At 38.0% G+C, this 72,089-nt stretch overlaps 1 protein-coding gene across 1 annotated transcript; it reads right to left on the bottom strand.

The window, feature by feature from the left end:
• Positions 1–1,769: 1,769 nt before the first annotated feature.
• On the bottom strand, positions 1,770–38,996 carry LOC306664268 (fibronectin type III domain-containing protein 3B-like; the record flags this gene model as incomplete). The annotated part of the gene is given in 6 exon segments (XM_079145111.1): positions 1,770–2,557; positions 2,560–4,087; positions 4,091–4,731; positions 7,915–8,089; positions 9,909–9,983; positions 38,826–38,996. Coding segments are annotated over 6 exon segments (3,378 nt in total).
• Positions 38,997–72,089: the final 33,093 nt, after the last annotated feature.

A 72,089-nucleotide genomic window follows, 5' to 3' on the forward strand; every position in this document is an offset into this window, starting at 1 on the left:
CCAGTCTTGTGGTTGTACATGATGTGGAGATTCACAGTGGTGTTATTCATATATGTACATAGGAAAATTAAGTCAGACAATATTTCTTTTATCCAAGGGTTTATGACATATATGAAGGTACTACAACATGAAGAATAAACAGAATTAAATTTCACAATAGGTAATCAATGATGATACTTACAACACTTAAGAAAACAAATGGGGACTTAATATCTTTCATCTGATAGAATACAAGGTAATATCTCTATCTTCTTGTATTTGCTAACAGTAGCTTTGTGGCTTAATTCATGGTCTATTTTAGAGAAGGATCCATGTTCTGCTGAGAAGAAAGTGTATTCACTCTTTGTTGGATGGTATATTCTATAAATGTCTTTTAAGTCTAAATTATTGATTGTGTTATTGGGATCTCTGGTTTCTTTGTTCAATTTTTGTTTTGAAGATCTGTCCAGTGGGGAAAGAGGTATGTTAAAATCACCTAGTATTATTGTGTTGTGGTCTATTTGATTCCTGGAATTCAGAAGGATTTGTTTGATGTACATGGATGAGCCACTGTTTGGGGCATAGATATTTATGATTGTTATGTCTTGCTGATTTATGCTTCCCTCAAGCAGTATGAAATGTCCTTCTTTAGCTCTTCTAACTTTGGCTTTAAGTCCACATTATCTGATATGAGGATGGATACTCCAGCTCTTTTGCTGGTTCCATGTGCATGGTATATTTTTTCCCATCCTTTCACCTTTAGTCTGGGGGTATCTGTTTCTATGAGATGAGTCTCTTGCAGGCCACATATTGTTGGATTTTTCTTTTTAATCCAATCTGCCAGTCTATTTATTGACTGATGAGGTCAGGCCATTGACATTCAAGGTTATTATTGTGATATGATTTGTATTCCCGGTCATTTGGCTCATTTTTTTTTTTTTTCCTGTTTTAAGTTTCCATGTTTGGTAGTGTGTTAACTACATAAAAAAGGTCATTGTACAGTCTACAGACAAATCTTACACAGCCTTACATTTCAATATTTTTCTTGAAAACGAGTGAACCGTGTTCAGGGAGTTACATGCTTCATAGACAGGCAAAGAACTGCAAAAGAACCAACTCAATCACCATTGTCTCATCCTCTCCACCCCACTCAGTCCCTTCCTCTTCATGGAGCCCTTCTTCCCTCTTTTTCTTTTTCCTTGCTGACTCCCTTTCTTGCACCGGGCTTTCCTTCCGCTGGGTGTGCAGCTACGCCCTTCCATATTTTCCCTTCAGCTCCTTCTTTTCCTGAGGCTGCTTCACCTACAGTGGTGCTGTTCCCTATCTCTCCTAGTTTCTCTGCACTAGCACCACCGCACAGGCTGTGCTTGTCCTTGGACGACACTCCGGGTAGAACAAGAAGGTTGAAGGAGGCCTCGCGGTATGCTGGGACCCTTGAGCTTCTTGTTTGTTTCCCCTTCAGGAGAGATATAGGTTTTCATGTCTCTTTCATCATGGGCCTAGTCTGTCTTTGCCATGTCTTCAAATTTTCCTTTTTGCTTAGCAGTCATGGTCTTTCATCTCTCTAAGCACTTCCTCAAAAGCTCTGAGAAGCTGACTGGAGAAGTATTAGCGAGCTTCACCTTGAACTCCTCCCAGCAAGTGTGCACAAATAGTGCATAGATGACATTTGGCCTTTCAGTTTCCGATGAGCTCCTCTGCCCACATTCAGTTTTTCTTCAGTGAGGGACAGCGCAGCGCTGCCAGGGCCTGGCCAGCCCTGACTTGCCCTGGTGCTGTCCCTGTGAAGCTCAACGCACCGAGGTGGCTGTGAGAACAGGGGCCGGAAGCATCAGGCTCCCTTGTGTTTTTCTGGATCTTGGTCTCCACAGCACCAAATCAAAGCACCTCTTGTTTCTGTCCTCCAGCTGCAGAGTGTACACCATGTCATCCGCAGTGTGCGTCTTGGAGTTACTGTCTCCCCATTTTAGCTTCAGGCTCTGAGGACCAGCTGCAGCACATTCTAGCCTTGGAGGCGAGGGTGGTAATGGCCGAGTTTTTGCTTTAATGAACTGACTAAATGGTCCAGCTCCAATTTCATTTATAGCCTGAATTCTGATCCGGTAAGAAGTTTCTGGAAGGAGACCTTTCATAATGTGGGTGGTGGTGTTGCCCACGGTAACGCTAGTGTCTCCAAGATCGATGTTATAAGCGAGGATTTCAGACCCATTATTGCATGGCTCTTCCCAGGTCAGTACAAGGCACACGGAGGGGGCGTCGGGGGAGGCACTGAGGGGCTCCTCCTCCAGGACACAGAGAGTGGAGACGGGATCAGGGGCAGATGCTGGTGTCTGGCAAAGGACAAGTTCACTGTATGGCCCTGCTCCAGCTTGATTGAAGGCCTGAAGTCTACAGCAGTACTGTGCAGCAGGCAACAGGTCTTTTATCTCAAAGCAGGTGTCTGTCCCATGATAAATGAGTTCTAAGGATTCTTCATCTTCTCCCCATTCCAACCTGTACTCTGAGATGTCAGCACCAGTGCTTTCAGGGCTCTCCCAACTCACTAGCACACAGCCTTCAGGCGTAAAAGAAACACAGGTGCTTTGCATTGTCCAGGAGGCCCCGTGGCAGTGGTAATCTCTGACACATCAGAATAGGGACCGTACCCTCCATCATTCAGCGCCCTCACTCTGAAGCGATACACGGTTCCAGGGAGCAGGTTGCCTACGGTACACTCCAGCTCTGGCCCGTGGTACACCTCCGAAGCTACATCCTCAGGTTCCGTCATCTCCACACTGTACTCTGAGACCTCACAGCCATTTGCAGATGTCGGGACATCCCACTCTAAGTGGACTTCTTTGTGCTTTGGTCTACCCAATACCCTCGGTGGTCGACACTGACCTGGTGCAATACTTAGTGTGCGAACAGGGAGACTTTCAGAACACTGACTGTGTCCACCGGTGCTGATACAGCATGCTCGGAGTTTATACAAAGTGCCTGGTTTCAAGTGGGTGAAAGTGTATTCTGTAGCTGATCCACTGTATGCCACTTCCCACTGATTGGCTTCAGAATTTCCATCGGTAATCTCCAGCAAGTACTTAAGGATCTCTGAACCACCATTGTCCTTGGGAGGGTCCCATTTGACACTGAAGCCATGAGATGTGACTGATGTGACTGGCCCTTTAATGAGGGGTCTGGTAGGAGGTCCAGGCCTGTCAGGACTGGTCGTACAAACCAAAACTTCACTTGGACAACTTTTCCCTTCCATATTAGAAGCAGTCAGCCTGAATTTATACTGTGTGCTTCTTTTGAGATTTTTCACAGTACAAGTTAAATCCTCTCCAGTGTATTTTGGGTGGAAAAGGTTATCGTTTTCATCCTCCTGAATATCCAGGGTGTAGGTAATCACTTCCTCAGGTGAACAGCCCTCTGGCTTATTCCACTGCAGTGTGATCCATGTGACACCAGCTCGAACGAGTCTGGGTGCAGAAGGCATCTGAGGGATGTTCCCTAATGTGTAGCACACCACCTCTTGGCTGTAGCCACTGGTGCCGATGTCATTCCGAGCAGCCAGCCTGAATGTGTACCCCATGGCTGGACAAAGCTTTGTCAACTTGCAGTGCTTCTGGCTCCCAAAGAAGCACTGTCTGAAACCACTGTTTCTTTTTCCCTCATCCCATTCCAGAAGGTAGTTGGTGATTTTTGAACCATTGTCAATTGGTGCCTTCCACTGCAAGGTTAGTGAACTTTTGCTTCTGTGTGCCAGCTTAGGAGGGAAAGGACATTCAGGTGCACAACTGTGGGTGGTGAAGCTAACTGGCTCGGAGCAGGACCCCTTTACAGAATTGTACATGGCATATACCCTCACATGATAATCAGTTGCTGGTCTAAGATCTTTCAGGTTACATTCCAATTCTTCTCCACTGTAAATTATCTTGTATTTTCCATCTCGTCCTTTGTCTGATAAGGCAACCTCATAACTGTAGGGGAAGGAAAGACCACCGTGCGGTCCACACGAAAGTCCAACAGGGGGAGCCCAGGACAACACAACAGCTCTTGCCTGAATATTGGAAACCTGTGGCTTCTCTATTCCCGAAAGAATGTCTTGCACCCTCTTTACTTCCAACTCTTACTCTTGCAAGTCTGAATCATTTGACTTTGGACTGCTCCTCGCTCGCCGCTCTGTTTTCTTGATTCCTGGCCCACCACCGCTGCCGCCTCCCCCGCCTCCACTGCCTCCACCACTGTGACCCTTCCCGTAGCCGTTGTATACAGTTGTGCAGTTGCTTTTGTAGATGGATGAAGGAGGGCTATTGAGGCGGTTTTGGCGGTCAATCTGACGGTCCTTCAGTTTTTTGTGTGGAGGTTTGCTGTACTGGTCTTCTCGGGTAATGTAGCTTGACATTCCATAGAGTGGTATAATTTCTTGCTCACCGTATATTGTGGGGGGAAGGTGATGCTGAGGAAAAAACTGAGGTGGCATGTCTCCAGGTCCAGTAATGGGTGGGTAGTAAGCCGTGTGTGAGTTATGAATGAAATGTGGATGGTGGGTCAGGTAGGGGGGCAGGTGGTGGGTTGGAGACATGGCTGAGGGGTAGCTTGGGGGATAACACTCAGGAGACTGGGGTGTGACCACCACCCGGCGAACTCCAGTACTGTCTTCAATCACCTGTGAGATATAACCTGGAGGCACGTGGATGGGAGGAATGGATCCATTTGGTGACATCATGGGAACTTCAGCAGGCCCACTCGCCTTCTCCTCTGAGCAGCCACCTGGAGCGCTAATGCAGTCACTGCAAGTCCAAACGACCCACCGTGCTCCTCCTCCTCCTCCTACTCCTCCGGGCAGGCCCCGGGGTTCAGAAGTGGTCCGAGTCCAAACAGCTCGCCACGCAGCCCCTTCTCTGGCAACCACCTGTAGCTCTGGTGTAGTCACCCCGAATCCAAGCGGCCGCGCTCCTCTTCCTCCTCCTCGTCCTCAGGGCAGGCCCCGGTGTTCAGAAGCGGTCGCTTAGAGTCCAAACAGCTCGCCGCACAGCTTCTCCTCTGGCAACCGCCTGCAGCTCTGGTGCAGTCACTCCAAATCCAAGTGGCCACGTTCCTCCTCCTCCTCCTCAGGGCAGGCCCCGGTGTCCTGAGTCCACACAGCTCTCCTCGCCACTCCTCCCCTGGGCAGCCGCCGGAGCCCCAGTGGTTGCTCCGAGTCCCAGCGCTGTGCCAAGCGGCCTCCTTTACGGCGCTCCCAGTTGTCCGCGTTCACTGCTCCAGCGGGGGGAGGGGCGTCTCGCCAGCAGCTCTACTTCACAAAGTTCCCTGCGTTCCGGGTCCACTGTCCCATCCGGGACGCCTTCCCATCGGGTGAGAGTCACCCGGCTGCTTTGAGTTGGTCCCAAGTGTCTCAATACCTCCTCTTTTGAATCCTGAGTCCTGGAGCAACATGAAATGCAGCCACCCTCTAGGCCGCCATCTTGAAACCTCCCCTCATTTTTGTTTTTTGACATGACTTGGTTTCTCCTTTATTTGGATATTCCTTTAGGGTAGTTCCTCCCTTTGCTAATTTACATCATTATTTTTCATCTCTTCCTCATGGAATATTTTGCTGAGAATGTTCTGTAATGCCAGCTTTCTTTTTGAAAATTCTTTTAGCTTTTGTTTATCATGGAAGGATTTATTTCATCGTCAAATCTGAAAGTAAGTTTTGCTGAGTATAAGATTCTTGGTTGGCATCTATTTTCTTTCAGAGCTTGGTAAATGTTGTTCCAGGCCCTTCTAGCTTTTAGGGTCTGTATTGAAAAATCTGCTGATATCCGTATTCATTTCCCCCTGAATGTAATTTGATTCTTTTCTCTTGCAGTCTTTCCAATTCTGTCTTTATTTTGTATGTTAGGCATTTTCATTTTAATGTGACATGGTGTGGGTCTGTTGTAATTTTGTGTATTTGGAGTCCTATAAGCCTCTTGAACTTGATTTTCCATTTCATTCTTCAGATTTGGGAAATTTTCTGATATTATTTCATTGAATATATCATTCATTCCTTTGGTTTGTTTCTCTGTGCCTTCCTCAATACCAATAATTCCTAATTTTGGTCTTTCATGATATCCCACAATTGTTGTAGATTCTGTTCATGATTTCTTACCATCTTCTCTGTTTGGTCAACTTTGTTTTCTAGATTAAATATTTTTTCTTCGATGTTTGAGCTTCTGTCTTCCAGGTGTTCTATCCTATTGGTTATGCTTTCTATGGAGTTTTTAACTTGGTTTATTGTTTCCTTCATTTCAAGGTTTTCTTTTTGGTTTTTTTCAGTATCTCTCACTCTTTATTCAAATGATCTTTTGCTGTCCACATTTGCTGTTTTAACTGTTGATTGGTGCAATCATTCAAAGCCTGCATTTGTTGTTTCATCTCATTGTTTGCTTCTCTGATCATTTTAATTATGTACATTCTGAACTCCCTTTCTGACATTTCTTCTGCCATGCTGTCATAGGATTATATTGATGTAGCATCTAGGTTCGTTTGGGACATTTTCTTCTCTTGTTTTCTCATATTGCTGAGGTATCTACCCCTGTAGTAGTGAAACTCTGAGATATTGCAGATTTCCTCTATTGACTTATAGTGTCTCTGTAGATTTCCAATAACTCACCTCCTAGCCTTTATTAACCTGAAATCTTGGAGGAAGTTGATAATGCAGTGCTCCTCAAGGAAGCTGCCCCTCTAGGGGTGGTGGCCTTCAAGTGTGTATATTCCCTGCTAGTGGTCAGAGGTACCTCCACTTGTTGACCAATGGTCAGTCAAAATGGGGACTAGCCTGTGGGCTAGGGCATGTCTGTTCTGGGCCTGTGTCTCTGGTTCTTTTGGTGGGAAAGCCTTACCCAGTGGGGAAGCTCACCCGGTGGGGAAGTCTCACTGGGCAGCTCTCTTCTGAGATGTTTCCTTCAGTCCAGAACTACCACCTGAGCTGGGCAGCCTTCATCTGCGACGTTCCCTGGGGTCTGGACCTACCTCCTGGGCCAGGGAGACTCGCCCTGCACCAAAGCCTCTCATTGAGCGACCCTCCTCCAAGAAGCTGCCTGCAGTCTGGTCCTCTTGCTTGGTCCTGGGACCCTCACTCTGCTCTGAAGCCTCTTGCTGAGTTGCCCCTTCTCTACAATGCTCCTGGTTGTCCGGGTTCACAACTCCAGCACGGGAGTCTCACTGGGCAACTCTACCCCACAAAGTTCCCTGTGTTCTGGGACTACCACCCGTCCGGTAGCTTCGTCCAGTGGGAGAGACTCACCTGGAGACTCTGAGCTGGTCCCGAGCCTCTCAATACCTTCTCTTCTTGAATCCTTAATCCTGGAGTGACATGAAATGCAGTCACCCTCTAATCCGCCATCTTGATAATCCCAGTTTTTATTTATAAAAATCATCGGGAAATTCCAGGTACTTTCCTAGTAACATACAGTCCATTGCTTTATTTAAGCCTCTGTATAACCCAGTAGTTGAGGGAGCAAAGGCTGAGGGAGGCCAAGAACAGACACAAGTGTTGCAGAACAATGAATAGCCCCTCTTTTCCTTTTGGTTTTCGAAAACACTTAATGATTTAAAAATTTTTTTTAATTTGTTCTAATTTTTTGTACATGACAGTAGACTGCGTTTATTCACTATGATAGATCGTACCAAAATTGGGTGTAATTGGTTCCTAATATGTCAATTCTGTATACCTTCTTATTCCCTATGTAATACCACATCCACTGGAGTAAAATCAGGAATTGGGAAGAAAAGAGCCTTAACTGTGAAGCTCCAGAAGTTGGCTTGCATGGTGCACCCCCACCCAGCCCTGCAGGAGCCCTCCAGGAGCCTCGGAGCTGGGGCTCAGCAGCACAGGGTACAAGAAGGCCATGGGCTGCTTTTCTCCACCAGCAGACGGTAAATCTAGCTCTCCTGTCCTCCTCTACTGGATACACTGGCAGAGCTCACCGGTAGGGAAGCCCCAGGCAGCCTCCTGGCACATGTCCTGGACATCTAGCTGGCCCAGTGGGCTGGTGGCAGCTCTCGGCTGTCCGGAATTCAAATCCTTCACCCCCTGGGGCTGACTCTCTTCACAAATGAGTATCTGATGAAACAGTCTGCAACCTCTCTGAATTGCCTCATCCTGCTTCACAGGAGTATAATGCCACTCCGCCTTCAGCTGTCCTTCCAGGAGCCACTGCACAGCTGATCACGTGTCTCAGACACCCGGCTTGGGGGCTGGTGCTGGAAGCTTCAGGAATTCAGAGTCCCCACTGGCTGCCTGTGCTCTGAGCCTGCGCACTCGGTTCTGGCAGCTACCCCGCAGCTCCTCCTGCTCGGCAGGTACGGTTCCCACTCTGCAGCGACTCTGCTAGTTAACATTGATCTTGGAGATTATTTCTTTGCTACACCACCACAAATACAAACAATAATAAGAACTAGAAAAGTAGGACCACAACAAACCAAAAAGTGCCGGCCCAACGAGGGAAACAACAGAATGAAAGGCAACCTGGAGAATGGGAGAAAATATTTAAATCACGTCTCTAATAAGGGGTTAATTTTCTAAATCTATAAGGAACCTAGCAACTCAGTAGTGAAATTAAAAAAAAAAAAAAAATGGCCCAATTTACCCAATTTAAAAATGGGCAAAGGGTTTTAACAGGACATTTCTACAAAGACATGCAAATAGTCAACAGATACTTAAAAAGATAATTATCAGGAAAATGCAAATCAAAACTGCAATGAGCTCACTTCACATCAGTTGGACAGATAGTACTAAAAAATAAATACAAGTGTTGGTGGAGTTGTAGGGAAATTGAAATTCTTTTACACTGTTGATAGAGATATAAAATGGGACATATGCTATGGGAAGGAGTATGGAGGCATTCAGAAACTAAAAACTGAACTACCGTATGATCCCGTGATTCCACTGCTAAGTTTATATTAAAAAGGAATTGAAACCAGGATCTTAAAGTGATATCTGAATTTCCATGTCAATGCAACTTTATTCACAGTACATAGTCAAGATATCTGCATCACCAATGAAAAAGACACATGTATATGTGTATACACATACACACACACACACACACACACACACACACACACACACAATGCATACAGAAGATTATTGTCACATTGAAGGAAGAAGGAAATCCTGCATTTGTAAGAATATGCATGAACCTGGAGGATATTATTCTAAGTGAAATAGGCTTGTCATAGAAGAATAAATATTACACGATTCCCCTTAGCAGAGGTATTAAAAATAATCAGCTCATAGAAGTAGAGATTAGGATGGTGGTTTCCAAGGGGTTGTGAGGGTGAGAGAAATGGGGAGCTATTACCCAAAAGGTATAAAGTTGCAGCTATGCTGGATGAATAATTTCTGGAGAAATCAGTGATCATATTTAACAAAATAGTATTGCACATGTTAGGTCAGAATTTAGGCAACTGTAGGAGGCAGAGCAGAGCAACTAAGACGAAGGACAGGGCAGAAGTGGTGACCAATCAAATGGGCTGGAAAATTCCACTGACCCTTAACATCCACCGCTCACTCAGCAGGACCCCCTCACATTCCGGCCTATAAAGACCCTGGGCAGCAGGGGCCAAGCCAATTTTCTCCGGGTCCTTACCTGACCTTGTACCCTGGGGGGTGGGGTGGGGGCTGGGAGTTTCACCCAAAAGCCAAATTCCAATAAAGCTTGCTTCTGCCACTTCTGTCCAATTTTATTTGGCCACTAACCGTGCCCCTGAGCTTACATTTGGTGCTGAAACCCAGGAGGGGTTTTCAGGCTCCCCCCTCCGGGTTGAGGCCCACTCCCTCCCTCAGAAGAACCAGGAGATTCCATTCAGTTCCACTCAGCTCTGCTCCATTCTGCTCCATCCTGTTTCTGTTTATCTGGCATCAGATGGGGTAAGTTAGGTTTTTTTTTTTTTTTCCCATTTGTCGTTCCAATTTTTACCCTCTGTTCCACTGGGGGTCTGTCCGTGGGCACGCCACAGACCGCCTCCTGCTGGTTCCGTTTGAGCTCTCGTCGCTGTGAAGAATGTTCCGGCCTCCAGTTAGCCCCCCATTTATTCTGTTCCGCACCCCCAAAACTTGAAAGATGTTTTGGCTTTTGACCAGTCCACCATTTTTCCAGTGTGCATGAACTGATATTGGGATGCCTTTTTCTGGCTTCTGCATACCTATCTGGGTAAAGTTGGAGGGCTAATGGGAAATACCAGGAGCTCATTCGACCCCAAAACTCCTTTGGACTGTCTCCACCATAATTTTACTAAAGTGGGACTCCCCCAAGACTTAAGCTGTAAACGGCTAGTTTCTTATTCGACCATGGCCAAGCCTCAGTATGTTTTAGGTAGGTCTCAATCAAGATGGCCACCAAAGGGCACTCACAACCATTCTCAAGCTTTTCTTTTTGGAAGAGATGTTCTCCAACTCCTAGGATCCACCCTACAGTTTCTTCCCAGGCACACTGCTAGTGCTCACCTTCTTCTACCTGTTTCATACATTCTCTAGTACCCCCACACCACCTACCCTTCCAGTTTCCAATTCCCTGTACTCACAGGGAAGGACCTAAACCCATTATAAACTGGTTGCTTACTCAGGGACTCCTTGTCCCTACTGACTCCCCTTGTAACATCCCCAGACTGCCAGTACGTATACCACCAGAAATGGCAGATTACATTCTCTCCTTCCTGGGTTTGACTGGTTTTTTCAGACACTGGGTCCCTAATCTTACACTTCTTGCCAAACCTCTATATCAGGCAGCAAAGGAGACTCCACATGGGCCCCTTACCTCCCCCAAGATGATAGCTAACTCTTTTTACAAGCTCAGGGATGCTCTCATATCCTCCCCTGTGCTCTCTCTCTCCCCAACCGTAACCATCCTTTCCATCTCTTCACAGATGAAAAACAGGGTGTTATCACTGGCCTCCATGGACAACCAACTGGACCTTCTTCCAGACCAGTGGCATATCTCTCCAAGCAGCTTGATTCCACGGTTTGTGGGTGGCTACCATGTCTCTGAGCACTGGTGGCAGCAGCTGAATTAACTAGGGAAGCTCTAAAATTCACCCTACTCCAAACAATAACTGTGTCTTCCACCCATCAACTGCAGGACCTCTTAAGACATAAATCCCTTCCACTCCCACAGGTGCTAGAGGTGCTCTGTTCAACTCCTGAAGACCTCTTCAATTACCCACACCCCTCACCTGACCTGACCATTTTTTTTTATTGTAAACAAATGGGATACATGTTGTTTCTCTGTTTGTACATGGAGTAACAGCATACCATTTGTATAATCATAAATTTACATAGGGTAATGTTGTTTGATTCATTCTGTTATTTTTTTCCTTCCCTCCACCCCTCCCACCACTCTTTTCCCTCTATACAGTCCTTCCTTCCTCCATTCTTGCCATCCTCCTTAACCCCAACCCTAAACCTAACACTAATCCTAACGCTAACCCTTCCCTACCCCATTATAGGTCATCATCCGTTTATCAGTGAGATCATTCGTCCTTTAGTTTTTTGAGATTGGCTTATCTCACTTAGCATGATATTCTCCACTTTCATCCATTTGCCCGCAAATGCCATAATTTTATCATTCTTTATGGCAAAGTAATATTCCATTGTACATATATGCCACAGTTTCTTTATCCATTCATCAATTGAAGGACATCTAGGTTGGTTCCATAATCTGGCTATGTTGAATTGAGCAGCAATGAACATTGATGTGGCTGTATCTCTGTAGTATGATGATTTTAAGTCCTTTGGGTATAGGCCAAGGAGTGGGATAGCTGGGTCAAATGGTGGTTCCATTCCAAGCTTTCTGAGGAATCTCCATATTGCTTTCCAGATTGGCTGCACTAATTTACAACCCCACCAGCAATGTATGAGTGTACCTTTTTCCCCACATCCTCACCAACACCTGTTATTGCTTGTATTCTTGATAATCGCCATTCAAATTGGGGTGAGATGGACTCTGAGGGTGGTTTTGATTTGCATTTCTCTTATTACTAGAGATGTTGAACATTTTTCCATATATCTTATTGATTGCTTGTAGATCTTCTTCTGTGAAGTGTCTATTCATTTCCTTAGCCCATTTGTCGATTGGATTATTTGCATTCTTGGTGTAGAGTTTTTTGAGTTCTTTATAGATTCTGGAGATTAGTGCTCTATCTGAAGTATGTGTGGCAAAGATATTCTCCCACTCTGTAGGCTCTCTCTTCACATTACTGATAGTTTCCTTTGCTGAGAGAAAGCTTTTTAGTTTGAATCTATCCCAGTTGTTGATTCTTGCTTTTATTTCTTCTGCTATGGAAGTCCTGCTAAGGAAGTCTGATCCTAAGCCAACAAGTAGAAGGTTTGGACCTACTTTTTCTTCTATATGATGCAGGGTCTCTTGCCTGATTCTGAAGTCCTTGGTCCATTTTCAGTTGATTTTTGTTCAGGGTGAGAGATAGGGGTTTAATTTCATTCTGTTGCGTATAGTTTTCCAGTTTTGCCAGCACCATATGTTGAAGAGGCTATCTTTTCTCCATTGCATATTTTTGGCACCTTTGTCTAGTATGAGAAAATTGTATTTATTTGGGTTTGTGTCCGTGTCCTCTATTCTGTACCATTGTTCTACCTGTCTATTTTGGTACCAATACCATGCCGTTTTTGTTACTATTGCTTTGTAGTAGAGTTGAAGATCTGGTATTGTGATACCCCCTGCTTCGCTCTTCCTGCTAAGGATTGCTTTAGCTATTCTGGGTTTCTTATTCTTCCAGATGAATTTCATGATTGCTTGCTCTATTTCTGTGAGGTACATCATTGGGATTTTAATTGGAATTGCATTGTATCTGTATAGCACTTTTGGTAGTACGGCCATTTTGACAATATTAGTTTTGCCTATCCAAGAACATGGAAGATCTTTCCATCTTCTAAGGTTTCTTTAATTTCTTTCTTTAGTGTGCTGTAGTTCTCATTGTAGAGGTCTTTCAACTCTTTTGTGAGATTGATTCCCAAGTATTTTATTTTTTTCGATGCTATTGTGAATGGGGTAGTTTTCCCAATTTCTCTTTCGGAAGATTCATCCCTTATGTATAAAAATGCGTTGGATTTATGAGCATTGATCTTGTAACCTGCTACTTTACTGAATTCACTTGTGAGTTCTAAAAGTTTTCTGGTGGAATTTCCAGGTTCCTCTAAATATATAATCATGTCATCAGCGAACAGGGATAGTTTGAGTTCTTCTTTTCCAATTCATATCCCTTTAATTTCTTTGGTTTGTCTAATTGCTCTGGCTAGAGTTTCAAGAACGATGTTGAATAGAAGTGGTGAAAGAGGGCATCCCTGCCTTGTTCCAGTTTTTAGGGGCAATACTTTCAGTTTTTCACCATTTAGAATGATATTGGCCTTGGGCTTAGTATAGATGGCCTTCACAATGTTAAGGAATGTTCCCACTATCCCAATTTTTTGTAGTGTTTTGAGCATGAAGGGATGCTGTATTTTATCAAATGTTTTTCTGCATCTATGGAAATAATCATGTGATTCGTAACTTTAAGTCTGTTGATATGGTGAATGACATTTATTAATTTCCAGATGTTGAACCAACCTTGCATCCCTGGGATAAAACCCAGTTGATCATGGTGCACTATCTTTTTAATATATTTTTGTATGCGATTTGCTAAAATTTTGTTGAGAATTTTTGCGTCGATGTTCATTAAGGATATTGGTCTGAAATTTTCTTTCCTCTATGTGTCTCTGTCTGGTTGAGGTATCAGTGTGATATTGGCTTCATAGAATGAGTTTGGGAGGGTTCCCTCCTCTTCTATTTCATGGAATACTTTGAGGAGTATTGGAATGAGCTCTTCTTTAAAGGTTTTGTAGAACTCTGCTGAGAACCCATCTGGTCCCAAACATTTTTTGTTGGTAGGCTTTTGATGACCTCTTCTATTTCATTGTTTGAAATTGATTTATGTAAGTTGTGTATATCCTCCTCGTTCAGTTTCGGTAATTCATATGTCTCTAGAAACTTGTTGATGTCTTCTAGGTTTTCTGTTTTGTTGGAGTATAGATTTTCAAAATAGCCTCTAATTATGTTTTGTATTTCACTCGTGTCTGTTGTGATATTTCCTTGTTCATTCCGAATTTTAGTAATTTGAGTTTTCTCCCTCTCTATCTGTTATTGTGGCTAAGGATTTATCAATTTTGTTTATTTTTTCAAAGAACCAACTATTTGTTTTGTTAATTTTTTCAATTTTTTCTTTTGGTTCAATTTTGTTGATTTTGGCTCTGATTTTAACTATTTCCTGTCTTCTACTACTTTTGGTGTTGGTCTGCTCTTCTTTTTCTAGGGCTTTGAGCTGTAGTGTTAAGTCATTTATTTGTTGATTTGTACTTCTTTTGTTGAATGTGCCCCATGAAATAAATCTGCCTCTAAATACTGCTTTCATAGTGTCCCAGAGATTTTGATATGATGTCTTTGTTCTCGTTTACTTCTAAGAAATTTTTTATTTCCCTCCTGATGTCGTCTATTATCCATTCATCATATAATAGTGTATTATTTAATCTCCATGTATTGGAGAAGTTTCTGTCTTTTATTCTGTCATTTATTTCTAATTTCAATCCATTATGATCTGATAGAATCCAAGGTATTATCTCTATCTTCTTGTATTTGCTAACAGTAGCTTTGTGGCATAAAATATGGTCTATTTTAGAGAAGGATCCATGTGCTGCTGAGAAGAAAGTGTATTCATTCTTTGTTGGATGGTATATTCTATATAAGTCTGTTAAGTCTAAATTATTGATTGTGTTATTGAGATCTATGGTTTCTTTATTCAATTTTTGTTTGGACGATCTATCCAGTGGTGAGAGAGGTTTGTTAAAATCGCCTAGTATTATTGTGTTGTGGTCTATTTGATTTCTGGAATTGAGAAGAATTTGTTTGACGTACATGGATGAGCCAATGTTCGGGGCATAGATGTTTATGATTGTTATGTCTTGCTGATTTATGCTTCCCTTAAGCAGTATGTAATGTCCTTCTTTATCCCTTCTGACTAGTTTGGCTTGAAGTCCACATTATCTGAAATGAGGATTGATACTCCAGCTTTTTTTCTGTGTCTGTGTGCATGGTATGTTTTTTCCCATTCTTTCACCTTTAGTCTATGGGTATCTCTTTCTATGAGATGAGTCTCTTGCAGGCAGCATATTGTTGGATTTTTCTTTTTAATCCAATCTGCCATTTTATGTCTTTTGATTGATGAGTTCAGGCCATTAACATTCAGGGTTATTTTTGAGATTTGATTTGTATTTCCAGTCATTTGACTTATTTTTGTATGTTGACATGATTTGGTTTCTCCTTTATTTGGCTATTCCTTTAGGCTAGTTCCTCCCGTTGCTGATTTGCATCGTTGTTTTTCATCTCTTCCTCATGGAATATTTTGCTGAGAATGTTCTGTAATGCCAGCTTTCTTTTTGTAAATTCCTTTAGCTTTTGTTTATCATGGAAGGATCTTATTTTGTCGTCAAATCTGAAAGTAAGTTTTGCTGGGTATAAGATTCTTGGTTGGCATCTGTTTTCTTTCAGGGCTTGGTAAATGTTGTTCCAGGCCCTTCTAGCTTTTAGGGTCTGGATTGAAAAATCTGCCAATATTCTTATTGGTTTCCCCCTGAATGTAATCTGATTCTTTTCTCTCGAGGCCTTTAAAATTCTGTCTTTATTTTGTATGTTAGGTATTTTCATAATAATATGCCTTGGTGTGGGTCTGTTGTAATTTTGTATATTTGGAGTCCTATAAGCCTCTTGTACTTGGTTTTCCATTTCATTCTTCAGATTTGGGAAATTTTCTGATATTATTTCATTGAATAGATTGTTCATTCCATTGGTTTGTTTCTCTGAACCTTTCTCAATCCCAATAATTCTTAAGTTTGGCCTTTTCATGATATCCCATAATTCTTGTAGATTCTGTTCATGATTTCTTACCATCTTCTCTGTTAGGTCAACTTTGTTTTCAAGGTTAGATAAATTTTATCTTCAATGTCTGAAGTTGTGTCTTCCAGGTGTTCTATCCTATTGGTCATGCTTTCTATGGAGTTTTTAACTTGGTTTATTGTTTCCTTCATTTCAAGGATTTCTGTTTGTTTTTTTTTTTCAGTATCTCTCACTCTTTATTGAAATGATATCTTACTTCCCATATTTGGTGTTTTATCTGTTGATTGGTTCAATCATTTAATGCCTGCATTTGCTCTTTTATCTCGTCCTTCAATGCCTGCATTTGCTCTTTCATCTCCTCATTTGCTTTTCTGATTGTTTAAATTATATACATTCTGAACTCCCTTTCTGACATTTCTTCTGCTGTGCTGTCTTTGGGTTTTATTGATATAGTATCTAGGTTTGTTTGGTACACTTTCTTCCCTTGTTTTCTCATATTGGTCAGATATCTGTGGGACTCTGAGATATTGCAGATTTCCTCTATTGGCTTATAATGTCCCTGTAGATTTCCAGTATATCACCTCCCAGCCTTTAGTAGCCTGAAGTCTTGGAGGAACTTGATAATGCAGTATTTCTGAAGAAAGCTGTCCCTAGCCCGCTACTGGTTCCAGGACATGGAGGTGGCTCTGTGCAGAAAGGCTCTCATTGGGCGGTCTGCTCCGAGAAGCTGGCCATGAAAAGAGCCTGCCACCGGAGGGACTGACTAACCATTTTTGTAGATGGCAGTTCTGTGCTGGGTCCTGATAGATGCCATAGAGCCGCTTACCCAGTGATCGCCACTGCCTCAGTTCTAGAAGCCAATTGCCTTCAAAAAGATACCAGTTCCCAAAAAGTCAAACTCTTTGCTCTGATTAGGGCTCTAATTCCATCCAGAGGTAAACAGGTTAATATCTACACAGATTCCTAATACACCTTCTTGATTGCTCACTCACATTGGGCTATATGGAAGGAATGTGGATTTTTCACTGATGGAATATATGAGGATCAAAGTAAGTGCTAAGAAAGTCTCTGTAAGTAAAGGGCAAATTTCAACAAGTTTGCATGTAACTAAGTTGATTATATGTATGTGAGACAATCAGTTAAAGCTATTTAAGGTTTTTCCTAAGGTCAAATACTAATGTACTGATATAAACCAAAGTTTATATGTCAAAATGTCAAGGATTCCTTTAAAAACACTAATTTACCCTTGACATTGTTCCTGTTAATTTTTATTATTTATAAATTTCTTAAAATGACATTTAAGAAAGAGTGTGATGCACGATAGCAAAAAATGGGACAACAGTGACTGAGATTTTGGTCTCTGATGACCTCATGACTGTAGCCTGGTGCCTGGGAGTGTTCCTGTGCAGGGGCACAAGATGCCTAACTGCTGTGTCAGTACCCTCCCTGAGGAGGCTCTGTGCAGGAATCCTAACAGCTCTGACATTGATCTCAGACACACAGCTCTTGGGCAGGAAGGAATTCTTTTGCCAGATAGCCAGTGTTTCCTCAGCTCCCTTCTCTGGTTCCTGCTCACCCTAAAGTAACTTTGGACAGTGGACTTTCTTGAGAGCTACACAAAGCTCCTAACATTGCACTTTGCAGCTGAAAAAAGTTAGATAGATGTCCTAGTTTCTGTAACTTTCCTGAAAACAAAGAATAATGCTTACATAATCTTTAACCTGATAATAAGACACATATAAATAAAGATTGCTGACATAACTGTTTAGATCTGCATTTCCATCTGAGAACAGAGATCCATCTGATGTCAGCTTAATCTTCAAAAATCTGTTTTGTGAAGAGCCCCGCCTTACCTGAAATAAGGCTGTGCCTCACCCTGCTGCATGTTAGAATGGCTCCAAAGTAAGCCAGTCTTTAATTCATTTAAAGTTGTGTTCAAAAGTTTGATGTTTGTTGTAAAGATTATTGTGATCTCAAACAGGGATATAATGAATAACTCAACCAAAATTCAAGATAGCTATTGCACAAACTGAATGTTTACCATTGGTGATTCCATTTTGTATATTCCTTCTAAACTCTAACTGTTGCCTGATTAATTTTTTGCAGAAGTAGTGCTTTAAGGGCAAACACCATAAATTAACTTGAAATAATAAGCCATCACCTGTAGGACAGATGATGTAGACCCCAATTAGACAAAAGGGGGTGAATAACTGTAAAGTCATAGACATTGAAATTAAAGCCCAGTACTCTGACTTTCTGATTGGTGAGACTGGCTTGCTGGATGGTTAAGATCAAATTTAGAGGTTGATATTAAATACAGAGGCCAAGAAAAGCCAGGAACATGTCAATTTGACTAGCTTGATCTTAGACACCTAGCAAAACAGTTAAAACTGAAATATAGCCATTCTTGGGCATTTAAAAGAAACAATAGTTAAGTGCAACCTAAGATGTACACTTGTGTTATCCGCCCCCCCCCCCCTCGCAGAATAAATAAAGACTGGAAGCTACAAGAGAGAGATTCTTAGGCAGATGTACCTGCTAACTATCAAGAGAAACTGCCAGAATCAGGAGTTTTTAGTCAGTTTAAGGCCTATAGATCCTCCTAAACTACATAGGTAGGCTTAATCTATGCTTGCTAGTATGATTATCTAGCCCTAAGTCACAGGAATATAGAGATCTCTACTAACTACAGGTTATACCAACAAGAGGACTTGGTTATGCAGTCACTGACATCCAAAAGCTAAACTAGAACAGCAACTCCAGAAGGCAGTAGAGGCATCTGCTGCCCCCCTGACATCCCTGCAAAGATGAATAACATGTATTGTTCAAGTTTCCTTGCAAAACCTTCGAGCACTAGATCTGATGGCAGACAAAGGGGGAATATGCCTCTTCCTGAGAGAAGAAAGTTGTTGCTGCATTAATGAAACCTGTCTAATGGAAGCAACGTTGAAACTCTCAGACATCTAAATAAAAGGCTGAAGCAAGGAGAATCAAATAACCCCTGGCCAGGATGGCTGAACTCTGCTCTTGTCACCTGGGTGACCCCTATCCTTACTCCCCTATTTGTGATAGGATTTCTGCTATTGATTGCTCCCTGTCTTCTCAGGTTTGCCCGGAACTGCATGAGTGAGGTTGCAGGTTGACATACAACCAGGTGTTCCTACACTCTTATAGCCGCCTCCCTACCGAACTAGAACTTGAACCTTTTTTTCCCCATGATGCCTCCTAACATGCAGGAAGTAGCCAGATGGACTCCAGCACCCTATATCACCAAAAAGGTTGGGATGTTAGGTTGGAATTTGGGCTACTGTAGGGAGCAGAGCAGAGCAACTGAGACAAAGACCAGTGCGCCAAATGGTGACTGATCAAGTGGGCTGGAAAATTTCACTGACCCTTAACATCCACCTGTCACTCAGCAGGTCCCCCTCCCATACTGGCCTATAAAGACCCTGGGCAGCCGGGGCCATGTGCAATTTTTTCCAGCTCCCTACCTGGAAATAAGATAATAAAAAGACATAAAACATATAATTCAAAGAAAAAGGACCAAGAATAACTAGAGAGAAAACATTAAATGCTACCAGATAGAAAAGACATAGAACTCACAAAAAATCACAAAAAATTAGGTTCACAGCAGATTTTCTAAAATAATGTAAAAAGCTGGAATACACACTATCATTCGGAAGCATATTCTTAGCAAAGCTATCTATCAGAAATGATTCTTAAATAACTATATTTTTAGACAAGCAAAAACTGAAGGAGTTTACAACATATTTAAGATAAAAGAACTTGCAAATTTTACCAGTATGAAGAAAAATCACCTAAAAGAGAAATTCTGAGATACAGGAAGGAAATGTGAGCCAAAAATCAAAGATGTGCATATATCCAAGCAAATCCCAATTGTGCAAGACATTAAAAATTCAAGAAAAAAATATAAAGCATTACAGTTTCTAGACAGAATTCAAACATGAATAAAACAGAAAAATCAGAATTAAGGCTTTCATGTGTTCTTACATATTTGAGAGAAGTATAAATATATTTATTAAGATTAGACATGGTTAAATAACTTCAAATGCTAAATTAAAATGCATGTTTAAATTTGAACAATAACAACTAAAATGATTTAGATTGTATAACCACTAAATCAATACAGGGGAAATGAGCATTAGATAAATATTGTCTTTAAAAAGAAGTTCCACTGCCCAATAGGAAAAGCAAATAGAAACCAAGAAAAAGTGATAAAATTATCTGGTTAATGTGATTTTGAATGCAAATAGTAAGGGCGTTAATTTTTGCTCTTCTCCAGTTTTATACCTTTTCCTTTTCTATCTTATTGAACTGATTCTGCTCTTCAGTATAATATTGCAAAAAGGGGCTTATGGAGAACATCGTCTGATGTTCGAATTTTCAGGGAAATGTTTTTAATATATCACAAAAACACAGAGAAAGCTCTTAAAGGTGGTCTTTAATGAATTCCAGGTGATTTCTTCTATTGCTATGTTTTACAATAAACCTACACAAAAGTTCCTTAAGAGTATGTATATCCCTTTTTCTGTTGATATGACACGGCATATTAAATAATATATAGTGAAAATATATTAACTTACTATAATATATCACAATAGATATATTACTTGACATATTACAATAGATAAATCTCAAGATAATTTTCATGGAAAAAATCAATTTACATATCTATGATTCCATTTATTAAAAAAATTAAAATTCTCAAATCTAAACAATATATTTTTAGAGTTACATTTATGTCTTTTAAGGCATAATGAAAAGCAAGGAACTCATCAACATGAAACTAACCAGTGGTTACACTAGGTATCACAGAGAACTTCAACAGTACTTGCAATATTCTCCTTTGAAACTGGGATTTGCTTTATTGTTTTTATAATATTATAGATATTTAGTGAGAATGAAAGATTTTATTAGTAATAACATGTTTTTAAATATCAGCTTCCTGCAGGAAGAGTGAAGTAGGGGGTATCACAATACCAGAGCTTCAACTATACTACAAAACAATAGTAACAAAAGCAGCATGGTATTGGCACCAAAGTAGACAAGTAGATCAATGGTACAGAATAGAGGACACAGACACAAACCCAAATAAATACAGTTTTCTCATACTGGACTGAGGTGCCAAAAATATGCAATGGAAAAAAGATAGCCTTTTCAACAAATGGTGCTGGGAAAACTGGAAATCCATATGCAGCAGAGTGAACCTAAACCCCTCTCTCTCATCCTGCACAAAACTCAACTCACAATGGATCAAGGACCTTGAAATCAGACCAGAGACCCTGCATCTTATAGAAGAAAATGTAGGTCCAAATCTTCATCATGTCAGCTAGGATCAGACTTCCTTAACAGGATTCCCATAGCCCAAGAAATAAAAGCAAGAATCAATAACTGGGATAGATTCAAACTAAAAAGCTTTCTCTCAGCAAAGGAAACTATCGAAGAAACAATGCGAAGAGAGAGCCTACAGAGTGGGAGAAAATCTTTGCCACTCGTACTTCAGATAGAGCACTAATCTCCAGAATCTATAAAGAAACTCCACTCCAAGAATACAAATAATCCAATCAACAAATGGGCTAAGGAAATGAATGAGCACTTCACAGAAGATCTACAAGCAATCAACAGATATATGAAAAAAGTTCAACATCTCTACTAATAAGACAAATGCAAATCAAAACTACCCTAAGATTCCATCTCACCCTAATTAGAATGGGCGATTATCAAGAACACAAGCAACAATAGGCATTGATGAGGATGTGGGAAAAAGGTACACTCATACATTGCTGGTGGGGTTGCAAATTAGTGCAACCACTCTGGGAGAGCAGTGTGGAGATTCCTAAGAAACTTGGAAAGGAATCACCATTTGACCCAGCTATCCCACTTCTTGGCCTATACCCAAAGGACTTAAAATCAGCATACTACAGAGATACAGCCACATCAATGTTCATAGCTGCTCAATTCACAATAGCCAGACTATGGAACCAACCTAGATGCCCTTCAATTGATGAATGGATAAAGAAACTGTGGTATAGATATGCAATGGAATATTACTCAGCTATAAAGAATAATAAAATTATGGCATTTGCAGGCAAATGGATGAAATTGGAGAATATCATGCTGAGATAAGCCAATCTCAAAAAACCAAAGGATGAATGATCTTGCTGATATGTGGATGATGACACATAATGGGAGGTGGGAGGGGGGCGAGAATGGAGGAAGGAGGGACTGTATAGAGGGAAAAGAGTGGTGGGAGGGGGGAAGAAAAAAATAACAGAATTAATCAAAAACTATTACCCTAGGTAAATGTATGATCAAACAAATGGTATGCCTCTACTTTCATGTACAGAGAAACAAGATGTATCCCATTTGTTTATGATACAAATAATTTTAAAAAATCAGCCTCTAAATTACTCTGTGAATAACAATAATAATTTGCATATAAGGTGAATTTCCTCTGCTTTTTAAGTGTTAATATAATAATTTAAAATGTTTAATAGCTTAACTGTATTCAATGCTTAATCTGTTCCATACTCTGTTGAGGAATATTTATATTATCTCCTCACACACATAATAATTTCATAATGTGTAGTATTTTATCTCCCTTTCACAGGTAAGGAGATGCATAATTAAAGGGATTAACTTATTTATACAGGTATTTCTGATCTGGACTTATATGATGATCAAGAAGCAGAGAAAGACTCCACTTTCCAGATACAAAATATATACACCAAAGGTATGTTCCCATTGACCCCAACTCCTGCCAGCCACACCCTACCTGTCTTCAGTTACCACTCAGTTAATCCCCATTAGGGGATTAATTCACTGATTGGGTAAAGGCTGTCATAACCCCATCATTTCTCCTCTAAACCTTCTTGCATTGTCTCACACATGAGTTTTTGGGGGAACTGCTCACATCCAAGTCATAACAGATTCTAACTTGGAAAAAAAAAAAGGAGTATGGTAAGTAACAGGACAGGGTAACGGTAGGTCTGATGGAGATTTGAGGGAAATGAGGACATGAAAGTGTACTAAGTCACAAATGATCTTCATGGTAAAAATGATTTTAAACCAGATTCAAGACAAAACAATGAAAACCTCTTTAGGGAGATAAGGAGAGAGATCTGCGGAGATAAAGGCAGAATCTTCTCTCAGAACAAGAGGGTGAAGTGTACTGTCTACAGGTGATCTAAACAGAGCACACAAGTACATTAACTTAGAATATTTTGATAAACTCAAAAAAGGAATAGCTAGTGTTGTCTGCAGAGGTTTCCACTTGAAGGAGTTGAGTTTTACCTGGAAATGGGTGAGACTGGGAATCATTGGTTATTAAAAGACTGGTTGGACTATTTGATGTTATAACTACATAAATAATCTTTATTTTATTTTTATTACTTTTTTATTTGTTCTAGTTAATTTTACATGACAGCAGAATGCTTTTCAACTCACTGTTCACAAATGGAGCGCAACTTCTCTTTTCTCTGGCTGTACACGATGCAGAGTCACACCATTTGTGCAATAATACATGCACATAGGGTAATAAAGTCCATCTCATTCCACCATCTTTCCCACCTCCACACCCTCTCCCTTCCTATCATTCCCATGTGACCAATCCAAATTTCCTCCATTCATCCCTACTCCCCACCCCATTATGGATCAGGGTCTGCATATCAGAGATAACATTTGGCCTTTGATTTTTGGAGATTGGCTTATTTTCCTTAGCATGATATTCTCCAGTTCCATTAATTTATCTGCAAATGCCATAATTTCATTCTTCTTTCATGCTGAGTAATATTCCATTGTATGTATATACCACAGTTTCTGTCCATTCATCTGTTGAAAGGCATCTAGGTTAGTTCCACAGCTTAGTTATTGTGAATTCATCTGCTATAAACATTGATGTGGCTTCATCTCTGCAGTATGCTGATTTTAAGTCCTTTGGGTATAAACTGAGGAGTGGGATAGCTGGGTCAAATGGTAGTTCCATTCCAAGATTCTGAGGAATCTCTATACTGCTTTCCAAAGTGGTTGCACCAATCTACAATCCCACCAGCAATGTTTAAGTGTACATTTCCCCACACATCCTCACCAACACTTACTGTTGCTTGTATCCTTGATAATTGCCTTCTGATTGGGGTGAGATGAAATCTTACCATAGTTTTGATTTGCATTTCTCTATGCTAGAAATGATGAACATTTTTTCACATATCTGTTGATCGATTGTACATCTTCTTCTGTGATGTGTCTATTCAGTTCCTTGGTCCATTTATTGATGGGTTATTTGGTTTTTTTTGGTGTTAAGTTTTTTGAGTTCTTTACATGTCCTAGAGATTAGTGCTGTATCTGATGTGCATGTGGTAAAGATTTTCTCCCATTCTGAAGGTTCTCTATTCACATTATTGTTTCCTTTGCTGAAAACAAACCTTTTAATTTGAATACATCTCATTATTAATTCTTGCTTTTATTTCTTGGGCTTTAGGAGTCTTGTTGAGGAATTCAGTTCCTAAGCCAGCATGATGGAGATTTGGGCCTACTTTTTCTTTTGTTAGGCACAGGATCTGTGGTCTAATTCATAGGTCCTTGATTCACTTTGATTTGAGTTTTGTTCAGTGTGAGAGATTTTCTCAGCACCATTTGTTGAAGAGGCTATCTTTCCTCCAATGTATGTTTTTGGCACCTTTGTCTAGCATGAGATAACAGTATTATGTGGGTTTGTCTCTGTGTCTTCTATTTTATTGTTGACCTACATGTCTATTTTGGTGCCAATACCATACATTTTTGTTACTATAGTTCTGTAGTATAGTTTAAGATCTGGTATTGTGATGCCTCCTGCTTCACTCTTCTTGCTCAGGATTGCTTTGGCTATTCTGGGTCTCTTATTTTTCCAAATGAAATTAATGATTACATTTTCTATTTCCATGAAGGATAACATTGGGATTTTAATAGGAGTTGCATTCACTCTATATAACACTTTTGGTAGTATGGCCATTTTTACAATATTAATTCTGCCTATTCAAGAACATGGGAGATCTTTCCATCTTTTAAGCTCTTCTTCAATTTCTTTCTTTAGAGTTCTGTATGTTTCATTGTAAAGTTCTTTCACCTCTCTTGTTAGATTGATTCTCAAACATTTTATTTTGTTTGAGGCTATTGTAATGGGTAGTTTTCCTAATTTCTCTTTCAGAGGATTCATCACTGATGTATAGAAATGCATTTGATTTATGGGCATTGATTTTATATCCTGCTACTTTTCTGAATTCATTTATTAGCTCTAGAATTTTTTGGTGGAATTTTTTGGATCTCCTAAATATAGAATCATATCATCAGGAAATAGTAATAGTTTGAGTTCTTCTTTTCCTCTTCATATCCCTTTAATTTCTTCATCTGTCTAATTGCTCTGACTAGAGTTTCTAGGACTATGTTGAAGAGAAATGGTGAAAGAGGGCATCTTCGTCTTTTTCCAGATTTTAGAGAGAATGCTTTCAATTTTTATCCATTTAGAATGATGTTGGACTTGGGCTTAGTGTAGATAGCTTTTATGATATCGAGGTATGTTCCTACTACCCCTAGTTTTTCTAATGTTTTGAACATGAAGGGGAACTGTACCTTGTGCAATGTTTTTCTGCATCTATTGAGATGATCATGATTTCATCTTTAAGTCTACCGATGTGATGAATTACATTTATTAATTTCCATATGTTGAACCAAACTTGCATCCCTTGGATGAATCCCACTTGATGGTGGGTGTGATCTTTTAAATATGTTTTTGTATGCAATTTGTAAGAATTTTATTGGGAATTTTTTGCACTTATGTTCATCAGGGATATTGGTCTGATGTTTTCTTTCCTTGGTGTGTCTTTGTCTGGCTTTGGTATCAGGATGATACTAGCCTCATAGAATGAGTTTGGTAGGGTTCCCTCCTTTTCTATTTCATGGAATAATTTGAGGAGTATTGGTGTTAGCTCTTCTTTGAAGGTCTTATAGTACTCAGCTGAGAAACCATCTGGTCCTGGGCTTTTCTTTGTTGGTAGGCTTTTGATGGTGTCTTCTATTTCATTGCTTGAAATTGATCTGCTTAAATTGTGTACATCTTCCTTATTCAGTGTCGGTAAGTCATATGTCTCAACAAATTTGTCAATGTTTTCGAGTTTTCTATTTTATTGAAATATGAATTATTTCATAGAAGTATTTTATTTTTTATTTTTGGATTCAATGTACACAAATGGAGTACAACTTTTCATTTCTCTGGTTGTACACCATTCATGTACTCATATATGTACATATGGTAATGATGTTTATCTCATTCCACCATCTTTTCTTCCCTTTGCCCCCCCTACCCTCACTTTCCTCTACAAATCCAAAGTTCCTCCATAATTTCCTTACCTCCCTGCCTTCCCTTTATATATCAGCACCCACTTATCAGAGAAAATATTTGGCATTTGGTTTTTGGGGATTGGCTTACCTTACTTAGCATGATATTCTCCAACTTCATCCATACTATCTGCAAAGGCCATATTTTATTCTTTATGACTAATACTCTGCTGTGTATATATAACACAGTTTGTTTATCTATTCATCTATTGAAGGACATCTAGGTTGTTTCCACAATTTAGTCATTGTAAATTGAGGTGCTATAAACATTGATGTGGCTGCATCTCTGTAGTATACTGATATTGAGTCCTTTGTGTATAGGCCATAGAGTGGGGTAGCTGGGTCAAACGGTGGTTCCATTCCCAGTTTTCTAAGGAATCTCCATGGTGTTTTTCAATGTGGTTGCACCAATTTGCAATCTCACCAGCAATGTATGAGTATACCTTTCCCCCAATATCCTTGCCAACAATTATTGTTGCTTTTTTATTGGAGAATAAATTTTCAAAATAGTTTCTAATTATCTTCTGTATTTCAGTAATGTTTGTTGCAGTATTTCCCTTTTCATCACAAATTTTAATAATGAGTTTTCTTTCTCTTTTGTTAGTGTGGTTTAGGGGTTTATCAATTTTCTTATTTTTTCAAAGAACCAACTTTTCATTTGTCAGTTTTTAAAATTGTTTCTTTATTTCAATTTAATTGATTTCAGCTCTGATTTTAATTATTTCCTGTCTTCTACCATTTTTGGTGTTGATTTGTTCTTTTTCTAGGGCTTTGGGATGTCATGTTAGGTTACTTATTTGTTGACTTTTTATTCTTCTAATGAATGAGCTCAATGCAATGAAATTTCCTCTTAGCACTGCTTTCATAGTGTTCCAGAGATTTTGATATGTTGTATCAGTGTTCTCATTTAACTCTAAGAATTTTATTTCTTCCTTGATTTCTTCAACTATCCATTCATCATTCAGTAGCATTTATTTAGTCTCTAGATGTTGGAGTAGCTTCTATTTTTTATTTTATTGTTGATTTCTAATTTCATCACAGTATGACCTGATAGGCGGCAGACTAGTGTTTCTTTGTTTTTTTTTTGTTTTTTTTTTTTTTTTTTTTTTACTGAGAGTTGTGACATAAAATTAGGTATATTTTAGAAAAGGATCCATGTGCTGCTGAGAAGAAAGTGTATTTGCTCATTGATGGATGAAATATTCTATATATTCTGTTAAGTCTAAATTATTGATTATATTATTTAGTTCTATAGTTTCTTGTTTATTTTATGTTTGGAATATCCAGTGGTGAGAGGGGTGTGTTAAAATCCCCCAGTATTACTGTGTTGTAGTCTATTTGATTCCTGAAATTGAGAAGGGTTTGTTTGATGTACACAGATGCTCCATTCAGTGGGGCATAAATATTTATGACTGTTATGTCTTGTTGATGTATGATTCCCTTAAGCAGTATGAAATGTCCTTTACCCCTTCTGACTAACTTTACCTTGAAATCCAACTTTATCTGATATGAGAATGGAAATTCCTGCTTGTTTACACAGTCCATGCTAGTGGTATATCTTTTCCCATCCTTTCAACTTCAGTTTGTGGATATCTTTTCCTATGAGATGAGTCTCTTGATAAAAGCATATTGTTGGGTCTTTTTTCTTCTTTTTTAATTCAATCTGACAATCTATTTCTTAGCTAATTTTGAAGTTTAATTTTGCTGGATATAAGATTCTTGGTTGGCATTAATTTCTTTCAGAGTTTGTACATGTTGTTCCAGTACCTCCTATCCTTGAGGGTCGGGTTAAAAAATCTTCTAAATTCTGAATTGGTTTCCCTCTATATGTAATCTGATAGTTTTCTCTTGCAGTCTTTTAAATTCTATCCTTATTCTCTTTGCTAGGCACTTTCATTATAATGTGCTTTGGTGTGGGTCTATTGTAATTTTGTAAATTTGGAGTCCTGTAAGCTTCTTGTATTTGATTTTCAACTTCATTCTTTAGGTTTGGGAAATTTTTTAATATTTAATGGAAAAGATTGTGCATTCTTTTGGTTTGTATTTCCATGTTTTCCTCTATTCTGATAAATCTTAAATTTGACCTTTTCATGTTATCCCACAATTCTTGGAAGTTCTGTTCTTGGTTCTTACCATCTTCATTGTGTGATAAACTTTTTTCAAGATTATGTATTTTGTCTTCATTGCCTGAGGTTCTTTCTTCCAAGTAATCTACTCTGTTGGTAATGCTTTCTATTGAATTTTTAATTTGGCTTATTGTTTCTCTCATTTCAAGGTTTTTTTTCCCCCCAAAATTTGTTTGTTTGTTTTTTTGTTTCTTAATTGAAGTAATCTTTTGCTCTCTGTATTTGTTCTCTTATATCATCCTTTACTTCACAGATCAGTTTAACTATGTACTTTCTGAACTCCTTCTCTGACATTTCTTCTACAGTGTTGTCAATAAATTATCTTATTGTGGAATCTTGGTTTGTTTGGGGTGATTTCTTCCCTTGTTTTTCATGTTGTTTGTGTGTCTTCTCACAGTGTGGATCCAAGGTATTACAGTTTCTATCTTATAGACTTATAGTCCCCCTGCAGATTTCCAATATTTGCCTTTAAGGTGGAGATCAAGATTAACAGCACCCAATGTGAACAATAAACCAAATAGCTCCAGCTAAGATGTTACAGTTTTGTAACAATAAGCAGAAATGGTGTGTTTAATTATTGATTACAAGATAAACAACAAGATTGCTAAAAGGTCTACAATTTCTAATGGTAACAAAGAGAGAGCAGGGGTGGTGTAGGATGTGATGTTTATGAGGTGAGTGGGGAGAAGATAAAAGTATTAAATTGTACAAAGCGTGAATGAGGAATCAATAAAAGTTGTCTGTGAGCAGAAGAGAAATAGAGAATCCAGGGAAACATATGTAAAAGGAAAATATAGAGAAAGAGAAAGAATAAAATAAATAAGAAAAGAGAAAAAATTAAAAAGGAAAGGAAAAATATAAAAATAAAAGGATATATAATAAAACTGTAATATGCTATATTAAGACATCCCAGTCCTCTATAGCCTGATGCATGAAAAGTACTCAATTTTGAAAATGGTGGAGATGTGAGTTGGAAAAGAAAAATAAATCTCAAAGGAAATTGAACAATTGTTCCTGTTGGAGTTTAATATCTTCCTTGCTTCCCTCCTCATTACATAGGTGGCATTGTCTGGAGTTTGCCACTATCTCCACCCTCAGGAAGGTGAGACTTACAGGGTGGGTTAGTTTTGGAGGCAGAACTCCTGGAGGTGAGTTAGAGCAATTGCACTCTCATTTGGAAGACTGCATCCCAGGAACCTCTTTTGGGGGCCACTTGTTTGAGGTAGGAATCTGATCTTAGCCTTTATTTCACTTTCACATCCCCTAATTCCTGGTCTCTAATTTAGTCTCTAAACTGTCTCCCCGCACCCCCAGGCCCTTTCAGCTTCCAAATCAGGCATCTCTCTCTCCAGAGGTTCTGAGGACCTGTGTGCCTGTCTTGGAGAGCTGTTCTATATCAGGAAGATCAGGAAAGAGGATCGGAGCTCTCATGTTGAGAGCTCTGGGGTTTCTGAACATACCGGGCCAGGTTGGTGGCTAGGAATGGGTTGAGAGACTGGCGATTGAGAAGGAGGGCCCTGCTGATTGCCAAACTGGTGGGACCAGGGGATCAGTGAATGTCAGATTTGGGAGGGAGTCAAGTACTGGGATTGTGTCAGGTCCCAGCCAGGGTCAGCCCAAGTTGTCTCTGGAAACCCAGCAGGTGCTGGACTGGTTGGTTGGGCAAGCCATGTGCAAGATGCCCTCTTACCCTCTTCCAATCTACTGACCTCATGCAAGGCTCTCTCCTGCCTCTGCAGCAAGATGGTGGCTATCAGCACACCTAGCAGGGAGACTTCAGGTGTTACCAAGCCTGCAGGCACCTTGATGCTGATCTTCTAAGCCATGGCTTGTGTCTCTATATGGGAGCATCCATGTCCCTGAATGGTGGCAGTGGTGGTGGCAGCAAACCTGTAGGTATTTGATGTTGGACTTCCAGACCCTGGCTACTGTCCCAAGATGGAGGTTACTGCTTTCAGAAATGCAGCAGTGAGGACAGGCTGTGGGGTGACAGGGGGTGGCCATGTTTGGAGATGCAGCACTGTGCTGGGCAGTGGTGTACCAAGGTGAAGGCTACAACATTGAGGTAGCTATGGTGGCAGCTATGGTGTCTCAAGATGGAGGTGGCTGCCTTCGGGAGATGGGCAGCAGCAGCAAGCAGCTCAGTGATGGTGGGAGGCCAGGTTGGTAAATGTGGAGCCTGCTGTGTGCTGTCTGTGCTGCAGGGTTTGTTTTTAAGACGTTAAATGGTAAATCAGTTGTGAAACTAGAAAAGATTTTTATGTAAACATATACTCAGATTGTAAACAGGACCCAAAATATGCAATACACTTTTTGGAAATCTTTATTTAAAAAGATTTATGGAGTGAATAAACTGTTTTTTATTATTTTGATTTATTGTACACAAATGGGGTACAACTTTCGTTTCAATGGTTGTACACAAAGTACAGTCACACCGTGTGTGTAATCATGTCTGTACATAGGATAATGATATTTTTCTCATTCTGTTTCCTTCCCACCACTTCCTACCCCTAATTTCCTCTACACAATCCATCCTTCCCCATTCTTGCCTCCCCCCATCCCCATTATGTATCATCATCCACTTTTCAGAGAAATCATTGGACCTTTGATCTTTTGGGATTAGCTTATTACACTTAGCATGATATTCTCCAACTCAATCCATTTACCTGCAATGCCATAATTTCATTCTTCTTTATAGTGGAATAGTACTCCATAATGTATATATATCACAGTTTCTTTATCCATTCATCTATTAAAGGGCATTTAGGTTGGTTCCACAATCTAGCTATTGTGAATTGAGCTGCTATAAACATTGATGTGGCTGTGTCACTGTAGTATGCTGATTTTAAGACTTTTGGGTATAAACCAAGAAGTGCGGTATCTGGAATGGTGGTTCCATTCCCAGTTTTCTAAGGAATCTCCATACTGCTTTCTGGGGTGGTTGCACCAATTTGTGACCCCACCAGCGATGTATGAGTGTACCTTTTCCCCACATCCTCACAAACACCTACTACTGCTTGTTTTCTTCATAATAGACATTCTAATTGGAGTGAGATGAAATATTAGTGTAGTTTTGATTTGCATTTCTCTTATTATAAAAGATTTTGACCCATTTTGAGTTGAGTTTCATGCAGGGTGAGAGAAGTTTAGTTTCATTTTGCTTCAGAGGGATTTCCAGTTTTTCCAGCATCATTTGTTGAAGAGGCTATCTTTCCTCCAAGGTATGTTTTTGGCTCCTTTGTATAATACGAGATAACTGTATTTATGTGGGTTTGCCCTCTGTCTTCTACTGTACCATTGGTCTCTCTATTTTGGTGCCAATACCATGCCATTCTTGTTACTATTGCTCTGTAGTATAGTTGAAGGGCTGATATTGTAATACCTCCTACTTTGCTCTTCTTGCTCAGGATTGCTTTAACTATTCTGGGTCTCTTAACTTCCAAATGAATTTCATGATTGCTTTCTCTATTTCTATGAGGTACATCATTGGGATATTAATTGGAATTGCATTGAATTTGTATAGTGCTTTTGGTAGTATGGTCATTTTGAAAATATTAATTCTGCCTATCCAAAAACATGAGAGATCTTTCCACCTTCTAAGGTTTTCTTTAATTTCTTTCTTTGGTATTCTGTAATTTTCATTGTAGAGGTCTTTCGCCTCTTTTGTTAGATTGATTCCCAAGTTTTTTTTTTTTTTCTTTTGAGGCTATTGGGGGTAATTTTCCTAATTTCTGTTTCAGAGGATTTATCACTTATGAATAAAAATTCATTAGATTTATGAGGATTGATCTTATATCTTGTTATTCTGCTGAATTCATTTATGAGTTCTAGAAGTTTTCTGATGGAATTTTTTAGCTCCCCTAAATATGGAATCATGTCATCAGCAAATAGTGATAGTTTGAGTTCCTCTTTTGCTATTTGTATCCCTTTAATTTTTGGTCTGTCTAACTGCTCTGGCTAGTGTATCTAGGACAGTGTTGAATAGAAGTGGTGAAGGAGGGCATCCCTGCCTTGTTCCAGTTTTTAGAGGGAATGCTTTAAGGATTTCTCCAGTTAGAATGATGTTGGCTGTGGTCTGGGTATAGCTAGCCTTTACAATGTTGAGGTGTGTTCCTACTATCCCTTTTTTTCTAGTCTTTTCAGCATGAAGGGATGTTGTATTTTATCAAATGATTTTACCACATGTATTAAAATAATCATATGATTCTTAACTTTAAGTCTATTGATGTGGTGAATTACGTTTATTGATTTCTGGATGTTGAACCAATCTTGCATCCCTGGGATAAAACCCACTTGATTGTGGTGCACTATCTTTTTATTATGTTTTGTACAAGATTTATTAATATTTTGTTAAGAATTTTTGCATGTATGTTCATTAGGGAAATTTGTCTGAAGTTTTCTTTCCTCGATGTGTTTTTGTCTGTTTTTGGTATCGGGGTGATTAGTTTCATAGAATGAATTTGGAAGGGTTCCCTCCTTTTCTATTTCATGGAATATTTTGAGGAGTATTAGAATGAGTTCCACTTTGAATGTCTTGTAGAACTCGGCTGAGAATCCATCTGGTCCCCGAATTGTTTTGGTTGGTAGTCTTTTGATGGCTTCTTCTATTTCATTTCTTGAAATTGGTCTGTTTAAATTGTGTATGTCCTCCAAATTCAGTTTGGGTGATCATATGTTTCTAGAAACCTGCTAATGTCCTTGAGATTTTCTATTTTTGTGGGTATAGATTTTCAAAGTAGCTAATAATTATGTTTTGTATTTCAATGGTGTCTGTCATAATATTTCCTTTTTCATCATGAATTTTGGCAATTTGAGTTTTCTCTCCTCTTCATTAGTGTGGCTATAGGTTTATCAATTTTTTTTTGTTTTTTTCAAGAACCAACTTTTTGTTTGTCAATTTTTTGAATTGTTCTCTTGTTTCAATTTCATTGATTTCAGCTCTTATTTTAATTATTTCCTGTCTTCTACTACTTTGGTGTTGATTTCTTCTTTTTCTAGGATTTTGAGATGTATTGTTAAGTCATTTATTTGTGATTTTTTATTCTTTTCTTGAATGCACCATATAATGAATTTTCCTCTTAGTACTTCTTTCATAGTGTCCCAGAGATTTTGATGTGTTGTATCATTGTTTCATTAACCTCTAAGAATTCTTTTATCTCCTCCTTGGAATCTTCTACTACCCATATATCATTCAATAGCATTATTTTGTCTCCTGGTGTTGGAGAAGTTTCTGTTTTTATTTATCATTGATTTCTAATTTCATCCCATTATGATGATAGAATAAAAGGTGGTATCTCTATTTTTTGTATTTGCTAAGAGTAGCTTTGAGGTATAACATACAGTCTATTTTAGAGGAGGACCCATGTGCTGCCGAGAAGAAAGTGTATTTACTTGTTGATGGATGGAATATTCTATATGTCTGTTAACCTAACTTACTGGTTATTGAGTTCTATGGTTTCTTTGTTCAATTTTTGTTTGGAATATCTGTCCAATGGTGAGAGGGGTGTGTTAAAGTCACCTAGTATTATTGTATTGTGGTCTATTTGTTTCCTGAAATTGAGGATTTGTTTGTTGTACATGGATGTGCCATTGTTAGAGGGCATGTACGTTTATGATTCTTATGTCTTGCTGATATATACTTCCCTTAAGCAGTATGAAATGTCCTTCTTTATCCCGTCTAACTTTGGCTTTAAGTATACTTTATGTGATATGAGGATAGAAACCCCCACTTTCTTACTGCATCTGTGTGCATGATTTTTTCTCATCCTTTCACCTTTAGTCTAAGGGTATCTTTTCCTATGAGGTGAGTCTCTTGCTAAAAGCATCTTGTTAGGTCTTTCTTTTTAATCTAATTTGCTAGTTTATGCTTTTGATTGATGAGTTTATACCATTTACATTCAGGGTTATTGAGATATGACTTGTATTCCAAATCATTTGGGCTTATTTTGTTTTTCACTTGACTTGGTTTCTCCTTTGATTGGCTTTTCCTTTAGGATAGTTCCCCCCTTTCCTGACATACATTGTTGTTTTTCATTTCCTCCTTGTGGAATATTTTGCAGAGAATATTCTGTAGTGCAGACTTTCTAGTTGTACATTCTTTTAACTTTTTTCATCATGGAAGGATTTTATTTCATCTTCAAATCTGAAGGTTAGTTTTGCAGCATTTTCTTTCAGGGCCTGGGCTGAGAAATCTGCTGATATCCATATTGCTTTCCCCCTATATGTGATCTGATGCTTTTCTCTCACAGCCTTTAAAATTCTATCTTTATTTTGCATGTTAGACATTTTCATTATAATGTGTCTTGGTGTGGATTTGTTGTAATTTTGTATATTTGGTAACCTGTAAGCCTCTGTGTTGATTTTCCATTTCTTTCTACAGCTTGGATAATTTTCTGATATTATTTCATGGAATAGATTGTTCATTCCTTTGGTCTGTATCTCTGTGCCTTCCTCAATCCCATAATTCTTAAATTTGGTTTTTCGTGATATCCACAGTTCTTGGAGTTTCCATCCATGAATCCTTACCATCTTTTCAGTTTGTTCAACTTTGTTTTCATGATTAAATATTTGTCTCATTGTTTGCATTTCTCTCTTCCAAGTGATCTAGTCTGTTGGTTATGCTTCCTATTGAGTTTTTTATTTGATATATTGCTTCCTTCATTTCAAGGATTTGTTTTTTTCAGAATCTCTTTTTGTTGAAATGCTTTTGCTTCCTGCAATTGCTCTTTCAACTGTTTATTGGAGTCATCATTCATTGCCTGTATTTGCTCTCTTATCTCATATTTTGCTTTTCATATCATTCGAATTATGTACATTCTGAACTCCTTTACTGACATTTCTTCTACCATGCTGTCATTGAATTCTATTGATACAGCATCTAGATTTTGGGGGGACACTTTCTTCCATTGCTTTTTCATGTTGTTCATGTATCTTCCCTCTAGCGGTGTGAATCAAAGGTATTGCAATTTCCCCTCTATAGGCTTATAGTTTCCCTGTAGGTTTCCAATACCTCACCCTAAAGTGGGAGATCAATATTAGCAGCACACAATACAAATAATATGCATCCTTAACCCAAATAGTCCCTATTAGATAGTAACAGTTTTGTCTTAAAAACACAGATGAATTGATTATTATCTACAGCATAAACAATAGGTTTCCAAAAAGGACCACAATTTCTAAGGTGGACAAAGAGGATGTGGAGGGATGTAGGATGTAATGTTAATGAGATAAGAAGTGAGTCTATAGAGATACTGTGTTATAGGAATAGTGAGAGTGGAATCAAAAGACATTGGTTGTTAGCATAAGAAAAGGGAGAAAGTCTCTAAGGAAACAGATAAGAGGAAATTAGAGAAAACGAGAAACAATAAAAAAGAAAAGCAGAAAAAATAGTGGAATAATAGTAATAATACTACTAAAAAAATTCTAAAATAAAACTATACTGTACTGTTGAAATCTCCTACTCTTCAGTAGCCTGATGCCTGAGATGCACTTGATAATGTTATGTCTCAAGAAGGGAGTTGCCCCACTAGAGATGGTGGCCTCTAGGTGGGATGGTAGCCTCCATGATAGCAGGCAGAGGCATCCCCAAGTGTTGGTAGATGGCCAGTCACAGCATGGGTACCAGACCACGGGTACTGGGCCTGGGATGGACCAGGTCACATCCAACTAATACTCTTGAACTGATCAAATTAATCCCTTTTGAGATCACTCTAATCTAGGAACATAATCATAAATATGAATTTTTTTGGTCTGAAGAACTTCATAGCCAGATAATAAATAAATAAAATACATAATTTCATCTAAAATTGTGAAAAATGAAATAATCTAAATATTCTAAAAATTTAAGGCAGTCTCTAAAATTTTTCAAAAAATGAAAGAGTTAAAAAATGTTTATTTAAATTAACTACATTTAAATAATGGAATGCTGTTATTATTTAAACAGCATTTTAAAAGTTTTTTTTTCCAGAATATTTTCAAATGAGTGATAAAATGTTTCATTGATTCAGCTTTGTTCATTATACTTTTATTAAAAATAAATACTTGGAAATATTTCCTAGGATTTTTCCAGAATAAATCTTCATAATTTATTATGATTGAATCCCAAAACTCAGGGTTTCTACTTTTATTAAACATAACAGTTTTTCATCCTCTACTGTGTAAAATATGGTGTAATCAAAGTTTGCCTTTGTCAATACAGCACATGAACTTTCCTGTATATTAGCTGGAATTTGGAACAGTAATCAAAGTAAAAAGTATAATAATACTGCAAGAATAATATAATTAAATCCAAACAAATTAAGACATTTGGGATAGTAATGTTCTAAAATAAAATCTAAGATATTAAAACAAAACAAACTGGGGCTCAGCAGCAGGGTACAAGAAGGCCATGGGCTGCTTTTCTCCACCAGCAGACGGTAAATCTAGCTCTCCTGTCCTCCTCTACTGGATACACTGGCAGAGCTCACGGTAGGGAAGCCCCAGGCAGCCTCCTGGCACATGTCCTGGACATCTAGCTGGCCCAGTGGGCTGGTGGCAGCTCTCGGCTGTCCGGAATTCAAATCCTTCACCCCCTGGGGCTGACTCTCTTCACAAATGAGTATCTGATGAAACAGTCTGCAACCTCTCTGAATTGCCTCATCCTGCTTCACAGGAGTATAATGCCACTCCGCCTTCAGCTGTCCTTCCAGGAGCCACTGCACAGCTGATCACGTGTCTCAGACACCCGGCTTGGGGGCTGGTGCTGGAAGCTTCAGGATTCAGAGTCCCCACTGGCTGCCTGTGCTCTGAGCCTGCGCACTCGGTTCTGGCAGCTACCCCGCAGCTCCTCCTGCTCGGCAGGTACGGTTCCCACTCTGCAGCGACTCTGCTAGTTAACATTGATCTTGGAGATTATTTCTTTGCTACACCACCACAAATACAAACAATAATAAGAACTAGAAAAGTAGGACCACAACAAACCAAAAAGTGCCGGCCCAACGAGGGAAACAACAGAATGAAAGGCAACCTGGAGAATGGGAGAAAATATTTAAATCACGTCTCTAATAAGGGGTTAATTTTCTAAATCTATAAGGAACCTAGCAACTCAGTAGTGAAAAAAAAAAAAAAAAATGGCCCAATTTACCCAATTTAAAAATGGGCAAAGGGTTTTAACAGGACATTTCTACAAAGACATGCAAATAGTCAACAGATACTTAAAAAGATAATTATCAGGAAAATGCAAATCAAAACTGCAATGAGCTCACTTCACATCAGTTGGACAGATAGTACTAAAAAATAAATACAAGTGTTGGTGGAGTTGTAGGGAAATTGAAATTCTTTTACACTGTTGATAGAGATATAAAATGGGACATATGCTATGGGAAGGAGTATGGAGGCATTCAGAAACTAAAAACTGAACTACCGTATGATCCCGTGATTCCACTGCTAAGTTTATATTAAAAAGGAATTGAAACCAGGATCTTAAAGTGATATCTGAATTTCCATGTCAATGCAACTTTATTCACAGTACATAGTCAAGATATCTGCATCACCAATGAAAAAGACACATGTATATGTGTACATACACACACACACACACACACACACACACACACACACAATGCATACAGAAGATTATTGTCACATTGAAGGAAGAAGGAAATCCTGCATTTGTAAGAATATGCATGAACCTGGAGGATATTATTCTAAGTGAAATAGGCTTGTCATAGAAGAATAAATATTACACGATTCCCCTTAGCAGAGGTATTAAAAATAATCAGCTCATAGAAGTAGAGATTAGGATGGTGGTTTCCAAGGGGTTGTGAGGGTGAGAGAAATGGGGAGCTATTACCCAAAAGGTATAAAGTTGCAGCTATGCTGGATGAATAATTTCTGGAGAAATCAGTGATCATATTTAACAAAATAGTATTGCACATGTTAGGTCAGAATTTAGGCAACTGTAGGAGGCAGAGCAGAGCAACTAAGACGAAGGACAGGGCAGAAGTGGTGACCAATCAAAGGGCTGGAAAATTCCACTGACCCTTAACATCCACCGCTCACTCAGCAGGACCCCCTCACATTCCGGCCTATAAAGACCCTGGGCAGCAGGGGCCAAGCCAATTTTCTCCGGGTCCTTACCTGACCTTGTACCCTGGGGGGTGGGGGTGGGGGCTGGGAGTTTCACCCAAAAGCCAAATTCCAATAAAGCTTGCTTCTGCCACTTCTGTCCAATTTATTTGGCCACTAACCGTGCCCCTGAGCTTACATTTGGTGCTGAAACCCAGGAGGGGTTTTCAGGCTCCCCCCTCCGGGTTGAGGCCCACTCCCTCCCTCAGAAGAACCAGGAGATTCCATTCAGTTCCACTCAGCTCTGCTCCATTCTGCTCCATCCTGTTTCTGTTTATCTGGCATCAGATGGGGTAAGTTAGGTTTTTTTTTTTTTTCCCATTGTCGTTCCAATTTTTACCCTCTGTTCCACTGGGGGTCTGTCCGTGGGCACGCCACAGACCGCCTCCTGCTGGTTCCGTTTGAGCTCTCGTCGCTGTGAAGAATGTTCCGGCCTCCAGTTAGCCCCCCATTTATTCTGTTCCGCACCCCCAAAACTTGAAAGATGTTTGGCTTTTGACCAGTCCACCATTTTTCCAGTGTGCATGAACTGATATTGGGATGCCTTTTTCTGGCTTCTGCATACCTATCTGGGTAAAGTTGGAGGGCTAATGGGAAATACCAGGAGCTCATTCGACCCCAAAACTCCTTTGGACTGTCTCCACCATAATTTTACTAAAGTGGGACTCCCCCAAGACTTAAGCTGTAAACGGCTAGTTTCTTATTCGACCATGGCCAAGCCTCAGTATGTTTTAGGTAGGTCTCAATCAAGATGGCCACCAAAGGGCACTCACAACCATTCTCAAGCTTTTCTTTTTGGAAGAGATGTTCTCCAACTCCTAGGATCCACCCTACAGTTTCTTCCCAGGCACACTGCTAGTGCTCACCTTCTTCTACCTGTTTCATACATTCTCTAGTACCCCCACACCACCTACCCTTCCAGTTTCCAATTCCTGTACTCACAGGGAAGGACCTAAACCCATTATAAACTGGTTGCTTACTCAGGGACTCCTTGTCCCTACTGACTCCCCTTGTAACATCCCCAGACTGCCAGTACGTATACCACCAGAAATGGCAGATTACATTCTCTCCTTCCTGGGTTTGACTGGTTTTTTCAGACACTGGGTCCCTAATCTTACACTTCTTGCCAAACCTCTATATCAGGCAGCAAAGGAGACTCCACATGGGCCCCTTACCTCCCCCAAGATGATAGCTAACTCTTTTTACAAGCTCAGGGATGCTCTCATATCCTCCCTGTGCTCTCTCTTCCCCAACCGTAACCATCCTTTCCATCTCTTCAGATGAAAAACAGGGTGTTATCACTGGCCTCCATGGACAACCAACTGGACCTTCTTCCAGACCAGTGGCATATCTCTCCAAGCAGCTTGATTCCACGGTTTGTGGGTGGCTACCATGTCTCTGAGCACTGGTGGCAGCAGCTGAATTAACTAGGGAAGCTCTAAAATTCACCCTACTCCAAACAATAACTGTGTCTTCCACCCATCAACTGCAGGACCTCTTAAGACATAAATCCCTTCCACTCCCATAGGTGCTAGAGGTGCTCTGTTCAACTCCTGAAGACCTCTTCAATTACCCACACCCCTCACCTGACCTGACCATTTTTTTTATTGTAAACAAATGGGATACATGTTGTTTCTCTGTTTGTACATGGAGTAACAGCATACCATTTGTGTAATCATAAATTTACATAGGGTAATGTTGTTTGATTCATTCTGTTATTTTTTTCCTTCCCTCCACCCCTCCCACCACCTTTTCCCTCTATACAGTCCTTCCTTCCTCCATTCTTGCCATCCTCCTTAACCCCAACCCTAAACCTAACACTAATCCTAACGCTAACCCTTCCCTACCCCATTATAGGTCATCATCCGTTTATCAGTGAGATCATTCGTCCTTTAGTTTTTTGAGATTGGCTTATCTCACTTAGCATGATATTCTCCACTTTCATCCATTTGCCCGCAAATGCCATAATTTTATCATTCTTTATGGCAAAGTAATATTCCATTGTACATATATGCCACAGTTTCTTTATCCATTCATCAATTGAAGGACATCTAGGTTGGTTCCATAATCTGGCTATGTTGAATTGAGCAGCAATGAACATTGATGTGGCTGTATCTCTGTAGTATGATGATTTTAAGTCCTTTGGGTATAGGCCAAGGAGTGGGATAGCTGGGTCAAATGGTGGTCCATTCCAAGCTTTCTGAGGAATCTCCATATTGCTTTCCAGATTGGCTGCACTAATTTACAACCCCACCAGCAATGTATGAGTGTACCTTTTTCCCCACATCCTCACCAACACCTGTTATTGCTTGTATTCTTGATAATCGCCATTCAAATTGGGGTGAGATGGACTCTGAGGGTGGTTTTGATTTGCATTTCTCTTATTACTAGAGATGTTGAACATTTTTCCATATATTTATTGATTGCTTGTAGATCTTCTTCTGTGAAGTGTCTATTCATTTCCTTAGCCCATTTGTCGATTGGATTATTTGCATTCTTGGTGTAGAGTTTTTTGAGTTCTTTATAGATTCTGGAGATTAGTGCTCTATCTGAAGTATGTGTGGCAAAGATATTCTCCCACTCTGTAGGCTCTCTCTTCACATTACTGATAGTTTCCTTTGCTGAGAGAAAGCTTTTTAGTTTGAATCTATCCCAGTTGTTGATTCTTGCTTTTATTTCTTGTGCTATGGGAAGTCCTGCAAGGAAGTCTGATCCTAAGCCAACAAGTAGAAGGTTTGGACCTACTTTTTCTTCTATGATGCAGGGTCTCTTGCCTGATTCTGAGTCCTTGGTCCATTTTCAGTTGATTTTTGTTCAGGGTGAGAGATAGGGGTTTAATTTCATTCTGTTGGTATAGTTTTCCAGTTTTCCAGCACCATTGTTGAAGAGGCTATCTTTTCTCCATTGCATATTTTTGGCACCTTTGTCTAGTATGAGAAAATTGTATTTATTTGGGTTTGTGTCCGTGTCCTCTATTCTGTACCATTGTTCTACCTGTCTATTTTGGTACCAATACCATGCCGTTTTTGTTACTATTGCTTTGTAGTAGAGTTGAAGATCTGGTATTGTGATACCCCCTGCTTCGCTCTTCCTGCTAAGGATTGCTTTAGCTATTCTGGGTTTCTTATTCTTCCAGATGAATTTCATGATTGCTTGCTCTATTTCTGTGAGGTACATCATTGGGATTTTAATTGGAATTGCATTGTATCTGTATAGCCACTTTGGTAGTACGGCCATTTTGACAATATTAGTTTTGCCTATCCAAGAACATGGAAGATCTTTCCATCTTCTAAGGTTTCTTTAATTTCTTTCTTTAGTGTGCTGTAGTTCTCATTGTAGAGGTCTTTCAACTCTTTTGTGAGATTGATTCCCAAGTATTTTATTTTTTTTCGATGCTATTGTGAATGGGGTAGTTTTCCCAATTTCTCTTTCGGAAAGATTCATCCCTTATGTATAAAAATGCGTTGGATTATGAGCATTGATCTTGTACCTGCTACTTTACTGAATTCACTTGTGAGTTCTACAAGTTTCTGGTGGAATTTCCAGGTCCTCTAAATATAATCATGTCATCAGCGAACAGGGATAGTTTTGGTTCTTCTTTTCCAATTCATATCCCTTTAATTTCTTTGGTTTGTCTAATTGCTCTGGCTAGAGTTTCAAGAACGATGTTGAATAGAAGTGGTGAAAGAGGGCATCCCTGCCTTGTTCCAGTTTTTAGGGGCAATACTTTCAGTTTTTCACCATTTAGAATGATATTGGCCTTGGGCTTAGTATAGATGGCCTTCACAATGTTAAGGAATGTTCCCACTATCCCAATTTTTTGTAGTGTTTTGAGCATGAAGGGATGCGTATTTTATCAAATGTTTTTCTGCATCTATGGAAATAATCATGTGATTCGTAACTTTAAGTCTGTTGATATGGTGAATGACATTTATTAATTTCCAGATGTTGAACCAACCTTGCATCCCTGGGATAAAACCCAGTTGATCATGGGTGCACTATCTTTTAATATATTTTTGTATGCGATTTTGCTAAAATTTTGTTGAGAATTTTTGCGTCGATGTTCATTAAGGATATTGGTCCTGAAATTTTCTTTCCTCTATGTGTCTCTGTCTGGTTGAGGTATCAGTGTGATATTGGCTTTCATAGAATGAGTTTGGGAGGGTTCCCTCCTCTTCTATTTCATGGAATACTTTGAGGAGTATTGGAATGAGCTCTTCTTTAAAGGTTTTGTAGAACTCTGCTGAGAACCCATCTGGTCCCAAACATTTTTTGTTGGTAGGCTTTTGATGACCTCTTCTATTTCATTGTTTGAAATTGATTTATGTAAGTTGTGTATATCCTCCTCGTTCAGTTTCGGTAATTCATATGTCTCTAGAAACCTTGTTGATGTCTTCTAGGTTTTCTGTTTTGTTGGAGTATAGATTTTCAAAATAGCCTCTAATTATGTTTTGTATTTCACTCGTGTCTGTTGTGATATTCCTTGTTCATTCCGAATTTTAGTAATTTGAGTTTTCTCCCTCTCTATCTGTTATTGTGGCTAAGGATTTATCAATTTTGTTTATTTTTTCAAAGAACCAACTATTTGTTTTGTTAATTTTTCAATTTTTTCTTTTGGTTCAATTTTGTTGATTTTGGCTCTGATTTTAACTATTCCTGTCTTCTACTACTGTTTGGGTGTTGGTCTGCTCTTCTTTTTCTAGGGCTTGAGCTGTAGTGTTAAGTCATTTATTTGTTGATTTGTACTTCTTTTGTTGAATGTGCCCCATGAAATAAATCTGCCTCTAAATACTGCTTTCATAGTGTCCCAGAGATTTTGATATGATGTCTTTGTTCTCGTTTACTTCTAAGAAATTTTTTATTTCCCTCCTGATGTCGTCTATTATCCATTCATCATAAATAGTGTATTATTTAATCTCCATGTATTGGAGAAGTTCTGTCTTTTATTCTGTCATTATTTCTAATTTCAATCCATTATGATCTGATAGAATCCAAGGTATTATCTCTATCTTCTTGTATTTGCTAACAGTAGCTTTGTGGCATAAATATGGTCTATTTTAGAGAAGGATCCATGTGCTGCTGAGAAGAAAGTGTATTCATTCTTTGTTGGATGGTATATTCTATATAAGTCTGTTAAGTCTAAATTATTGATTGTGTTATTGAGATCTATGGTTTCTTTATTCAATTTTTGTTGGACGATCTATCCAGTGGTGAGAGAGGTTTGTTAAAATCGCCTAGTATTATTGTGTTGTGGTCTATTTGATTTCTGGAATTGAGAAGAATTTGTTTGACGTACATGGATGAGCCAATGTTCGGGGCATAGATGTTATGATTGTTATGTCTTGCTGATTTATGCTTCCCTTAAGCAGTATGTAATGTCCTTCTTTATCCCTTCTGACTAGTTTGGCTTGAAGTCCACATTATCTGAAATGAGGATTGATACTCCAGCTTTTTTCTGTGTCTGTGTGCATGGTATGTTTTTTCCCATTCTTTCACCTTTAGTCCTATGGGTATCTCTTTCTATGAGATGAGTCTCTTGCAGGCAGCATATTGTTGGATTTTTCTTTTTAATCCAATCTGCCATTTTATGTCTTTTGATTGATGAGTTCAGGCCATTAACATTCAGGGTTATTTTTGAGATTTGATTTGTATTTCCAGTCATTTGACTTATTTTTGTATGTTGACATGATTTGGTTTCTCCTTTATTTGGCTATTCCTTTAGGCTAGTTCCTCCCGTTGCTGATTTGCATCGTTGTTTTTCATCTCTTCCTCATGGAATATTTTTGCTGAGAATGTTCTGTAATGCCAGCTTTCTTTTTGTAAATTCCTTTAGCTTTTGTTTATCATGGAAGGATCTTATTTTGTCGTCAAATCTGAAAGTAAGTTTTGCTGGGTATAAGATTCTTGGTTGGCATCTGTTTTCTTTCAGGGCTTGGTAAATGTTGTTCCAGGCCCTTCTAGCTTTTAGGGTCTGGATTGAAAAATCTGCCAATATTCTTATTGGTTTCCCCCTGAATGTAATCTGATTCTTTTCTCTCGAGGCCTTTAAAATTCTGTCTTTATTTTGTATGTTAGGTATTTTCATAATAATATGCCTTGGTGTGGGTCTGTTGTAATTTTGTATATTTGGAGTCCTATAAGCCTCTTGTACTTGGTTTTCCATTTCATTCTTCAGATTTGGGAAATTTTCTGATATTATTTCATTGAATAGATTGTTCATTCCATTGGTTTGTTTCTCTGAACCTTTCTCAATCCCAATAATTCTTAAGTTTGGCCTTTTCATGATATCCCATAATTCTTGTAGATTCTGTTCATGATTTCTTACCATCTTCTCTGTTAGGTCAACTTTGTTTTCAAGGTTAGATAAATTTTATCTTCAATGTCTGAAGTTGTGTCTTCCAGGTGTTCTATCCTATTGGTCATGCTTTCTATGGAGTTTTTAACTTGGTTTATTGTTTCCTTCATTTCAAGGATTTCTGTTTGTTTTTTTTTTTCAGTATCTCTCACTCTTTATTGAAATGATATCTTACTTCCCATATTTGGTGTTTTATCTGTTGATTGGTTCAATCATTTAATGCCTGCATTTGCTCTTTTATCTCGTCCTTCAATGCCTGCATTTGCTCTTTCATCTCCTCATTTGCTTTTCTGATTGTTTAAATTATATACATTCTGAACTCCCTTTCTGACATTTCTTCTGCTGTGCTGTCTTTGGGTTTTATTGATATAGTATCTAGGTTTGTTTGGTACACTTTCTTCCCTTGTTTTCTCATATTGGTCAGATATCTGTGGGACTCTGAGATATTGCAGATTTCCTCTATTGGCTTATAATGTCCCTGTAGATTTCCAGTATATCACCTCCCAGCCTTTAGTAGCCTGAAGTCTTGGAGGAACTTGATAATGCAGTATTTCTGAAGAAAGCTGTCCCTAGCCCGCTACTGGTTCAGGACATGGAGGTGGCTCTGTGCAGAAAGGCTCTCATTGGGCGGTCTGCTCCGAGAAGCTGGCCATGAAAAGAGCCTGCCACCGGAGGGACTGACTAACCATTTTTGTAGATGGCAGTTCTGTGCTGGGTCCTGATAGATGCCATAGAGCCGCTTACCCAGTGATCGCCACTGCCTCAGTTCTAGAAGCCAATTGCCTTCAAAAAGATACCAGTTCCCAAAAAGTCAAACTCTTTGCTCTGATTAGGGGCTCTAATTCCATCCAGAGGTAAACAGGTTAATATCTACACAGATTCCTAATACACCTTCTTGATTGCTCCTCACATTGGGCTATATGGAAGGAATGTGGATTTTTCACTGATGGAATATATGAGGATCAAAGTAAGTGCTAAGAAAGTCTCTGTAAGTAAAGGGCAAATTTCAACAAGTTTGCATGTAACTAAGTTGATTATATGTATGTGAGACAATCAGTTAAAGCTATTTAAGGTTTTCTAAGGTCAAATACTAATGTACTGATATAAACCAAAGTTTATATGTCAAAATGTCAAGGATTCCTTTAAAACACTAATTTACCCTTGACATTGTTCCTGTTAATTTTATTATTTATAAATTTCTTAAAATGACATTTAAGAAAGAGTGTGATGCACGATAGCAAAAAATGGGACAACAGTGACTGAGATTTTGGTCTCTGATGACCTCATGGACTGTAGCCTGGTGCCTGGGAGTGTTCCTGTGCAGGGGCACAAGATGCCTAACTGCTGTGTCAGTACCCTCCCTGAGGAGGCTCTGTGCAGGAATCCTAACAGCTCTGACATTGATCTCAGACACACAGCTCTTGGGCAGGAAGGAATTCTTTGCCAGATAGCCAGTGTTTCCTCAGCTCCCTTCTCTGGTTCCTGCTCACCCTAAAGTAACTTTGGACAGTGGACTTTCTTGAGAGCTACACAAAGCTCCTAACATTGCACTTTGCAGCTGAAAAAAAGTTAGATAGATGTCCTAGTTTCTGTAACTTTCCTGAAAACAAAGAATAATGCTTACATAATCTTTAACCTGATAATAAGACACATATAAATAAAGATTGCTGACATAACTGTTTAGATCTGCATTTCCATCTGAGAACAGAGATCCATCTGATGTCAGCTTAATCTTCAAAAATCTGTTTTGTGAAGAGCCCCGCCTTACCTGAAATAAGGCTGTGCCTCACCCTGCTGCATGTTAGAATGGCTCCAAAGTAAGCCAGTCTTTAATTCATTTAAAGTTGTGTTCAAAAGTTTGATGTTTGTTGTAAAGATTATTGTGATCTCAAACAGGGATATAATGAATAACTCAACCAAAATTCAAGATAGCTATTGCACAACTGAATGTTTACCATTGGTGATTTCCATTTTGTATATTCCTTCTAAACTCTAACTGTTGCCTGATTAATTTTTTGCAGAAGTAGTGCTTTAAGGGCAAACACCATAAATTAACTTGAAATAATAAGCCATCACCTGTAGGACAGATGATGTAGACCCCAATTAGACAAAAGGGGGTGAATAACTGTAAAGTCATAGACATTGAAATTAAAGCCCAGTACTCTGACTTTCTGATTGGTGAGACTGGCTTGCTGGATGGTTAAGATCAAATTTAGAGGTTGATATTAAATACAGAGGCCAAGAAAAGCCAGGAACATGTCAATTTGACTAGCTTGATCTTAGACACCTAGCAAAAACAGTTAAAACTGAAATATAGCCATTCTTGGGCATTTAAAAGAAACAATAGTTAAGTGCAACCTAAGATGTACACTTGTGTTATCCGCCCCCCCCCCCCTCGCAGAATAAATAAAGACTGGAAGCTACAAGAGAGAGATTCTTAGGCAGATGTACCTGCTAACTATCAAGAGAAACTGCCAGAATCAGGAGTTTTTAGGTCAGTTTAAGGCCTATAGATCCTCCTAAACTACATAGGTAGGCTTAATCTATGCTTGCTAGTATGATTATCTAGCCCTAAGTCACAGGAATATAGAGATCTCTACTAACTACAGGTTATACCAACAAGAGGACTTGGTTATGCAGTCACTGACATCCAAAAGCTAAACTAGAACAGCAACTCCAGAAGGCAGTAGAGGCATCTGCTGCCCCCCTGACATCCCTGCAAAGATGAATAACATGTATTGTTCAAGTTTCCTTGCAAAACCTTCGAGCACTAGATCTGATGGCAGACAAAGGGGGAATATGCCTCTTCCTGAGAGAAGAAAGTTGTTGCTGCATTAATGAAACCTGTCTAATGGAAGCAACGTTGAAACTCTCAGACATCTAAATAAAAGGCTGAAGCAAGGAGAATCAAATAACCCCTGGCCAGGATGGCTGAACTCTGCTCTTGTCACCTGGGTGACCCCTATCCTTACTCCCCTATTTGTGATAGGATTTCTGCTATTGATTGCTCCCTGTCTTCTCAGGTTTGCCCGGAACTGCATGAGTGAGGTTGCAGGTTGACATACAACCAGGTGTTCCTACACTCTTATAGCCGCCTCCCTACCGAACTAGAACTTGAACCTTTTTTTCCCCATGATGCCTCCTAACATGCAGGAAGTAGCCAGATGGACTCCAGCACCCTATATCACCAAAAGGTTGGGATGTTAGGTTGGAATTGGGCTACTGTAGGGAGCAGAGCAGAGCAACTGAGACAAAGACCAGTGCGCCAAATGGTGACTGATCAAGTGGGCTGGAAAATTTCACTGACCCTTAACATCCACCTGTCACTCAGCAGGTCCCCCTCCCATACTGGCCTATAAAGACCCTGGGCAGCCGGGGCCATGTGCAATTTTTTCCAGCTCCCTACCTGGAAATAAGATAATAAAAAGACATAAAACATATAATTCAAAGAAAAGGACCAAGAATAACTAGAGAGAAAACATTAAATGCTACCAGATAGAAAAGACATAGAACTCACAAAAAATCACAAAAAATTAGGTTCACAGCAGATTTTCTAAAATAATGTAAAAAGCTGGAATACACACTATCATTCGGAAGCATATTCTTAGCAAAGCTATCTATCAGAAATGATTCTTAAATAACTATATTTTTAGACAAGCAAAAACTGAAGGAGTTTACAACATATTTAAGATAAAAGAACTTGCAAATTTTACCAGTATGAAGAAAAATCACCTAAAAGAGAAATTCTGAGATACAGGAAGGAAATGTGAGCCAAAATCAAAGATGTGCATATATCCAAGCAAATCCCAATTGTGCAAGACATTAAAAATTCAAGAAAAAAATATAAAGCATTACAGTTTCTAGACAGAATTCAAACATGAATAAAACAGAAAAATCAGAATTAAGGCTTTCATGTGTTCTTACATATTTGAGAGAAGTATAAATATATTTATTAAGATTAGACATGGTTAAATAACTTCAAATGCTAAATTAAAATGCATGTTTAAATTTGAACAATAACAACTAAAATGATTTAGATTGTATAACCACTAAATCAATACAGGGGAAATGAGCATTAGATAAATATTGTCTTTAAAAAGAAGTTCCACTGCCCAATAGGAAAAGCAAATAGAAACCAAGAAAAAGTGATAAAATTATCTGGTTAATGTGATTTTGAATGCAAATAGTAAGGGCGTTAATTTTTGCTCTTCTCCAGTTTTATACCTTTTCCTTTTCTATCTTATTGAACTGATTCTGCTCTTCAGTATAATATTGCAAAAAGGGGCTTATGGAGAACATCGTCTGATGTTCGAATTTTCAGGGAAATGTTTTTAATATATCACAAAAACACAGAGAAAGCTCTTAAAGGTGGTCTTTAATGAATTCCAGGTGATTTCTTCTATTGCTATGTTTTACAATAAACCTACACAAAAGTTCCTTAAGAGTATGTATATCCCTTTTCTGTTGATATGACACGGCATATTAAATAATATATAGTGAAAATATATTAACTTACTATAATATATCACAATAGATATATTACTTGACATATTACAATAGATAAATCTCAAGATAATTTTCATGGAAAAAATCAATTTACATATCTATGATTCCATTTATTAAAAAAATTAAAATTCTCAAATCTAAACAATATATTTTTAGAGTTACATTTATGTCTTTTAAGGCATAATGAAAAGCAAGGAACTCATCAACATGAAACTAACCAGTGGTTACACTAGGTATCACAGAGAACTTCAACAGTACTTGCAATATTCTCCTTTGAAACTGGGATTTGCTTTATTGTTTTTATAATATTATAGATATTTAGTGAGAATGAAAGATTTATTAGTAATAACATGTTTTTAAATATCAGCTTCCTGCAGGAAGAGTGAAGTAGGGGGTATCACAATACCAGAGCTTCAACTATACTACAAAACAATAGTAACAAAAGCAGCATGGTATTGGCACCAAAGTAGACAAGTAGATCAATGGTACAGAATAGAGGACACAGACACAAACCCAAATAAATACAGTTTTCTCATACTGGACTGAGGTGCCAAAAATATGCAATGGAAAAAAGATAGCCTTTTCAACAAATGGTGCTGGGAAAACTGGAAATCCATATGCAGCAGAGTGAACCTAAACCCCTCTCTCTCATCCTGCACAAAACTCAACTCACAATGGATCAAGGACCTTGAAATCAGACCAGAGACCCTGCATCTTATAGAAGAAAATGTAGGTCCAAATCTTCATCATGTCAGCTTAGGATCAGACTTCCTTAACAGGATTCCCATAGCCCAAGAAATAAAAGCAAGAATCAATAACTGGGATAGATTCAAACTAAAAAGCTTTCTCTCAGCAAAGGAAACTATCGAAGAAACAATGCGAAGAGAGAGCCTACAGAGTGGGAGAAAATCTTTGCCACTCGTACTTCAGATAGAGCACTAATCTCCAGAATCTATAAAGAAACTCCACTCCAAGAATACAAATAATCCAATCAACAAATGGGCTAAGGAAATGAATGAGCACTTCACAGAAGATCTACAAGCAATCAACAGATATATGAAAAAAGTTCAACATCTCTACTAATAAGACAAATGCAAATCAAAACTACCCTAAGATTCCATCTCACCCTAATTAGAATGGCGATTATCAAGAACACAAGCAACAATAGGCATTGATGAGGATGTGGGAAAAAGGTACACTCATACATTGCTGGTGGGGTTGCAAATTAGTGCAACCACTCTGGAGAGCAGTGTGGAGATTCCTAAGAAAACTTGGAAAGGAATCACCATTTGACCCAGCTATCCCACTTCTTGGCCTATACCCAAAGGACTTAAAATCAGCATACTACAGAGATACAGCCACATCAATGTTCATAGCTGCTCAATTCACAATAGCCAGACTATGGAACCAACCTAGATGCCCTTCAATTGATGAATGGATAAAGAAACTGTGGTATAGATATGCAATGGAATATTACTCAGCTATAAAGAATAATAAAATTATGGCATTTGCAGGCAAATGGATGAAATTGGAGAATATCATGCTGAGATAAGCCAATCTCAAAAAACCAAAGGATGAATGATCTTGCTGATATGTGGATGATGACACATAATGGGAGGTGGGAGGGGGGCGAGAATGGAGGAAGGAGGGACTGTATAGAGGGAAAAGAGTGGTGGGAGGGGGGAAGAAAAAAATAACAGAATTAATCAAAAACTATTACCCTAGGTAAATGTATGATCAAACAAATGGTATGCCTCTACTTCATGTACAGAGAAACAAGATGTATCCCATTTGTTTATGATACAAATAAATTTTAAAAAATCAGCCTCTAAATTACTCTGTGAATAACAATAATAATTTGCATATAAGGTGAATTTCCTCTGCTTTTTAAGTGTTAATATAATAATTTAAAATGTTTAATAGCTTAACTGTATTCAATGCTTAATCTGTTCCATACTCTGTTGAGGAATATTTAATATTATCTCCTCACACACATAATAATTTCATAATGTGTAGTATTTTATCTCCCTTTCACAGGTAAGGAGATGCATAATTAAAGGGATTAACTTATTTATACAGGTATTTCTGATCTGGACTTATATGATGATCAAGAAGCAGAGAAAGACTCCACTTTCCAGATACAAAATATATACACCAAAGGTATGTTCCCATTGACCCAACTCTGCCAGCCACACCCTACCTGTCTTCAGTTACCACTCAGTTAATCCCCATTAGGGGATTAATTCACTGATTGGGTAAAGGCTGTCATAACCCCATCATTTCTCCTCTAAACCTTCTTGCATTGTCTCACACATGAGTTTTTGGGGGAACTGCTCACATCCAAGTCATAACAGATTCTAACTTGGAAAAAAAAAAAGGAGTATGGTAAGTAACAGGACAGGGTAACGGTAGGTCTGATGGAGATTTGAGGGAAATGAGGACATGAAAGTGTACTAAGTCACAAATGATCTTCATGGTAAAAATGATTTTAAACCAGATTCAAGACAAAACAATGAAAACCTCTTTAGGGAGATAAGGAGAGAGATCTACAGAGATAAAGGCAGAATCTTCTCTCAGAACAAGAGGGTGAAGTGTACTGTCTACAGGTGATCTAAACAGAGCACACAAGTACATTAACTTAGAATATTTTTGATAAACTCAAAAAAGGAATAGCTAGTGTTGTCTGCAGAGGTTTCCACTTGAAGGAGTTGAGTTTTACCTGGAAATGGGTGAGACTGGGAATCATTGGTTATTAAAAGACTGGTTGGACTATTTGATGTTATAACTACATAAATAATCTTTATTTTATTTTTATTACTTTTTTATTTGTTCTAGTTAATTTTACATGACAGCAGAATGCTTTTCAACTCACTGTTCACAAATGGAGCGCAACTTCTCTTTTCTCTGGCTGTACATGATGCAGAGTCACACCATTTGTGCAATAATACATGCACATAGGGTAATAAAGTCCATCTCATTCCACCATCTTTCCCACCTCCACACCCTCTCCCTTCCTATCATTCCCATGTGACCAATCCAAATTTCCTCCATTCATCCCTACTCCCCACCCCATTATGGATCAGGGTCTGCATATCAGAGATAACATTTGGCCTTTGATTTTTGGAGATTGGCTTATTTTCCTTAGCATGATATTCTCCAGTTCCATTAATTTATCTGCAAATGCCATAATTTCATTCTTCTTTCATGCTGAGTAATATTCCATTGTATGTATATACCACAGTTTCTGTCCATTCATCTGTTGAAAGGCATCTAGGTTAGTTCCACAGCTTAGTTATTGTGAATTCATCTGCTATAAACATTGATGTGGCTTCATCTCTGCAGTATGCTGATTTTAAGTCCTTTGGGTATAAACTGAGGAGTGGGATAGCTGGGTCAAATGGTAGTTCCATTCCAAGATTCTGAGGAATCTCTATACTGCTTTCCAAAGTGGTTGCACCAATCTACAATCCCACCAGCAATGTTTAAGTGTACATTTCCCCACACATCCTCACCAACACTTACTGTTGCTTGTATCCTTGATAATTGCCTTCTGATTGGAGTGAGATGAAATCTTACCATAGTTTTGATTTGCATTTCTCTATGCTAGAAATGATGAACATTTTTTCACATATCTGTTGATCGATTGTACATCTTCTTCTGTGATGTGTCTATTCAGTTCCTTGGTCCATTTATTGATGGGTTATTTGGTTTTTTCTGGTGTTAAGTTTTTTGAGTTCTTTACATGTCCTAGAGATTAGTGCTGTATCTGATGTGCATGTGGTAAAGATTTTCTCCCATTCTGAAGGTTCTCTATTCACATTATTGTTTCCTTTGCTGAAAACAAACCTTTTAATTTGAATACATCTCATTTATTAATTCTTGCTTTTATTTCTTGGGCTTTAGGAGTCTTGTTGAGGAATTCAGTTCCTAAGCCAGCATGATGGAGATTTGGGCCTACTTTTTCTTTTGTTAGGCACAGGATCTGTGGTCTAATTCATAGGTCCTTGATTCACTTTGATTTGAGTTTTGTTCAGTGTGAGAGATTTTCTCAGCACCATTTGTTGAAGAGGCTATCTTTCCTCCAATGTATGTTTTTGGCACCTTTGTCTAGCATGAGATAACAGTATTATGTGGGTTTGTCTCTGTGTCTTCTATTTTTTATTGTTGACCTACATGTCTATTTTGGTGCCAATACCATACATTTTTGTTACTATAGTTCTGTAGTATAGTTTAAGATCTGGTATTGTGATGCCTCTGCTTCACTCTTCTTGCTCAGGATTGCTTTGGCTATTCTGGGTCTCTTATTTTTCCAAATGAAATTAATGATTACATTTTCTATTTCCATGAAGGATAACATTGGGATTTTAATAGGAGTTGCATTCACTCTATATAACACTTTTGGTAGTATGGCCATTTTTACAATATTAATTCTGCCTATTCAAGAACATGGGAGATCTTTCCATCTTTTAAGCTCTTCTTCAATTTCTTTCTTTAGAGTTCTGTATGTTTCATTGTAAAGTTCTTTCACCTCTCTTGCTTTGATTCTCAAGCATTTTATTTTGTTTGAGGCTATTGTAATGGGGTAGTTTTCCTAATTTCTCTTTCAGAGGATTCATCACTGATGTATAGAAATGCATTTGATTTATGGGCATTGATTTTATATCCTGCTACTTTTCTGAATTCATTTATTAGCTCTAGAATTTTTTGGTGGAATTTTTTGGATCTCCTAAATATAGAATCATATCATCAGGAAATAGTAATAGTTTGAGTTCTTCTTTTCCTCTTCATATCCCTTTAATTTTTTTTCATCTGTCTAATTACTCTGACTAGAGTTTCTAGGACTATGTTGAAGAGAAATGGTGAAAGAGGGCATCTTCGTCTTTTTCCAGATTTTAGAGAGAATGCTTTCAATTTTTATCCATTTAGAATGATGTTGGACTTGGGCTTAGTGTAGATAGCTTTTATGATATCGAGGTATGTTCCTATTACCCCTAGTTTTTCTAATGTTTTGAACATGAAGGGGAACTGTACCTTGTGCAATGTTTTTCTGCATCTATTGAGATGATCATGATTTCATCTTTAAGTCTACCGATGTGATGAATTACATTTACTAATTTCCATATGTTGAACCAAACTTGCATCCCTTGGATGAATCCCACTTGATGGTGGTGTGTGATCTTTTAAATATGTTTTTGTATGCAATTTGTAAGAATTTTATTGGGAATTTTTTGCACTTATGTTCATCAGGGATATTGGTCTGATGTTTTCTTTCCTTGGTGTGTCTTTGTCTGGCTTTGGTATCAGGATGATACTAGCCTCATAGAATGAGTTTGGTAGGGTTCCCTCCTTTTCTATTTCATGGAATAATTTGAGGAGTATTGGTGTTAGCTCTTCTTTGAAGGTCTTATAGTACTCAGCTGAGAAACCATCTGGTCCTGGGCTTTTCTTTGTTGGTAGGCTTTTGATGGTGTCTTCTATTTCATTGCTTGAAATTGATCTGCTTAAATTGTGTACATCTTCCTTATTCAGTGTCGGTAAGTCATATGTCTCAACAAATTTGTCAATGTTTTCGAGTTTTCTATTTTATTGAAATATGAATTATTTCATAGAAGTATTTTATTTTTTATTTTTTGGATTCAATGTACACAAATGGAGTACAACTTTTCATTTCTCTGGCTGTACACCATTCATGTACTCATATATGTACATATGGTAATGATGTTTATCTCATTCCACCATCTTTTCTTCCCTTTGCCCCCTCCCTTACCCTCACTTTCCTCTACACAATCCAAAGTTCCTCCATAATTTCCTTACCTCCCTGCCTCCCCTTTATATATCAGCACCCACTTATCAGAGAAAATATTTGGCATTTGGTTTTTGGGGATTGGCTTACCTTACTTAGCATGATATTCTCCAACTTCATCCATACTATCTGCAAAGGCCATATTTTATTCTTTATGACTAATACTCTGCTGTGTATATATAACACAGTTTGTTTATCTATTCATCTATTGAAGGACATCTAGGTTGTTTCCACAATTTAGTCATTGTAAATTGAGGTGCTATAAACATTGATGTGGCTGCATCTCTGTAGTATACTGATATTGAGTCCTTTGTGTATAGGCCATAGAGTGGGGTAGCTGGGTCAAATGGTGGTTCCATTCCCAGTTTTCTAAGGAATCTCCATGGTGTTTTTCAATGTGGTTGCACCAATTTGCAATCTCACCAGCAATGTATGAGTATACCTTTCCCCCAATATCCTTGCCAACAATTATTGTTGCTTTTTGATTGGAGAATAAATTTTCAAAATAGTTTCTAATTATCTTCTGTATTTCAGTAATGTTTGTTGCAGTATTTCCCTTTTCATCACAAATTTTAATTGAGTTTTCTTTCTCTCTTTGTTAGTGTGGTTTAGGGGTTTATCAATTTTCTTATTTTTTCAAAGAACCAACTTTTCATTTGTCAGTTTTTAAAATTGTTTCTTTATTTCAATTTAATTGATTTCACCTCTGATTTTAATTATTTCCTGTCTTCTACCATTTTTGGTGTTGATTTGTTCTTTTTCTAGGGCTTTGGGATGTCATGTTAGGTTACTTATTTGTTGACTTTTTATTCTTCTAATGAATGAGCTCAATGCAATGAAATTTCCTCTTAGCACTGCTTTCATAGTGTTCCAGAGATTTTGATATGTTGTATCAGTGTTCTCATTTAACTCTAAGAATTTTATTTCTTCCTTGATTTCTTCAACTATCCATTCATCATTCAGTAGCATTTTATTTAGTCTCTAGATGTTGGAGTAGCTTCTATTTTTTATTTTATTGTTGATTTCTAATTTCATCACAGTATGACCTGATAGGCGGCAGACTAGTGTTTCTTTGTTTTTTTTTTTTTTGTTTTTTTTTTTTTTTTTTTACTGAGAGTTGTGACATAAAATTAGGTATATTTTAGAAAAGGATCCATGTGCTGCTGAGAAGAAAGTGTATTTGCTCATTGATGGATGAAATATTCTATATATTTCTGTTAAGTCTAAATTATTGATTATATTATTTAGTTCTATAGTTTCTTGTTTATTTTATGTTTGGAATATCCAGTGGTGAGAGGGGTGTGTTAAAATCCCCCAGTATTACTGTGTTGTAGTCTATTTGATTCCTGAAATTGAGAAGGGTTTGTTTGATGTACACAGATGCTCCATTCAGTGGGGCATAAATATTTATGACTGTTATGTCTTGTTGATGTATGATTCCCTTAAGCAGTATGAAATGTCCTTTACCCCTTCTGACTAACTTTACCTTGAAATCCAACTTTATCTGATATGAGAATGGAAATTCCTGCTTGTTTACACAGTCCATGCTAGTGGTATATCTTTTCCCATCCTTTCAACTTCAGTTTGTGGATATCTTTTCCTATGAGATGAGTCTCTTGATAAAAGCATATTGTTGGGTCTTTTTTCTTCTTTTTTAATTCAATCTGACAATCTATTTCTTAGCTAATTTTGAAGTTTAATTTTGCTGGATATAAGATTCTTGGTTGGCATTAATTTCTTTCAGAGTTTGTACATGTTGTTCCAGTACCTCCTATCCTTGAGGGTCGGGTTAAAAAATCTCCTAAATTCTGAATTGGTTTCCCTCTATATGTAATCTGATAGTTTTCTCTTGCAGTCTTTTAAATTCTATCCTTATTCTCTTTGCTAGGCACTTTCATTATAATGTGCTTTGGTGTGGGTCTATTGTAATTTTGTAAATTTGGAGTCCTGTAAGCTTCTTGTATTTGATTTTCAACTTCATTCTTTAGGTTTGGGAAATTTTTTAATATTTAATTGAAAAGATTGTGCATTCTTTTGGTTTGTATTTCCATGTTTTCCTCTATTCTGATAAATCTTAAATTTGACCTTTTCATGTTATCCCACAATTCTTGGAAGTTCTGTTCTTGGTTTCTTACCATCTTCATTGTGTGATAAACTTTTTTCAAGATTATGTATTTTGTCTTCATTGCCTGAGGTTCTTTCTTCCAAGTAATCTACTCTGTTGGTAATGCTTTCTATTGAATTTTTAATTTGGCTTATTGTTTCCCTCATTTCAAGGTTTTTTTTTCCCCCCAAAATTTGTTTGTTTTTTTTTTTTGTTTCTTAATTGAAGTAATCTTTTGCTCTCTGTATTTGTTCTCTTATATCATCCTTTACTTCACAGATCAGTTTAACTATGTACTTTCTGAACTCCTTCTCTGACATTTCTTCTACAGTGTTGTCAATAAATTATCTTATTGTGGAATCTTGGTTTGTTTGGGGTGATTTCTTCCCTTGTTTTTCATGTTGTTTGTGTGTCTTCTCACAGTGTGGATCCAAGGTATTACAGTTTCTATCTTATAGACTTATAGTCCCCCTGCAGATTTCCAATATTTTGCCTTTAAGGTGGAGATCAAGATTAACAGCACCCAATGTGAACAATAAACCAAATAGCTCCAGCTAAGATGTTACAGTTTTGTAACAATAAGCAGAAATGGTGTGTTTAATTATTGATTACAAGATAAACAACAAGATTGCTAAAAGGTCTACAATTTCTAATGGTAACAAAGAGAGAGCAGGGGTGGTGTAGGATGTGATGTTTATGAGGTGAGTGGGGAGAAGATAAAAGTATTAAATTGTACAAAGCGTGAATGAGGAATCAATAAAAGTTGTCTGTGAGCAGAAGAGAAATAGAGAATCCAGGGAAACATATGTAAAAGGAAAATATAGAGAAAGAGAAAGAATAAAATAAGAAAAAGAGAAAAAATTAAAAAGGAAAGGAAAAAATATAAAAATAAAAGGATATATAATAAAACTGTAATATGCTATATTAAGACATCCCAGTCCTCTATAGCCTGATGCATGAAAAGTACTCAATTTTGAAAATGGTGGAGATGTGAGTTGGAAAAGAGAAAATAAATCTCAAAGGAAATTGAACAATTGTTCCTGTTGGAGTTTAATATCTTCCTTGCTTCCCTCCTCATTACATAGGTGGCATTGTCTGGAGTTTGCCACTATCTCCACCCTCAGGAAGGTGAGACTTACTAGGGTGGGTTAGTTTTGGAGGCAGAACTCCTGGAGGTGAGTTAGAGCAATTGCACTCTCATTTGGAAGACTGCATCCCAGGAACCTCTTTTGGGGGCCACTTGTTTGTTGTAGGAATCTGATCTTAGCCTTTATTTCACTTTCACATCCCCTAATTCCTGGTCTCTAATTTAGTCTCTAAACTGTCTCCCCGCACCCCCAGGCCCTTTCAGCTTCCAAATCAGGCATCTCTCTCTCCAGAGGTTCTGAGGACCTGTGTGCCTGTCTTGGAGAGCTGTTCTATATCAGGAAGATCAGGAAAGAGGATCGGAGCTCTCATGTTGAGAGCTCTGGGGTTTCTGAACATACCGGGCCAGGTTGGTGGCTAGGAATGGGTTGAGAGACTGGCGATTGAGAAGCCGGAGGGCCCTGCTGATTGCCAAACTGGTGGGACCAGGGGATCAGTGAATGTCAGATTTGGGAGGGAGTCAAGTACTGGGATTGTGTCAGGTCCCAGCCAGGGTCAGCCCAAGTTGTCTCTGGAAACCCAGCAGGTGCTGGACTGGTTGGTTGGGCAAGCCATGTGCAAGATGCCCTCTTACCCTCTTCCAATCTACTGACCTCATGCAAGGCTCTCTCCTGCCTCTGCAGCAAGATGGTGGCTATCAGCACACCTAGCAGGGAGACTTCAGGTGTTACCAAGCCTGCAGGCACCTTGATGCTGATCTTCTAAGCCATGGCTTGTGTCTCTATATGGGAGCATCCATGTCCCTGAATGGTGGCAGTGGTGGTGGCAGCAAACCTGTAGGTATTTGATGTTGGACTTCCAGACCCTGGCTACTGTCCCAAGATGGAGGTTACTGCTTTCAGAAATGCAGCAGTGAGGACAGGCTGTGGGGTGACAGGGGGTGGCCATGTTTGGAGATGCAGCACTGTGCTGGGCAGTGGTGTACCAAGGTGAAGGCTACAACATTGAGGTAGCTATGGTGGCAGCTATGGTGTCTCAAGATGGAGGTGGCTGCCTTCGGAGATGAGGCAGCAGCAGCAAGCAGCTCAGTGATGGTGGGAGGCCAGGTTGGTAAATGTGGAGCCTGCTGTGTGCTGTCTGTGCTGCAGGGTTTGTTTTTAAGACGTTAAATGGTAAATCAGTTGTGAAACTAGAAAAGATTTTTATGTAAACATATACTCAGATTGTAAACAGGACCCAAAATATGCAATACACTTTTTGGAAATCTTTATTTAAAAAGATTTATGGAGTGAATAAACTGTTTTTTATTATTTTGATTTATTGTACACAAATGGGGTACAACTTTCGTTTCTATGGTTGTACACAAAGTACAGTCACACCGTGTGTGTAATCATGTCTGTACATAGGATAATGATATTTTTCTCATTCTGTTTCCTTCCCACCACTTCCTACCCCTAATTTCTCTCTACACAATCCATCCTTCCTCCATTCTTGCCTCCCCCCATCCCCATTATGTATCATCATCCACTTTTCAGAGAAATCATTGGACCTTTGGTCTTTTGGGATTAGCTTATTACACTTAGCATGATATTCTCCAACTCAATCCATTTACCTGCAATGCCATAATTTCATTCTTCTTTATAGTGGAATAGTACTCCATAATGTATATATATCACAGTTTCTTTATCCATTCATCTATTAAAGGGCATTTAGGTTGGTTCCACAATCTAGCTATTGTGAATTGAGCTGCTATAAACATTGATGTGGCTGTGTCACTGTAGTATGCTGATTTTAAGACTTTTGGGTATAAACCAAGAAGTGCGGTAGCTGGAATGGTGGTTCCATTCCCAGTTTTCTAAGGAATCTCCATACTGCTTTCTGGGGTGGTTGCACCAATTTGTGACCCCACCAGCGATGTATAAGTGTACCTTTTCCCCACATCCTCACCAACACCTACTACTGCTTGTTTTCTTCATAATAGACATTCTAATTGGAGTGAGATGAAATATTAGTGTAGTTTTGATTTGCATTTCTCTTATTATAAAAGATTTTGACCCATTTTGAGTTGAGTTTCATGCAGGGTGAGAGAAGTTTAGTTTCATTTTGCTTCAGAGGGATTTCCAGTTTTTCCAGCATCATTTGTTGAAGAGGCTATCTTTCCTCCAAGGTATGTTTTTGGCTCCTTTGTATAATACAAGATAACTGTATTTATGTGGGTTTGCCCTCTGTCTTCTACTGTACCATTGGTCTCTCTATTTTGGTGCCAATACCATGCCATTCTTGTTACTATTGCTCTGTAGTATAGTTGAAGGGCTGATATTGTAATACCTCCTACTTTGCTCTTCTTGCTCAGGATTGCTTTAACTATTCTGGGTCTCTTAACTTCCAAATGAATTTCATGATTGCTTTCTCTATTTCTATGAGGTACATCATTGGGATATTAATTGGAATTGCATTGAATTTGTATAGTGCTTTTGGTAGTATGGTCATTTTGAAAATATTAATTCTGCCTATCCAAAAACATGAGAGATCTTTCCACTTTCTAAGGTTTTCTTTAATTTCTTTCTTTAGTATTCTGTAATTTTCATTGTAGAGGTCTTTCGCCTCTTTTGTTAGATTGATTCCCAAGTTTTTTTTTTTTTTTTTTTTTTTTTTTTTCTTTTGAGGCTATTGGGGGTAATTTTCCTAATTTCTGTTTCAGAGGATTTATCACTTATGAATAAAAATTCATTAGATTTATGAGGATTGATTTTATATCTTGTTACTCTGCTGAATTCATTTATGAGTTCTAGAAGTTTTCTGATGGAATTTTTTAGCTCCCCTAAATATGGAATCATGTCATCAGCAAATAGTGATAGTTTGAGTTCCTCTTTTGCTATTTGTATCCCTTTAATTTCTTTGGTCTGTCTAACTGCTCTGGCTAGTGTATCTAGGACAGTGTTGAATAGAAGTGGTGAAGGAGGGCATCCCTGCCTTGTTCCAGTTTTTAGAGGGAATGCTTCAAGGATTTCTCCAGTTAGAATGATGTTGGCTGTGGTCTGGGTATAGCTAGCCTTTACAATGTTGAGGTGTGTTCCTACTATCCCTATTTTTTCTAGTCTTTTCAGCATGAAGGGATGTTGTATTTTATCAAATGATTTTACCACATGTATTAAAATAATCATATGATTCTTAACTTTAAGTCTATTGATGTGGTGAATTACGTTTATTGATTTCTGGATGTTGAACCAATCTTGCATCCCTGGGATAAAACCCACTTGATTGTGGTGCACTATCTTTTTATTATGTTTTTGTACGAGATTTACTAATATTTTGTTAAGAATTTTTGCATGTATGTTCATTAGGGAAATTTGTCTGAAGTTTTCTTTCCTCGATGTGTTTTTGTCTGTTTTTGGTATCGGGGTGATACTAGTTTCATAGAATGAATTTGGAAGGGTTCCCTCCTTTTCTATTTTGTGGAATATTTTGAGGAGTATTAGAATAAGTTCCACTTTGAATGTCTTGTAGAACTCGGCTGAGAATCCATCTGGTCCCCGAATTGTTTTGGTTGGTAGTCTTTTGATGGCTTCTTCTATTTCATTTCTTGAAATTGGTCTGTTTAAATTGTGTAGGTCCTCCAAATTCAGTTTGGGTGGATCATATGTCTCTAGAAACCTGTTAATGTCCTTGAGATTTTCTATTTTTGGGGGGTATAGATTTTCAAAGTAGCTAATAATTATGTTTTGTATTTCAATGGTGTCTGTCATAATATTTCCTTTTTCATCATGAATTTTAGCAATTTGAGTTTTCTCTCTCCTCTTCATTAGTGTGGCTATAGGTTTATCAATTTTTTTTTTGTTTTTTTCAAGAACCAACTTTTTGTTTTGTCAATTTTTTGAATTGTTCTCTTGTTTCAATTTCATTGATTTCAGCTCTTATTTTAATTATTTCCTGTCTTCTACTACTTTTGGTGTTGATCTGTTCTTCTTTTTCTAGGATTTTGAGATGTAATGTTAAGTCATTTATTTGTGATTTTTTATTCTTTTCTTGAATGCACTCGGTATAATGAATTTTCCTCTTAGTACTTCTTTCATAGTGTCCCAGAGATTTTGATGTGTTGTATCATTGTTTTCATTAACCTCTAAGAATTCTTTTATCTCCTCCTTGGAATCTTCTATTACCCATATATCATTCAATAGCATATTATTTTGTCTCCTGGTGTTGGAGAAGTTTCTGTTTTTATTTATCATTGATTTCTAATTTCATCCCATTATGATGATAGAATGAAAGGTGGTATCTCTATTTTTTGTATTTGCTAAGAGTAGCTTTGTGGTATAACATACAGTCTATTTTAGAGGAGGACCCATGTGCTGCCGAGAAGAAAGTGTATTCACTTGTTGATGGATGGAATATTCTATATATGTCTGTTAACTCTAACTTACTGTGTTATTGAGTTCTATGGTTTCTTTGTTCAATTTTTGTTTGGAATATCTGTCCAATGGTGAGAGGGGTGTGTTAAAGTCACCTAGTATTATTGTATTGTGGTCTATTTGTTTCCTGAAATTGAGGATTTGTTTGTTGTACATGGATGTGCCATTGTTAGAGGGCACGTACGTTTATGATTCTTATGTCTTGCTGATTTATACTTCCCTTAAGCAGTATGAAATGTCCTTCTTTATCCCGTCTAACTTTGGCTTTAAGTATACTTTATGTGATATGAGGATAGAAACCCCCACTTTCTTACTGCATCTGTGTGCATGATTTTTTCTCATCCTTTCACCTTTAGTCTAAGGGTATCTTTTCCTATGAGGTGAGTCTCTTGCTAAAAGCATCTTGTTAGGTCTTTCTTTTTAATCTAATTTGCTAGTTTATGCTTTTGATTGATGAGTTTATACCATTTACATTCAGGGTTATTATTGAGATTATTATTATTATGACTTGTATTCCAAATCATTTGGGCTTATTTTTGTTTTTCACTTGACTTGGTTTCTCCTTTGATTGGCTTTTCCTTTAGGATAGTTCCCCCCTTTCCTGACATACATTGTTGTTTTTCATTTCCTCCTTGTGGAATATTTTGCAGAGAATATTCTGTAGTGCAGACTTTCTAGTTGTACATTCTTTTAACTTTTTTCATCATGGAAGGATTTTATTTCATCTTCAAATCTGAAGGTTAGTTTTGCACCATTTTCTTTCAGGGCCTGGGCTGAGAAATCTGCTGATATCCATATTGCTTTCCCCCTATATGTGATCTGATGCTTTTCTCTCACAGCCTTTAAAATTCTATCTTTATTTTGCATGTTAGACATTTTCATTATAATGTGTCTTGGTGTGGATTTGTTGTAATTTTGTATATTTGGTAACCTGTAAGCCTCTGTGTTTGATTTTCCATTTCTTTCTACAGCTTTGGATAATTTTCTGATATTATTTCATGGAATAGATTGTTCATTCCTTTGGTCTGTATCTCTGTGCCTTCCTCAATCCCAATAATTCTTAAATTTGGTCTTTTCATGATATCCCACAGTTCTTGGAGTTTCCATCCATGAATCCTTACCATCTTTTCAGTTTGTTCAACTTTGTTTTCATGATTAAATATTTTGTCTCATTGTTTGCATTTCTCTCTTCCAAGTGATCTAGTCTGTTGGTTATGCTTCCTATTGAGTTTTTTATTTGATATATTGCTTCCTTCATTTCAAGGATTTGTTTTTTTCAGAATCTCTTTTTGTTGAAATGATCTTTTGCTTCCTGCAATTGCTCTTTCAACTGTTTATTGGAGTCATCATTCATTGCCTGTATTTGCTCTCTTATCTCATATTTTGCTTTTCATATCATTCGAATTATGTACATTCTGAACTCCTTTACTGACATTTCTTCTACCATGCTGTCATTGAATTCTATTGATACAGCATCTAGATTTTGGGGGGACACTTTCTTCCATTGCTTTTTCATGTTGTTCATGTATCTTCCCCTCTAGCGGTGTGAATCAAAGGTATTGCAATTTCCCCTCTATAGGCTTATAGTTTCCCTGTAGGTTTCCAATACCTCACCCTAAAGTGGGAGATCAATATTAGCAGCACACAATACAAATAATATGCATCCTTAACCCAAATAGTCCCTATTAAGATAGTAACAGTTTTGTCTTAATAAACACAGATGAATTTGATTATTATCTACAGCATAAACAATAGGTTTCCAAAAAGGACCACAATTTCTAAGGTGGACAAAGAGGATGTGGAGGGATGTAGGATGTAATGTTAATGAGATAAGAAGTGAGTCTATAGAGATACTGTGTTATAGGAATAGTGAGAGTGGAATCAAAAGACATTGGTTGTTAGCATAAGAAAAGGGAGAAAGTCTCTAAGGAAACAGATAAGAGGAAATTAGAGAAAACGAGAAACAATAAAAAAGAAAAGCAGAAAAAATAGTGGAATAATAGTAATAATACTACTAAAAAAATTCTAAAATAAAACTATACTGTACTGTTGAAATCTCCTACTCTTCAGTAGCCTGATGCCTGAGATGCACTTGATAATGTTATGTCTCAAGAAGGGAGTTGCCCCACTAGAGATGGTGGCCTCTAGGTGGGATGGTAGCCTCCATGATAGCAGGCAGAGGCATCCCCAAGTGTTGGTAGATGGCCAGTCGCAGCATGGGTACCAGACCACGGGTAGTGGGCCTGGGATGGACCAGGTCACATCCAACTAATAATCTTGAACTGATCAAATTAATCCCTTTTGAGATCACTCTAATCTAGGAACATAATCATAAATATGAATTTTTTTGGTCTGAAGAACTTCATAGCCAGATAATAAATAAATAAATAAATAAATATACATAATTTCATCTAAAATTGTGAAAAATGAAATAATCTAAATATTCTAAAAATTTAAGGCAGTCTCTAAAATTTTTCAAAAAATGAAAGAGTTAAAAAATGTTTATTTAAATTAACTACATTTAAATAATGGAATGCTGTTATTATTTAAACAGCATTTTAAAAGTTTTTTTTTTCCAGAATATTTTCAAATGAGTGATAAAATGTTTCATTGATTCAGCTTTGTTCATTATACTTTTATTAAAAATAAATACTTGGAAATATTTCCTAGGATTTTTCCAGAATAAATCTTCATAATTTTATTATGATTGAATCCCAAAACTCAGGGTTTCTACTTTTATTAAACATAACAGTTTTTCATCCTTCTACTGTGTAAAATATGGTGTAATCAAAGTTTGCCTTTGTCAATACAGCACATGAACTTTCCTGTATATTAGCTGGAATTTGGAACAGTAATCAAAGTAAAAAGTATAATAATACTGCAAGAATAATATAATTAAATCCAAACAAATTAAGACATTTGGGATAGTAATGTTCCTAAAATGAAAAACAAAATCTAAAAGATAATTAAAACAAACAAAAACCCAATGGCAATAAAACAAAAACTGGGGATGGAACCCAGGGCTGCTTAACTACTGAGCTATATCCCCAGTCCTTTTTAGTTTGAGACCGAGTCTCACTAAGTTGCTCAAGGCCTCACTGAGTCGGTGAGGCTGGCTGTGAACTTGTTATTCTTTTGCCTCAGCCTCCAGAGTTGTTGGGATTAGATGAGTGTCACTGCACCCAGCTTAAAACCACTGTTTTAATTTTACATCACAAAGAATTTTTTCAAAAACCACAAATGATTCTTTGGTTTGCTTCTATTGAGCCTTACCTCTACCTGTGGGCAATTTCAATAATCTGCCCATTGTGTATTTGTGATGACCAAAAGTAATCACTTAAAGTAAGGAAAATGTGAAATTAGAATAACAAACCACTCAAAATACTACCATAGTAAGAAAATTTATGAAAAGCACTTGCCAGAGAACCTGGAACTTAGTAAGCTCTCCATAAATGCTATATCCATTTCCTTGACTGATTATTATTATTCCAAAATGCAGTTGCTCCAACATTAGCAATTTTCTTCATAATTGCTCAGAAACCCCACTTTCTGTAACATTTTCTTTTTTTAAATTCATTTTTATTGTAAACAAATGGGATACATGTTGTTTCTCTGTACTTGAAGTACAGGTATATCATTTGTGTAATCATACATTTACCTAGGGTAATAGTTTTTGATTCATTCTGTTATTTTTTTCTTCCCCTCACCCCTCCCACCCCTATTATCCTTCCTCCATTCTTGCCCCCCTCCCTCCCCCTATTATGTTCTTTGGTATTTTGAGATTGACTTATCTCACTGAACATGACATTCTCCAATTTAATCCATTTGCCTGCAAATGCCATAATTTTATTTTTTATGGCTGAGTAATATTCCATTGTGTGTGTGTGTGTGTGTGTGTGTGTGTGTGTGTGTGTATACCAGTTCTTTATTCATTCATCCATTGAAGGGCATCAAGGTTGGTTCCACAATCTGGCTATTGTGAATTGAGCAGCTATGAACATTGATGTGGCTGTATCTCTGTAGTATGCTGATTTTAAGTCCTTTGGGTATAGGCCAAGGAGTGGGAGAGCTGGGTCAAATGGTGATTCCATTCCAAGTTTTCTAAGGAATCTCCACACTGCTTTCCAGAGTGGCTGCACTAATTTGCAACCCCACCAGCAATGTATGAGTGTACCTTTTTCCCCACATCCTCGCCAACACCTATTGTTGCTAGTATTCTTGATAATCACCATTCTAATCGGGGTGAGATGGAATCTTAGGGTAGTTTTGATTTGCATTTCTCTTATTAGCAGAGATGTTGAACATTTTTTCATATGTTTGCTGATGGCTTGCAGAATTTCTTCTGTGAAGTGTCTGTTCATATCCTTAGCCCATATGTTGATTGGGTTATTTGTATTCTTGGTGTAGAGTTTTTTACATTCTTTATATATTTGGAAATTAGTGCTCTATCTGAAGTATGAGTGGTAAAGATTTTCTCCCACTCTGTAGGCTCTCTATTCACATTGCTGATAGTTTCCTTTGTTGAGAGAAAGCTTTTTAGTTTGAATCTGTCCCAGTTATTGATTCTCGATTTTATTTTTTGAGCTATTGGAGTCCTGTTAAGGAAGTCTGATCCTAAGCCAACAAGTTGAAGATTTGGATCTACATTTTCTTCTATAAGATGCAGGGTCTCTGGTCTGATTTCAAGGTCCTTGATCCATTGTGAGTTGATTTTTGTGCAGGGAGAGATAGGGGTTTAGTTTCATTCTGTTGCATATGGATTTCTAGTTGTCCCAGCACCATTTGTTGAAGAGGCTATCTTTTCTCCATTGCATTTTTTTGGCACCTTTCTATAGTATGAGAAAACTCTATTTATTTGGGTTTGTGTCTGTGTCCTCTATTCTGTACCATTGATCTACCTGTCTATTTTGGTGCCAATATCATGCTGTTTTTGTTACTATTGCTTTGTAGTATAGTTGAAGGTCTGGTACTGCAATACCCCCTGCTTCACTCTTCCTGCTAAGGATTGCTTTAGCTATTCTGGGTTTCTTATACTTCCAGATGGATTTCATGATTGCTTGCTCTATTTCTGTAAGGTATGTCATTGGGATTTTAATTGGAATTGCATTGAATCTGTATAGCACTTTTGGTAGTATGGCCATTTTGACAATATTAATTCTTCCTATCCAAGAACATGGGAGATCTTTCCATCTTATAAGGTTTTCTTTAATTTCTTTCTTAAGTGTTCTGTAATTCTCATTGTAGAGGTCTTTCAACTCCTTTGTTACATTTATTCTCAAGTATTTTATTTATTTATTTTTTTTTGAGGCTATTGTGAATGGGATAGTTTTCCTAACTTCTCTTTCTGAAGATTCATCACTTATGCATAAAAATGCATTGGATTTATGAACATTGACCTTATATCCTGCTACATCTCAGAATTCACTTATGAGTTCTAAATGTTTTCTGGTGGAATTTTCTGGTTCCTCTAAATATATAATCATGTCATCAGCAAATAGTGATATTATTTCATTGAATAGATTGTTCATTCCTTTGATTGTTTCTCTAAGCCTTCCTCAATCCCAATAATTCTTAAATTTGGCCTTTTCATGATATCCCATAATTCTTGTAGATTCTGTTCATGATTTCTTACTGTCTTCTCTGTTTGGTCAACTTTGTTTTCAAGGTTAAATATTTTGTCTTCAATGTCTGAGGTTCTGTCTTCCAGGTGTTCTATTCTACTGGTTATGCTTTCTATGGAGTTCTTAATTTGGTTTATTGTTTCCTTCATTTCAAGGATTTCTGTTTGGTTTTTTTCAATATCGGTAACATTATTGAAATGATCTTTTGCTTCCTATATTCGCTCTTTTAATTGTCGATTGGTGTGATTATTCATTGCCTGCATTTGCTCCTTCATCTCCTCGTTTGCTTCCCTGATCATTTGAATTATGTACATTCTGAACTCCCTTTCTGACATTTAATGCTGTCATTGGATTTTACTGTTATACCATCTAGGTTTGTTTGGGACATTTTCTTCCCTTGTTTTCTTATATTGCTCAGGTATCTACCCCTCTAGTAGTGAAACTCTGGGATATTGCATATTTCCTCTATTGACTAATATTGTCTCTGCAGATTTCCAGTGACTCACCTCTTAGCCTTCAGTAGCCTGAAGACTTGGAGGAACTTGATCATGAGTTTGCCCACTAGGAAGTTGCTCCTCTAGGTGTGGTGGCTTTCAGGTGGGGTATATTCCCCAGTGGCTCTGAGTTGGTCCCAAGTCTCTCAATACCTCCACTTCTTGACTACTGGGTCTTGTCAAAGGTCCTCTAGCCTCCTGTAGGTGTCTCAGGAAGGGAACTGCCCTTCCAATGATGATGGCCACGCCCTCAAGAATAATTCAAAATGCCTGCATCAGCCTATAAAGAAGCATCTGGCTAGCTCTGCGATGCAGGTGGGCTGGCTGGTCTACTGGCTTGCTCCACCATAGCAGCAGACCTCGGTGTGGTGGTTAGGCGGGGTCACTGAGAGATGGTGCTTGTGCTTATCCTGGTGGTTGGGAGGGTAAGCTGCCTGCCGCCTAGCTCGCGAGGCAGGTAACCTGACTCACCCGCCAGTTCGGGTAAAGATATAAATATCAATAGCTACTATTAGGGTACAGATATATGTGACAAACTATGATCAATACCTACAAATAATTGACATAAAGTGGCAAAAACATTGTTTAACTCTGGGTTGGAGGGAGAAGGATATGATCGTTGAGCATTCTTCAGTTGCTGTCTAATTTCTATTTCTTTACATGACAGTAGAGTGTATTTTGTCAATATTATACATACTGGGAGTATATTTCATTTTTATAATTTATTTGTTCTTTTTAGATATACATGACAGTAGAGTGTATTTGACATATTATACATACAGGAAGTATAATTTATACTAATTAGGATCCCATTGCTGTGGTTGTACGTGAGGTGGGTTTCACTGGTTGTGTAATCATCTATGAAATAGGAAAAGTATGTTCAATTCATTCTTTTCCATTCCAATCCTCCCTCCCTTTCCTTCATTCCTCATTGTCAAATCCAATGACCTTCTATTCTTCCCTCCCCCTCTTGTATTATGTGTTAGTATCCACATATCAGAGAGAACAATCAGTCTTTGTATTTTTTGGGAGTGCCTTATTTCACTTAGCATGATAGTCTCCAGTTCCATACAATTACTGGCAAATGCCAAAATTTCATTCTTCTATATGACTGAATAATATTCCATTGTGTGTATATGCCACATTTTCTTTTTTTTAATTTATTTTTATTGTAAACAAATGGGATACATCTTGTTTCTCTGTTTGTACATGAAGTAGAGGCATACCATTTGTGTAATCATACATTCACATAGGGTAATGGTGTTTGATTCATTCTGTTATTTTTTCCTTTTGCCCACCCCTACCACCACTCTTTTCCCTCTATACAGTCCCTCCTTCCTCCATTGCCTCCCTCCCACCCCCCATTATGTACCATCATTTGCTTATTCGTGAGATCATTCATCCTTTGGTTTTTTGAGATTAGTTTATCTCAGCATGATATTCTCCGATTTCATCCATTTGCCTGCAAATGCCATAATTTTATAATTCTTTATGGCTGAGTAATATTCCATTGTATATATATACATACCACAGTTTCTTTATCCATTCATCAATTGAAGGACATCTAGGTTGGTTCCACAATCTGGCTATGGTGAATTGAGCAGCTATGAACATTGATGTAGTGCTGATTTTAAGTCCTTTGGGTATAGGAGATTCCTTAGAAAACTTGGAATGGAACCACCATTTGACACATTTTTTTTTATCAATTCATCTGTTGAAGAGCACCTAAGTTGGTTTGATAGTTTAGCTCTTGTGAATTGATTGCTATAAACATTGATGTGACTGTGTCAATGTAGTATGCTGATTTTAAGTCCACTGGGTATATACTGAACAGAGGAATAAGTGGGTCAAATTATAGTTCCATTCCAAGTTTTCTATGGAATCTCCATACTGCTTTCCAGAGTGCTTGCCCTAATTTGCAGTCCCATCTGTAATGTATGAGTGTCCTTTTTTCTCTACATTTTTGCCAACATTTATTGTTGCTTGTATTCTGAATAATTGCCATTCTGACTAAAGTGAGATGGAATCTCAGTGTAGTTTTAATTTGCATTTCTCTAATTGTTAGAAATGTTGAACATTTTTTCATACATTTTTTGATCTTTTGTATTTCTTCTGTGAAGTACCTGTTCAACTCTTTTGTCCATTTATTGATTGTATTATTTATTTATTCATTGTTTTTGTTGTTTTTTGAGTTCTTTTTATATTCTGGAGATTAATGCTCTATCTGAGGTGCAGGTAGCAATGATTTTTCTCCCATTCTGGAGGTTCTCTACACATTCTTGGTTGTTTGCTTTGCTGTGAAGAATCTTTTTTGTTTGACACCATCCCATTGATTGATTCTCGATTTTACTTCCTGTGCTTTAGGAGTCTTGTTGAGGATTTGAGTTCCTACAATGACATGATTGAGGGTTATGCCTATTTTTTCTTTTAGTTGTTACAGGGTCTCTGGTCTACTTTGATGCACTTTGATCCTTGATCCACTTTGAGTTTTATGCAGGGTGAGAGATAGGGGTTTAATTTCATTTTGCTACATATGGATTTCCAGATTTCACAGCACCATTTGTTGAAGAGGCTATCTTTTCTCCAACGTATGTTTATGGCACCTTTTCCTGGTATTTTTGTGGGTTTGTCTCTGTGTCTTCTATTCTATGCCATTGGTATCATGTCTGTTCTGGTGCAATGACATGTCATTTTTGTTACTATTCTCTAGTATATAGTTAGGTGTCTGGTCTTGTGATTCATCCTGCATCATTTTTCTCACTAAGGATTGCTTTGGGTATTATGGTCCTCTTGTTTTTCCAAATGAAGTTCATAACTGCTCTTTCTTTTCCTATGAAGATAATCATTGGAATTTTAATAGGAATTGCATTAACTCTGCATATCACATTTGGTGGTTTTGCTATTCTGATAATCTTAATTCTTCCTATCTATACAAAAGCATGGGAGATCTTTCCATCTTCTAAGATTTTCTTCAACTTTATTCTTTAGGATTCTGTAGTTTTCACTGTATAGGTCTTTCATGTTTTTGTAGATTGATTTCCAAATATTTTTTCAAGACTTCTGTGAATGGGATAGTTTTCCTGAATTCTTGTTCAACTGATTTGTCATTGTTATATAGGAATGTGATTTATTTATGGGTGTTAATTTTATATCCTGTTACTTTGCTGAATTTGTTTATATATTCTAGAAGCTTTCTGGTGGAGTTTAGTGGGTCTTCTAAATAAAG

This window comes from Sciurus vulgaris, assembly GCF_902686455.1.
Source record: "Sciurus vulgaris genome assembly, chromosome: 6".
In the NCBI taxonomy this organism is placed as follows: Eukaryota; Metazoa; Chordata; class Mammalia; order Rodentia; family Sciuridae; genus Sciurus; species Sciurus vulgaris.